Consider the following 72,089-nt stretch of genomic DNA (forward strand, 5'->3'; position numbering starts at 1 on the left):
GTTCTGGAGAATCCTTTGCATACTTGCACTGGTGAAGAAGAGTATGGTGAAGAAGACAATGTTTTTAAAGAAGATGGCATGCTTATTGAATCTTTTGATAGTGATGAAACCATAGACATGAATATGGATTTAGATAGTGCTTAAGAAATAGCATAGAAGTGTCAAGTGAAAAGGTTTTTTGCATTGTAGAAGAAAGTGTTAGTTTTTGTGGTTTTACCCAATATTGATCAAATTGATATCCTTTTCATGGTTTTAACTCTTTGTTAAGTTTTTGGTATAACTTAAATTTTGATCTCTATTTATAATTTGACATCAAAATTTTACTAATTTGACTCCTTTTTATCATATACTGTGTTATTGCAGATGGCACCTTTCGGGAAACGGTTGAAGAGAAACTACCCACCCAATACCAACTTGCAATATGAACAACCGCCAACTTCAAACTCAACTTTGGAGCCTCAATCAGCTACCACAAGTGATGATATCTCGGTTAATTCAAATAATAGTAATCCTACTCAAGGAAACACTAATGGTAAGTGAAAATACTGAATAATGATTTAATTATTACCATTCAATGCATACATCCTTTTTGTGATAATTCATAATAAGCATCAACTAGCATGTTTAACAATTGTTCACAGATCAAAGAAAGCATAAAAAAGGTAAGGGCCCAACCACAGGAAAAGTTATCAAGAAGATGATACGAGCTAATGTAAATAAAATTTAGTACTAAGACGTGTACATATATAATATTATTGTCTATTCAAGACTTTTTTTGTATAATCAGTTCCCTAGAATTTCTATTGGGGTATACCTGAACGATGCTTCATTTGTTAATATTAGGGAGGCAAGCCATTGGAAATTGTCTTTCTTGAAGGATGTTGCAAACCAATCAATTATACTGCTCAACTTGCTAGTGGTATAGGTTATGTTGTAAGGCACCTCTCTTCACTGAAGGACATGTGCACATATGATGACATACCAAATGAGAGAAAACAGAACCTATATGGTGGCTTGATGGTACCAGATTACACCGTGTCTTTTATAATGACATTCAGTGTGTTAATATTTATTTTGTTGACTTGACCAATTCTAAAAATGATCCATTTCTTAATGGTAATTTATAGGGATGGTTTGACTTCAAAGATTGGGAAACTGATCCTAATGTGGAAAATTATGTAAATGACATGCTTTAGAATAGCTACAGGCAGTGAAGGAATACTATGCACATAGATTATAAGATGTTGAAGGCAGCAGGAAAAGATCCACTTACCTCGTGTCCTTATGACTGGATTGAGCAAGATGAGTGGAAAAGTATGTGTGATTGGTTCGAAGATCCTATATTCAAGGTGATTGGTTCTAGTTTTGTTTACTTGCATGATCTTAATTTTTTTGTTGCCTTTTATGTTTTGTCTAACTATCTTTTTGGTATTTAATAGAAAAAATCAGAAGCCAATACAAAGATCCGTGCCATGTTACCCTATACACACACTGGTGGTTCAAAATCAAATCATGTTCGAGCACAAGAGATGGTATATTACTGATTTTTTATTTCCATTTTGGCTTATATTTATACTAGGAAGAAAACTAGAGCTAACTCGAGATCTTTTATGCTATAAAATAGGTTCCACCAAGTGTAATTGATGCCTAGACTGCTGCTCACATAAAAAGGATGGCCAATTTGTGAATAATACTGCAAAATCTCTCAGTGTAATTTTCACTATAGTCGGCTGATTCTAGTAACTTTGTTTTTTATTAGTAACAGGACATTTACATATATTATACCATTTATGTCTCCTTGAGTTATGTGAATCTAATATGTACAGGATGAGTTAAAAGAAGAGAGAAGGTGATACATAGAGAATGGAGAAATTGTCAATGAAGTAAAAATTATGGAAAATATCTTAAGAAAGAGGGCTGGTCGTGCCAAAGGGTTGGGTATGGGAGTCATACCACCCCAAACTTCTCGCAAACCTGAATCTTCAGCTAATAGAGCACTACTTGAAGAACTAAAACAGCGCAAGGAGAAGATTCAATGCTATGAGGAGCGAATTCAAGCACAAGATACTCAAATCCAAAATCTTGTACAAAGCCAGCAAGGGATACAGGAAATGCTGCAAGAATTCCTCATTTGGAAACAGAAGCAGTGTGGAGGGTCCTCCTAGTAATGGTGAGTTTGTAGATCTTTATTCAAAACAAATGTATTTATGTGCAATTACTTACTATTGTGGAACAACTTGAGTTATGTTATGATTTGTATTTCCTGGTGTATTATTGGTTACTGCAGCATAGTAATTATTCTTGTATTGCTTGTACTCATGATTAGGTGGTCCCTAAGCAATTTGTAGTGATCATCCATGCATCATAACAAAATTATATCTTTTGCATGTCATTCTATTGTTTCTCTGATTTCAGATTTTTCTTGGTTTTGTTGTACATGTTTGGGATGAACTAGTAGATTGCTTTTGGTTCATACTAAAGAACTCCTCTATTTTGATATCATCCATCTCTAGTATTTTGTTGACTATGGAATTGAAGTCCATCTTTTGGTTTTAGCATATGTTATGTATATGACAGTTATCTAGGGAGAAATAGCAATATTTATATTGGTTTCAAATAGTGGAATGTGATGATATGTAAATGTTTGACATGGTTAACTTTTGTGGTTTGACATATTATGGTTGCCTACTAATGATAATTTGTGAAGTTTTGGTTGATATTTTGCTTGCATACTTTTATATTTTGATTGGGTGGAGTGTCTAAATAGATGATATGGTCACTTTGTTGTCACTAAAATTGCTGGGCTTAAAAAGGCTGAATGGTGAAATTAGAAATTAATATATTATAGTGATGCAGCTGTCGTCAGGAAAAATGACGTTGTATTGTCATTAAAGTTTTAAGCAAGTTTCAACACATGACTTTTCTTGACAATTGAAAATTTAGTGACAAAGTTTAGGGTCTTTGCCGACAAAGGCTCATCAAGAATATGAGGTCTTTCCCTGACAACCAAATCATCACGATTACCTTTCTTGATGATGCGTCACAGAAAACCTTGATAGACTCCATGCTCAAATCATGCATTGGCAAAATGAGGAAGCCTACAAAGCAATTTATTAGCCCATTGTCCCCATTGCCCCCATTGCCTATCTTTGGTATCCCCCTTACTTTTCGATGGATGTAAAAGGCATTGCCTTACCTAGGATGACTATATTAGATAACTCCTAACTCTTATGTGCATTTTGAGTTTTTCAATTTAAGTATTCCTTTTCCTACAAAAAAAAAACACACGACGAGACCAAAATTAACAAACCCAAGGAGCTTATTCTTACCCATATTAGCTATTTCTTCCTTTTTCATCCTTCTCTTTCCTTAGCATAAATTAGAAAACAAAGAACAAAAAATAGATGTGGAAGAATCATAGAGAGAGAGAGAGAGAGAGAGAGAGAGACAAAAGAAGTGTTTACTATGTTGAATGTGGCGTTTGTCCCACATCGGACAAAGCCAGAGGAAGACGGCTCATCAGGGCCTATAAATATATGGCCTTGGTGGTGAAGACATTTGCACCACTCAAGAGAGTTATATGGGCTATTAGCTTCTTGAGTCATTTAGCCCATTTAGTCAAATATTTTAGACTCTCTTGTTTTGAGTTTAGGAATATTTTCTAAACTCTTTTGTAAGTGCCTATTGGCCTAGGAACCACTTTCCTACGGCTTTTGTATTTCTTCTTCAAAATAGAAATATTGCTCCTTTCTCGCCCGTGGACGTAGGTCAATTTGACCGAACCACGTAAATCTTCTGTGTCTTTTATTTGCTTTGTTATCCGTCTTTATATGGTCGGTTTTACCGCCTAATTATTATATGGCTGGTATTTACCGCCTATCTATTAAATGGTCGGTTATACCGCCTAATTTGTGCTAACTTGAGTTTGTCTATTTCCTGGCCCGGTCCTAACAAACTGGTATCAGAACTGGTTGTTATAGTTTGCAAGACAGGTTCATCTGGTGGGGCCCGTCCATCCTGTGGGGCCACTCATCCTGTGGGGTCCGTTTATCTGTAGGGTCCACTCATCCTGTGGGGTCCGTTTATCTGTAGGGTCCACTCACCTTGTGGGGTCCGCTCATCCCTGTGGGGCCCGCTCACGAGACTTGCATATTTGTTTGGCCAGTTTTTGAGACAAATTTCAAGTTACAGATTTTGTGGCAACAATGACGATAACAAAGACGGTTGTCGAGAAATTCGACAGGAATGTCAACTTCGGCATGTGGCAGCTCAAGATGGAGGCCATTCTTGTTCAAGACGGAGTTGACTTGGCAATTCAAGGAATTGAGAAAAAGCCAGAAGATGTGACAGATGCAAATTTTGCTGAGATGGATAAGAAGGCAAGATCCAGTATTATCCTAAATCTCTCCGATGAGGTATTGCGTGAGGTAGCAACGGAGACTTCAGCAAAGGCCATGTGGGACAAACTTAAGGCCTTGTATATGAAGAAGACAGTCGAGAATCGGCTATATCTGAAGCAGAGTTTGTATATGTTTCGGATGTCTGAAGGTACATCTATACTCTCCCATCTTGATAAATTTGATTCCATTATTATGGATTTGGAGAATATAGATTCGAAAATTGATGATGAAAATCAAGCCCTATTACTTTTGTGTTCCCTTCCCCAATCCTTTAAGTATTTCCGTGATACTATGATATATGGAAAGGAAATAATTTCGTATCGGGAAATTAAATCTGCATTAAAATCTAAAGAGCAGATAGATAGGGATATTACTGGGGAAACTAGTGGGAGTCAAGCCGATGGCTTGTTTGTTCGGGGTAGATCTGAAAAGAGAAACACAGAAAATAGAATTAGATCCAAGTCCAGACATAAAAATGTGGTGTGCAATTATTGTAAAAAGAAGGGCCATGTTATCTCTGATTGCTTTAAATTGAAAAATAAAGAAAAGCAAAAGGAGAAAAGGAGTGAAACCACCGAGGCTAGTATTGCCGTTGATGAGAATGATGGAACTATTTTCTGTGCAACGGAAAATAATTTTAGGTCTAACAATGAGTGGATTTTAGATTCGGGTTGTTCATATCATATGTGTCCCAATAGGGATTGGTTTTCAACATATGAATCAACTGAAGGTGGAGTTGTCTTAATGGGCAACAACGCTGTTTGTAAAGTTGTTGGCAAAGGCACAATCCGGATTAAAATGTACGATGGTATTGTGAGGACGCTCACAAATGTTAGACATGTTCCAAATTTGAAGAAAAATCTCATCTCTTTGGGCACTCTTGAGTCTATCGGGTGCAGGTATTCAGGTGGAGATGGAGTTCTCAAAATCACTCGAGGAGCTCTTGTTGTTATGAAGGCACACAGATCTGGTACTTTGTATATTTTGCAGGGATCTACTGTTACAGGTGCTGCTGCTGTTTCAACATCATCTTTGTCAGATACAGGCATCACCAAATTATGGCATATGCGTTTGGGGCACATGAGCGAAAAAGGCTTGGGTATACTAAGCAAAAGAGGACTTCTGTGTGGACAAAGTACCGGTCCATTGGAATTCTGTGAACATTGTATTTTTGGGAAGCAGAAAAGAGTCAGCTTCAGTTCACCAGCAATTCACAAGACAAAAGGTACTCTTGATTACATTCATTCAGATCTATGGGGTTCTTCTCGTGCTCCTTCTAAAGGTGGTGCCAGGTACATGTTGACTTTCATTGATGACTATTCAAGGAAAGTTTGGGTCTATTTTCTTAAGCATAAAAATGATGTTTTCCTAACTTTCAAGCAATGAAAAGTTTTGATTGAGAAACAAACAGGAAAACATGTTAAGCGGTTGAGAACAGATAATGGCATGAAATTTTGTGGAGGTGAATTTAATGAATTTTGTAAAAATGAAGGAATTGTTCGGCATCACACCGTCAGGATGACGCCTCAACAAAATGGTGTGGCTGAACGTATGAACAGAACGCTTTTGGAGAGAGCAAGATGTATGATCTCCAATGTAGGGTTGACAAACGAATTTTGGGCAGAGGCGATCAATATGGCCTGTTATATTGTCAACCGTTCTCCTTCTGCATCTCTTGATTTCAAAACTCCTGAGGAAGTTTGGTCAGGTACTCCTGTTGATTACTCCAATTTAAAAGTTTTTGGGTGTCCAACATACATGCACGTGAATGATGAAAAATTGGAGCTTAGGGCTAAAAGGTGCATTTTTCTTGGGTATGCTTCTGGGGTGAAAGGATACAGATTATGGTGTCCTGATCCCAAATCTCCAAAATTTGTAATCAGTAGAGATGTTACTTTTGATGAATTGTCTATGTTATCTTCCAAGAAGGAGTCTTCTAGTCCTTGTACTACTGATAGTACACAGAAGCAGGTGGAGCTTGATATTGGCAGTTCTGGTCCTTCTCAATCCAAATCTTCTATTCAGCAAGTGCCAGTAGATGCACTTGAATCTACTATTGAAGATAGTTCAGAAGAAGAGGAGTATTCCATAGCCAGAGATAGACAAAGGAGAGACATTCGACCACCACAAAGATATGCAAATTTAGTTGCATATGCTTTGTCTGTTGCAGAAGAAACTGATGCAGTTGGTGAGTCTTCCACCTATTCAGAAGCAGTTTCTTGTGATGAATCTGCAAAGTGGTTGATTGCGATGAATGAAGAAATTGAATCTCTTCATCAGAATGAAACTTGGGTTCTTGTAAAGCCGCCGTCAGCTAAGAAAATTGTTGGTTGCAAATGGGTCTTCAAGAAAAAGGAAGGTATTCCAGGGGTTGAAGATGCAAGGTATAAAGCACGATTGGTTGCAAAGGGCTATAGTCAGGTACAAGATGTTGATTTTAATGATATATTCTCACCTGTTGTTAAACATAGCTCTATTCGTGTTTTGCTTGCTTTAGTTGCCATGTATAATTTGGAGTTAGAACAGCTCGACGTTAAGACAGTTTTCTTACATGGCGAACTTGAAGAACAAATTTATATGAGACAACCCCAGGGTTTTGAAATTGAAGGTAAGGAAGACCATGTTTGTTTGTTGAAGAAATCCTTATATGGATTGAAACAGTCTCCAAGACAATGGTATAAAAGGTTTGATTCCTTTATGTTGGGTCATGGTTATTTGAGGAGCATGTATGATAGTTGTGTTTACTTCCGGAAGTTAAATGATGGTTCTTTCATTTATTTGCTGCTTTATGTTGATGACATGCTCATTGCTGCCAAGAATTTGTCAGAAATTCACACCTTGAAACTGCAGTTAAATAGTGAATTTGAAATGAAAGATTTGGGAGCAGCTAAGAAAATTCTTGGCATGGATATTAATTGAGATCGAGGAGTAGGGAAGTTGTTCTTGACCCAGAAAAATTACCTTGAAAAAGTTTTGGAGCGTTTTGGCATGAAAGATGCTAAACCAGTATCTACTCCTCTTGCTAGCCATTTTCGGCTATTTGCTGCTCAATCACCAAAATCAGATGAAGAGGAAGATTATATGGCACGGGTTCCTTATTCCAGTGCAGTCGGCAGTATTATGTATGCAATGGTTTGTACTCGTCCAGATATTGCACAAGCAGTCAGTGTTGTTAGCAGATATATGTCTTGCCCTGGTAAAACACATTGGCAGGCTGTGAAGTGGATTCTCAGATACTTGCGAGGTACTTCAAATGCATGTTTGGAGTTTGGAAGAAATAATAATACTTTGGTTGGTTTTGTAGACTCAGACTACGCTGGAGATCTTGACAGGAGAAGATCACTTTCAGGCTATGTATTTTGCATTGACGGTTGTGCTGTTAGTTGGAAAGCTACTCTACAACCTGTCGTAGTTTTGTCTACTACAGAAGCAGAATATATGGCTGTGACCGAGGCAATCAAAGAAGCCTTGTGGTTGAAGAGTTTATTTAGCGAGCTAAGTCTATATCAAGGTGTTACTGATATTCACTGTGATAGTCAAAGTGCCATACACTTGACTAAAAATCAGATGTATCATGAGAGGACGAAACACATTGATGTGAAGTATCACTTCATTCGGGATATCATTGCTGAGGGAAAAGTCCTTATTCAGAAAATCAATACTAAGGACAATCCAGCCGATATGTTTACAAAACCTCTTCCACTTTACAAGTTCAAGCAGTGCTTGGATTTGGTTGGTGTTCATTGTTCGTGATTTCGGCCCATTGGGGTTTATGTAGCGAAGGTGGAGAAGATTTGTCGATGTTGGGACCACGCCAAGGTAGAGATTTGTTGAATGTGGCGTTTGTCCCACATCGGACAAAGCCAGAGGAAGACGGCTCATCAGGGCCTATAAATATATGGCCTTGGTGGTGAAGACATTTGCACCACTCAAGAGAGTTATATGGGCTATTAGCTTCTTGAGTCATTTAGCCCATTTAGTCAAATATTTTAGACTCTCTTGTTTTGAGTTTAGGAATATTTTCTAAACTCTTTTGTAAGTGCCTATTGGCCTAGGAACCACTTTCCTACGGCTTTTGTATTTCTTTTTCGTAGTAGAAATATTGCTCCTTTCTCGCCCGTGGACGTAGGTCAATTTGACCGAACCACGTAAATCTTCTGTGTCTTTTATTTGCTTTGTTATCCGTCTTTATATGGTCGGTTTTACCGCCTAATTATTATATGGCTGGTATTTACCGCCTATCTATTAAATGGTCGGTTATACCGCCTAATTTGTGCTAATTTGAGTTTGTCTATTTCCTGGCCCGGTCCTAACATACTATTTATAGGGTGTTTCCATTTGATTATTTCACCTAATTTTCAATTTTGATATCAAAACATCAGTTTTTTTTCCTTTTGATTGCCATTTGCTTTTGTATCAAGATTTCAGACCTTTTTATAAGTAAAAAGAAAATCTAAAATTCACCAAGAATTAGACCTTCTTTGGATTGTGATTTTTTTAGAAAAAATTTTTACATTTTTCGTAAATATTCCTTCTACATCATTTTCAATCATCTTTTTATCTCGTATATGTGACATCTTAAAAAGTTCTATAGTTTTTTCGTTTCAAATATTTCCCAGAAAATGAAATCCAGACGGATCTGAGGACCTTGTTTGGATTGTATTTTTCTTCAAAAAATTTTTACATTTTTCATGAATATATTTTCCAAACACATTTTTGCTTCATATATATCAAATCGTTACAGTATATTTTTCTTTAAAAACTCCAAAAAAATAGTAATCCAATTGGGTTCATATTAGACTTAATTAAGTTAACCCATTTGACAAAGAATCGTGTATTACTATTGGACGCAAACAAAAATATGAAAGAGAGGAATGTGGGGACCAATTTTTAGCACTTAAGGTAGACCCTGTTTTCTTAATAGATTTTTTTTTATTTTTTTATTGCAACGATTACTTTCTAATATGGCCTATTTCCTGTTTTCTCAATAGAAGATTGTGTTAAGTTCAAGTGGTTTAATAAACAATTTTTAGCTTTTGAAATTTTTAGGTTAATGTGAATACATATAAAGTTTGATGGCTTTAGTGTAAACTATAATAGTACCCTAGGGAGCCAATTCTCCTTTAAAAAAAAGTAAATCTAGCAAGAAAAGGTCGGAATTTAAAAAGCGAAGAAGGGAAAGGACTTCTAAATTTTGGAGTCTCAACTTTAATCAATAGTAACAACGCTCCTATTTTGCATATGAAGAATAGTCTTTTTCACTATAATTTTTTTCCCATTGCATTTTGGTGTTAATTTGAGTTTTTTCCTTTGAATTTTTTTTTTTTTTTTTTTTTGCAATTCAAACAAAGAAAGTTAAATAAGTTTCTCAATGTCCTTTTGGACCAACCTTTGCTCCCGTTTTCTAGAGTGCTTTTTTCTTATATTATATTTTCTTTGCGAATTCTTTAAGAGTCTTTTCAATTTTAATACGTTTTATGTAATATATACTTCTCTTTTTCTTTTTAAATATTGGTGGTGGTTGTGAAATTTTCAAAAACATGCGGTATTTGTGGAAAAGCCTCATATAATTTATCACCAAAATAATTTGGACAACCCAAATGAACTGATGGTAGAAAACAAAATAACAACTATAAATTTCTTTCTTTTAAACAAGATCAACAATATTATAAGAACAATTTCAAAAATTACTAGCTGCGACACTATCCGGTTATGTGGTCTGAATTTACAGTTCTATTCATCTTTGAACGTTGAAGAGATGAATGAGGGTGGTAAACAAGAGATAACAATATCTTTAGGCCGGTTTTGAGTTAAAAACAAATCATGATATAAGTACTAAATTAAAAATTTGGAGAGACTAAAATAATTTTAATTTGACTTTATATTAATATATCTATTTACTTCTGTGCCTTAATCCTTTACCCTTTATCCCCCTCCCAAAACACACACACAAAGTGACTTTCTAATGTCCCCAAGACCCAACTCAATTAATAGGTACATTGCTCAAGTAATTGTACGGTCTTTAGTTTAATTCTCAAAACATTCTCATTCTTTTTTTCTTCATAAGATTTGGTATCTCTCTTGAAAGTAAAAATAAAACTATTTAATGAAACCAAAACCCGGGACGCCCATAGATGTGAGGGGCTGTACTTTAGCAATCTGGGTTGGTGTTTTTTTGGTTTGGTGGGCTTGTAGGTTGGTCAACGTCGGAAATGGAAATTAAAGAAACGGCAAGTGATAAGAAACTTTGACACAAATTATAAAGGAACCACATCTTAAAAGAGGCAACCACACGACGCAAATCAGTTGTTGGTAAGAGTGTTGGCGAACCGGATAGTTACACGGTTGACGGCTCTGTGGACCGTATCTTAGACATTTGAAAGCCAATTAAAAGAGACTAAGGGGCATTTCTCAGTTGTTTTGACTTTAGCAAAAAGTTGTTTCATCAGAAATAGCAAATATATATATATATATATATATATATACCTGGGCAGCTCCTCTGAATTCAAGTTTCCCAAATTGAGTTGTATTTTAATTTATATTTGCATTAGTTGCACTGTAAATGAGTTACCATAGTAACTTACAATCGGACCGGATTCCACCGGCAACTGCGGAGAATATTTAATGACCAAGAGAAATTGGGTTGAACTCGATCATTGGCTTGAAATTCAAATCAACAGTCAACTGCCGATCGTTGGTACACTCGGGAGGAGCTATAATGGTTTTGCCAAGAATTGAAAGAACTGAGTGAAGGCACAATGAGCTATGGGGCCGTCGCTTATTCACCAAGGGTAAAAGTGCCGCGACCAGATGCTTATAGTGGAGCATGGAAGGCACGTAAAGAACATCGTCTGTGAGTTGAAACGATATTCCGATGCGCTTGACATCGTGATCGTGGGTGATGCAACCAAATTGCGCACAAACCCCCACTCGGCGATTGCACTTGCTACCACATCTGCCACAGACTCCTTGTATTCGTGTCACAGTTGGAAAATGAAAATGTCAATTAATTCGATGTATTTCGTCCAACATTTGAAGATTTCCATATTTTTTTGATAATGTGGAACTCTTTATATATATATTTTTTATCACAACGATAATATTTGTATAATTTACTCTAGCCTAATTTAAAGGTAAGAAGAGCTGACAGAAAACTCCGTCAGAGAAATCCACTTCAAAGTGACTGACAACTAAAATTAGGTGGCAATGTAGGTAAGGGTTAAACCCTGATCTTCCATTTCCACCCGAACTTAAATATCTTGATGGTACCAACAGCCTAAGAGTCCTCTTGGGCTGTTGGCCTGGAGCTCTTTATATAGTTTCCCGTAAGAAGGTCTACGAGGTACACCCATTAATCAGTTAAGTTGATAAATACACTCATTTGGATAAGAAGGTCTACGAGGTACAGATGTCCCACCCCAAGCTGCATTAAAATAGATGAAATCTACACAGACCCACATATATGGCTCCTTGTTGGTTGTAATTGACAAGCAACCAAGTTGATTACGCTGTATCCAGCATTACTCTATTGTTCTGGTCCTTTTATTACAGAAATTTATACAGGCAAATATGCTTGGTTGCTTGTCTATCCTAGAAGAGGAATCCGAATTGACTCTTTTTGTCGTCTTGTCAATTTTGTAAGCAATTCTATCAACATGGTTACTTTCTTTATGATAATCCGTGGTGAAAATTTTAATATATCCATTTTGTCAATTAGTGATTTCTACAGTGCTCTTATGTTAATCTATCATATTAAGAGAGTCTAATTGGGCCAAAAGGAGTTAGATGAGAGAGATACATCCGGATTAGAGGGCTGCAATACTACACAACCTTTACATTTAACTCTAGTGCAAGAATTCGAACCCTTATTTTACAATTTACAACTAGGAGTGTAACTTATGTGATCTCGTAAGGCAATTTAATTTAATTATAACCAACTAATAAACCAAGTAGTTGGACACACATATTAGTGACAATGATGAAATGCCATGCCATCATTCTTTTGTATCCCTTCATGACCAGGCACCAACCCCATAATAAAAAGGCATCCGAAGCCATAATAATCAACTTGTACTTTTGGCACACAAAATATTATTTTACTTTTATTAAAAATACACTTTTTAATTATTCTTTTTATCTTTTTAATCTCATTTTATTTTACATGTATCACGTTATAAAAAGTGTTATAATAATTATTTTTAAATAATCACACACACATAATAAAACAATGTTCAATTTTGATTTTGATAGATTGTTAGATTGGTTGCTCTAATTTTTCTGCCAAATAGACTATCTATCTTTTTGCCACATGGACGTCTTTCATGTTTTTTTTTAAATTTTTTTATTCTTTTTCTCTTTTTTAGTAACAATTAATTCCCTTACTTTTTTACTTCCTTATTTATAATATGGTTTCTTATTTGTAGTCAATTTCAAGAAATCTATTAATAACCTACCTTATATAAGTTTGTATTAATTGTACTTTCTTTATTTTTTTTGTCAATCAATTCATATCTTTTCTTTTCTAATCATCTTCATTTACATCTTTATTTCTAATATTGGTTTGATTTTTATTGCTATTACTAAAATTTGGACAAATGTAGCATATAATGTTCACATTGACAGTTTTTTCCTGCACTTTCATCTGTAAAAGATCCATATATATTCACTATTCAATTTTTTTTTTGGTAATTTGCTGAGTTTGTTGTATTTTGTCAAAAATACAATTTTATCTTTTTGAAATGTGAAAAAAGAAAGATTGTATCTACTTATATTCTTGGTGGATTTTATTCTTTATCTATTTTTTATAACAATAATTTATAGTCCTTTTTACTCTCTTATTTATAGTAAATTTCAAAAAAATTATTAATTTCCTGCATTTTTATAATTTATGCTTTAATTTATTTTTTTTGTCCATGGTTCTCCTATTTTAATTCTCTACAATCACATTCTCTTTTCCTATTATTGGATTGATAATTTATTACTGTGAGAACCCGTTTTTTTCCCTTAATGTTTTCCTAGGGTTTTCCCCTTTAATTGCATGTTTTCTGCATTTTCTGGCTTAGGAATATTTTCTTGGTGGATTTTATGAGTAATTATAGTTTTTAGATGATTTTTCTAGTATTGGCGAGTTTTTGAAAAATTAAGAATATATATTGGACGTGGGACCCACTATTGCGAAAAGTTCGGAAAAATTCGGCCAATAAGGTTAAGTTTCGGATACTGTGTAAAATTTAGCGGGTGTTAAGAGATAAGTAGAGTGTATGAAATGATTGATGTGAGAGAGAAAAAGAAGTGATAAGATTGCATTAATGAGGTGACAAGTGTCACCCTCTTATTGGTTTTACTTTAAGATTTACTATTCACACTTTTGACTTTTGACCAAATTGAGTAAATATCTTGAAAAATTGCTCAAAAATCACCATTTTCTTCTCCCCCATGGCCGGTTCTTCCTTGAGCCAAGAAGAAAGAAATTCTTCAACTTTCTAGCTTCCATTTCACTCAATCTTCCAAAACCAACCACATAAATTAGATTCTACTCCATAAAATCTATCCATTGGGTGCTAGTGAGTGGTCTAGTGAAGTTTGTTTGAAGAGCTAAGGTGTCCAACATCTCTATCTCTCTTGTTTACTTGGTAAGTGGTGTGTGACTTCCCTCTTATACTTAATAAAGCTTAATTTATGCTTAGTAGTGGCTAAAGTGATGGATTATGTGATTTATTTCTTGATTTGAAGAGTTTTGGTGAAGTTTTCAATTTTATGATGAATTTTCTGGTTTAATATGAATGTGATGTTGTGATCATCTATGATGGTTGATGATGAGGGGGAAAGACTCTAGTAGGTGTGAATTAGTGATAATAGCAACTAATTTTGGCTTTGGAGTGAATTGTGAAATGTTAGGGTTTTTCAACCCCTAATTCTGTCCGGTTTTGGATCATAGGGTTAGAGGCCGAATTGGACTTTTCTCAAAACATGAAAGTTGTAGGTATTGATGTGTTTGAGGTGTTTGCAAAATTTCAGGTCATTTGGATTAGTGTAGAGTGAGATATGGCGTTTTTACTGTTGCTGTTCTGGGTTGATCAGAATGTAAAAACTGCACTAGTAATTGGCCATTTTGACTGGAATTGGTTTGGATTTTGTTGTTGGTGTCTTCTGATGAAATGTAGCTGAATGTCTTAGCTACCATATGCCTTTGGAATCAATGCATTTGGACCTGTATAGACCGAGTGTACTGATTACAGTTTTGTGTGATTTGTAAACCTGCAATTACGGTTCAGGTTGTGGTATTCTGCATTTTCGACCTAGTTGTGCTAGGATTTGGACTGAGTGGCCTTCTACATTGTTGTAGCCCTGTTTCATAGCTTCGTAACGGTGGGTCTTGCACCCCCATCCGATAACCGTAGTGAAAGTGGTGTCATTACCGCATTATGAGGTCAAATACGTTTTTTTGTTAAGGCCTAAGTTAAAGCCATTTCTTAATTTCTGGTTACCTATGATGCTTATTTATGCATATGAAACCCTATTAGGGTTATAATTGGTATGGCTATATGACTCGTTATCGAGTCTCCATGTACTTGTTTACATGTTTTAGGATTCGCTCTCATTCCGGTCATTTCCTAGCTAACTTTTGTACTTGTACTACTTTGAGCTTACTGAACGGCTTTTGGGAAATGAGATGACCTTTGGTATGAAATGTTGGGACTGATTTGAGGAAATAATGAAGCCTTAATGGCTGGAAAAGTAAGAATTTTAGGGGAGGTGCTGCCCGATTTTCTAGGCCGTTTGGTTCCTTTAAGTTGGATTTGCCTTTTGGTGGAAATGAAAGGCTTTTGGGTTGTTTGCGCCTAAGTTTTCATGTTACCTTTTCGTTTCTAAGAAAATCATGTTTTGCACCCTTGCATTAGTAATTATTTGGCGAGGCATACGACTAGTAGTCAAGCCTCACATGTGCATTCTGTTTACTCGATTCTGGAAGTAAAACCCTCAATTGGTTTATTTTGGTTATTATAGGGTTTCTTGGCGATTAAGGCCAATCTGAAGTAAAAACTTTTGAAGTTGAGCCGGTGAGTGTACCACTCCCCTCCATTGCTGTTTAACTTGATTTCTGCTCTGCAATCTGTTTAATTTGTTTGAGACGAGGGTGTACTTTATCACACTCGTTCTCTTGTCTGTTCATATGCCAATTTTGAGTTCCTATCTGAATCTGCCGTCTGAATCTGCTATCTGAATCTGCTATTCTGTATCTGTATCTGAATCTGTTATCTGTGTCTACATCTGTTCGGATTTCTATGACCTATGAGCTCAATCCTGTGGCTAAGTTATTCGAGTCGGGCCGGCAAGGGCCTGGACGATTAGATAACGAACCACGGTAGTCTGTTCGGGGATTTTTGGGTATTGAGACCCTTGATTCCGGTATACTCGAGTATTACCATTTCTGTTCGGTTACGGTGAGCGGGCCCGGTAAAGGGGTGTTTGGTGGACGGAATTCGGTGTAAAGAGGGGTCTACGGACGTTTTGGTTCTATATACGTTGACGGAGAGTCAACCGGTTTGGATCAAGTACTGCGCTGGAAATTTGGCTCCTGAGAGCCACCCGTATCCTTCTGATTTGAATCATTGGTTCCTTTGCTTTACATCTGGCATGTGTATCTGATTTGTAAAATATGAAATGCCATGATTTTAATGCTATCTGTTTGGTACCTCATTGAGCGCAAGCTCACCCATTTCTGTTCCTTTTGTTTTCCTTACAGGAAAATAAACCCTTTTGGTCTGGATTTTTGACAAATAGCTGCCAAATTGAGCTAGTTGAACATATCTTTTGTTTAGCTCATGTATTAAAACCCTAAGTGTACTTTTGGGGCGTTTTCTCTTTTGATTTGGTAAACCGTGTATAGGTATTAACTTTTGAAAGCTTTTGTATGTCATTTTAATTTGTAAACGCTAAAGTTCAGATGTGAATGTTTGTTAGTTATTTCGGTTGGCTTCTGGCGGGTCGGTTACTATTCATGGCCGACTCCGGACTTCATTTTTTTATTTTGGGTTATTTTACCAATTTGACTTGTTTACGCTCGTTTGTAAGTTCCGGATCGCTATAGATAATTCTAGTCTGCATCGTTAGACCTGGCGAGAGTTGGGCAGGCAGTCCGCTAACCCCTTTGGTCCGCCTTAGGGAAGTGGGGCTGTCACAATTACCATTACTAAAATTTGGAAAAACTTTCATTTTTTCCTTGTTATTCTATACTTCTTTAATTGTAGTAAATTTCAATCTATTAATTCCCTATTTTATATACATTTATATTGAATATATATATATATATCTTTCTTGATTTTTTTTTATCAATCGACGCATTATTTTCTTTTCTTCATTTTCTTCAATTACTTTCACATTATTATACTTAGTTATTTATTTGTAATTCTAAAGTTTTGATAATTTTGATTTTTATTAATGAATCATATTACACAATTTTAGCATATTACTCATACAATTCCATTTTAATTTTAAAAACTATTTAATTTGTATAAATAGTCATTCTTTCCTAAAATATTCTTTTTATTTTTATAATCTCTCCATTCAAATTCGATTTAGGCCAAAGTAGTGTTCATATAAACACGAGGTTGTAAAAGTTCTTCCAAATTACTTTTCTTGGTTTTAATAATTTGAACAAATAATAAGTTCATTATCTATTTCTTTGCTTTTAAAATTCCTTTTAGTTGTGAAAGAATCAAATATTTAATTGCACTTATTTCCTAATATATCTCCTTCATTCATATTGTGACAGCCCCACCTTCCCCTAAGGCGAACCAAAGGGGTTAGCGGATTGCCTGCCCAGCTCTCGCCAGGACTAACGGTGCAATTTACGTCGGTCTATAACGTTCCGGAACATCCCATTGTGCGCAAACAAGCCAAAATCGCAAAAATAAAAAAAAACGAAAATTGAAGCCGAAATGAATAGTGAAATGCACGACAGAATCCGGCCAGATTCTGGCCGGATTTCCGGCCGGATTCCTGGCCGGATACTGGCCAGAGAGTTGGCCAAAAAAATTTTCTTTTCCCCTTCGCAATCCGGCCAAGATTCCGGCCGGATTGTCTGGCCGGATACCGGCCAGTGAGCAACTGGCCGGATTCCCAAATTTTCACAGGCAATCCGGCCTTCAATCCGGCCAGTTTCTGGCCGGATTCCTGGCCGGATTTGGCACTGTTCATCCGCGGCAAAATTTTTTCCCGTTTTCGTTTGAAGTCGTCTTGATCCGAAAGTTATCCAAATCACAGCCAGGCATATAAATACATTGGAAATCAACATTTACAAGCCAAACGGCGTACAAGCTATCCCATTAAATCATACCAGTGCCATAGGCCAATACAAGCCATTCATTAAAGGAAACTATACACTTAGGGTTATCACCCTCAAGGAGCTAAGCAAAAATACATGTACAAGAGCTCAACTTGTCATCCAACTATCAAAATCCTTTCCAAAAGTATTCATTTTCCTGTAAGGAAAACAAATGGAATGGTATGAGCTAAAGCCCAGTGAGCAACTATCACATTAGCAACCAATAGCATATAGCATAACCGATCACTTATAGTACACAAATATGCAATGAAGCAACACGGTAAAAGGATACGGTCGGCTCTCAAGAGCCTATTTCCACGCTTGCAATCTTGATTCAATCCTCATTGACCCTCCGTCAATGTCAAAAGTATCAAACCGTAGACCTCACTTTACTTCCACTCCTTCCACCCAACATACCCCAACCGGGCCCGCACTCCATTCAGTAATATTTTTGGTAATACTCGAGTTTACCGGAACCAAGGGTCTCATTACCACAAGGTTCCCCAGTACAGTCCCCGTGGCAATTCAATCTTCACGACCAAGCCCTCGCCGGCTCGATTCAATTGACTACCGAACGGGGTTGAGCTCAGTGATACAGTAAAGTAGTCGGACAACCGTAGAAGACCACACAATCCAGTTCTTAACACAACTAGGTCAAATATGCCAAATACTAACCCAGAATTCCTAAAACAGGTTTGCAAAACACAGAAAACTGTAATCGGTATATCTCAGTCCATACAAGTCCAAATGCCAAAATTCCAAAGGCATATGTTAGCTAAGACACTCAGCTACATTTAATCAGAAGACACCAACTCCAAAATCCAAACCAACTCCAGTCAAAAAGGCCAATTACTATCGCAGTTTTCACATTCTGCTCAATGCAGAACAGCTACAGTAAAAACGGCATAACTCACTCCACACTCATCCAAATGACCTGAAATTTTATAGGCAGCTTAAACACATCAATACCTACAACTTTCATGTTTTGAGCAAAGTTCAATTCGGCCTCTAAGCCAGTGATCTAAAACCGGACAGAATTGGGATTTTATGAACCCTAACTTTTCAATTTTCACACCAAATCCAAAATTGATTGCATTTTCTTATCCAATACACCTCATAGAGTCATTATCAGCCATTACCATTCATCATACAAGGCCACAACATCCCATTCATATTAAACCAGAAAAATTCCCAATAAAATAAAAACTTCACCAAAACTCTTCAAATCAAGAAATAAATCATATATTCCTTCACTCATGCCACCATTAAGCATAATATAACCATCATTAGGTATAGGGGAGAGGTTGTAGCATCACTTACCAAGAAACAAGGGAAAGAGAGATTGTGGACACCTTTGCTCTTCAAAACAACTTCACTACAACCCTTACTAGCACTAGAAGGTAGGATTTTATGGAGTGGAATCTTGTTTATTTGGTTGATTTAGACGATTTGCTAGTAGAAAGCTTGAAGATTGAAGAGTTCTTCTTCTTGCAAGAGAGTGAGAGAGAGCCGGCCAAGGAGAAAGAAAAATGAGGGAATTTTGTGTAATTTTTTGGATATTTAACCTTTGGTCAAAAAAGTCAAAATTGTGAATAGTAATTCTTAAAAGGCATCCAATAAGAAGGTGACACTTGTCACCTTCATAAATGCATTCTTATCTTTCTTTTCTCTCTCACATCAATCACTTCACACACACTACTTATCTCTTAACACCCGATAAATTTTAAACAGTATCCGAAACTTAACCTTATCGGCCGAATTTTTCCGAACTTTTCGCACTAGTGGGTCCCACGTCCACTATTTACTCTTAATTTTCTAAAATTTCTCCAATGCTAGAAAAATCATCTTAAAACTATAATTGCTCATAAAATTCACTAAGAAAATATTTCTAAGCCAGAAAATGCAGAAAACATGCAATTAAGGGGAAAATAAACCCTAGGAAAGTAATTAGGGTTTTACGGGTTCTCACACTCTCCCCCCCTTAAAAGAATTTCGTCCTCGAAATTTCTCACCTTAATTCCCGAAAAGGTTTGGGTATTTCTTTCGCATTTCCTCTTCCATCTCCCAGGTGGCTTCCTCAACTCCGTGGTTTCTCCATAGCACCTTCACTAGTGGAATCCGTTTGTTTCGGAGCTCTTTGACTTTTCGATCGAGTACTTGAACCGGTTTCTCTTCATAGGCCAGTGATTCATCTACTTCGATATCCTCCGGTTGTAAAACATGAGATGGGTCAGGATGGTACTTCTTTAGCATCGAGACGTGAAATACATCGTGGATTCGAGAGAGACTGGACGGTAGCTCCAATCGATATGCGACCGCTCCAATCCTCTGAAGGATCTTGTCGGGTCCAACGTACCGTGGTTGAAGCTTCTTTCCTTTACCCGTTGTAAGACTTCGTAAGGGTGTGATTTTGAGAAATACGTAGTCTCCAACTTCAAACTCCAAGTCTTTTCTTCGGTTATCCGCGTAGCTCTTTTGGCGACTTTGGGCAGTTTGGATTCGTTGCCGTATCAACTTAACCTTCTCGTGAGCCTCTTCCATCCACGAAATAGTTGTCGGGTCCAGTGCTTTCTTTTCGCCCACTTCGTCCCAGTAAATCGGTGAGCGGCACTTGCGTCCGTAGAGAGCTTCGTACGGAGCCATTTGAATCGACGAATGAAAGCTATTGTTATATGCAAATTCGACTAAGGTCATGTGCTGACCCCAGTTGCCTCCAAAGTCCAGAATACAGGTTCGTAGCATGTCTTCTAGCGTCTGAATCGTCCGTTCCGACTGGCCATCCGTCTGAGGATGATAGGTAGTGCTTAAATTGAGTTTCGTCCCTAGGGTTTCTTGGAACTTCTGCCAAAACCGAGATACGAACCGTGGATCCCGATCAGAGACAATGCTCACCGGCACGCCGTGTAACCTTACAATTTCATCCATGTACAGTCGGGTCAATTTGTCCATTGAATATTTCATGTTCACTGGCAAGAAATAGGCCGACTTGGTTAATCAATCAACGATCACCCAAACGGCATCGTGTCCTCTTTGCGTCCTTGGTAAACCTGAAACGAAGTCCATGGTGATGTTTTCCCACTTCCACTCGGGTATCTCCAAGGGTTGTAACAAACCCGATGGCTTTTGATGCTCCGCCTTCACTTGCTAGCAAATGAAACATTTCTGCACGTACTGCGCGATTTCCCTCTTCATATTGTCCCACCAATAGGTTCCTTTCAGGTCTTGATACATCTTGCTGCTACCCGGATGGATTGTATACTTGGACCTATGAGCTTCCTCCAAAATTTCTGCTTTCAACGATTCCTCCTTTGGTACCACTATTCGATCTCGATATTTCAACATACCCTCAGGACTCAGATTGAAGTCCGTTGTTTCTCCCTTTTCCACTTTCTCTCTCCACTTCCGTACCATCAAATGCTCGCCTTGCGCCTCTTTTATACGTTCCAGTAGAGTGGAGGTCACCCTTACATTGCTAAATATTACCTTATGACTCCCAAGACAGGGTTTCCACTCGCACACGGATTCTAGTAAATCCCACTCCTTAATCATTAGCCCTGCCACTTGCACTTTATGACTCAAGGCATCTGCTACCACATTTGCCTTTTCCGGATGGTAATTGATCGTACAGTCGTAATCTTCCAAGAATTCCATCCATCGCCGTTGTCTCATATTCAGTTCCTTCTGGGAGAAAAGATATCTAAGACTCTTGTGATCCGAATACACTTCGAAGGTCACCCCATATAGGTAATGCCCCCACTTTTTCAGTGCAAACACAACTGCAGCTAGTTCCAGGTCATGAGTCGGATAGTTCTGCTCGTGAAGCTTCAATTTCCTAGAGGCAAAAGCAATCACATTCCGGTTCTGCATCAAAACGCATCCCAATCCTTCTCGCGACGCGTCCGCATATACTGCAAACCCGTCCACTCCTTTTGGCAAGACCAGTACCGGAGCCATGGTCAATCTTTTCTTTAATTCCTGAAAACTCGTTTCGCATCGGCCATTCCAGATAAACTGGCCATGCTTCTTTGTCAAGTCAGTTAGAGGTCCTGCCAGTTTGGAAAAATCCTTAATAAACCTTCGGTAATACCCAGCTAGCCCTAGAAAGCTACGAATTTTCGTGGGAGTTTCTGGCCTCTTCCAATTTGTCACGGCCTCAACCTTCGCCGGGTCCACCGCAATACCTTCGTGGGAGATCACGTGCCCTAGAAACACTACTTTCTCCAACCAGAACTCGCATTTGCTAAACTTGGCATACAGCTGATGTTCCCTCAATGTCTGCAACACCACTCTCAAATGCTCCTCATGCTCCTCGCGTGTCTTAGAGTAGACCAAAATGTCATCAATGAACACAACGACAAATCGGTCTAGATATGGTTTGAAAACCCTATGCATTAGGTCCATGAAGGCGGCGGGAGCATTGGTCAGTCCAAAGGGCATAACGGCGAACTCGTAATGCCCGTATCTTGAATTGAAAGCAGTTTTCGGAATGTTCTCCTTCCTTATCAACAACTGGTAGTATCCCTGTCGGAGGTCCAACTTGGAAAAGACCACTGCTCCTTGCAGCTGGTCAAACAACTCATCGATGTGGGGCAGTGGATACTTATTCTTGATGGTCACGTTGTTCAGCCCCCGGTAATCAATGCACATCCTCAACGTTTCATCCTTTTTCTTCACAAATAGGACCGGAGCTCCCCAAGGAGACTCACTCTCGTGAATGAATCCCCGCTCCAAAAGGTCTTGCAATTGCAACTTAAGCTCTTTAAGTTCTGCAGGCGCCATTCGGTAAGGGATTTTCGACATAGGTGCGGTTCCAGGTAAAAGATCTATTCGGAATTCTATCTCTCTTTCCGGAGGTAAAGCCACTAACTCATCAGGAAACACATCCGGAAATTCCCTCACTACGGCCACATCTTCCACTTTTAACTTATCCGTAGGGGTATTAATTAGAAAGGCCAAGAATCCTTGCGCCCCTCTACTTATCAGTTTCCTAGCTCGAATGCCCGAAATGAGAGCAGATGAGGCTAACCTACCCCTTATATCCAACCTTAAGGTTGCCTCGCCAGGAATGCGAAATTCTACTATTTTCGTTTTACAATCCAGTTGGGCATTATATTTGGCTAACCAGTCCATACCCAAAATCACATCGTACCCCTTAATGGACAAGCTAATCAGGTCTCCTAAAAACCTCCTTTCACCTACCCATACATCACAATCCTTATAAACCATACTAGTCACCAATCGTTGATTCCCCGTAGGTGTACTTACTTCTAGGTCATACGGTAAGCTAGCAGGTTTTATATCGATGCCACACATGAAATCAGGGTTAACAAACGAATGAGTGGCACCAGGATCAATTAAAACTTTGGCAAAGCGGTGGAAAATAGGGATCGTACCTTCCACCACCTCGGAAGACTTTGGGATCTGTTGGGGCTCTAAGGAATATACCCTAGCCGGAACTTTTGGTTTGGATCCGTCTCCCTTGGCCGATCCAGTATTAGTCCTCGACGGTAGTTGGCTCCCCTTTCCGTCTTGTCTCAGGACCGGACATGTAGCCAGCTGATGGTCCGCACTTCCACACAGCAGGCATTTCCCCTGTTTCCTCCAGCAGTTGTCTTCGGTGTGGTTCAGCTTTCCACAGTGCCCACAGGGCCCACGAGGTGCCGAAGCCGAGCCACCCTGAGCGTTTCCCCTTTGTCCTCGCCCAGCTTGGCCACCCCGGAACGGAGTCCCTCTGCCTGACCCAGAATGACGACCACCTCCAATTCCTCGTCCAAACTTGGAGGGAGTGCTCTTCTCACCTTGTCCGGACGTACTCCCAGGAAAACCACGCTTCTTAGCCTGGAAGTTTCGGACCTGAAGCCGTGCACTCTCAACTCGTTGGGCTTTTTCCATAGCCTTGCTGAACGTAGTGATTTGAGCCGCCGCGAGGTCTTTCTGGATCTCAACGTTCAAGCCCTGAATAAAGCGCCTCACGCGTCGTTGCTCGGTCATGATTAATTCAGGCGCGAATTTGGACAGGCAGGTAAACTGGCTCTCGTACTCCGCCACAGTCTGAGCCCCTTGCCGGATCCGGATAAACTCGTCCTCCTTCCTCTCCTGGACTAGAGGAGGGAAAAACTTAGCATTAAATTCTCGGATGAAGTTCACCCAAGTTTTCGGTGTCTGTTCCCGCTCCCATTTCTGCCTAATTACGTTCCACCAGGAACGGGCAGCTCCCTCGAGTTGAAACACGGCAAATGTCACCTGCCGTTCCTCTAGGTAGTGTAGGGCCGCGAATATATCAACCATTTTCTCAAGCCATTTTTCAGCCACATCAGGGTCGGGTCCCCCAATAAACTTTGGCGGGGAAAACTTTTGAAAATGTTCGAGAGCTCTATCCTCGCTCTCGATATGATGGCCAGGGTTTCCGAGGTTAGGGTTTGGGTTTTGGCCCTGTTGTTGCACTACTTGTGCGAGTAGGTTGGTCATTTGCTGCATAGCAGCAGCTATTTGCACGTTGGGGTCTATTTGGGGTTCAGGATTTGGTCCAGTAGAAGCTTCCCCCGTTTCCCTAACCGGTGTGGGTTGCCTACCGCGCCCGCGTCCCCGACCACTTCGTGTTCCTTCCATAAGTTCACTCGGTCTAGGCAAAGGTACTAAACCAAAGCAGTAATAAAGCAGGTAAGTAACACATAAGCTTTCACATAACACATATTGATACATTTCACACAGGGTCACAAGCACACGTATATACAAGCCAAACACACATATACAATCAGTCAGTCAAGTACGGCCAAAGCACGTACGTACATAAAAGATCCATCTGAGGATAGGCCTATCAAAAGAGATTTACACGTAGCTAACTCTACATCTAAAACGGTTAGCGAAGGCTCTATCCCTATCCCTATGTACATTCAAAACCACCACTTATCCAGAAGATACCAAAGGTCGGGGCCTAATCAGTCGCTGGAGTCTGGGACCCAGGCGACGGGGTAGACTCCTCCCCAGCCTCGGCCCCAGCAAACGAGGCCTCATCACTCGACTCCTCGAGTCCGTCATCGCACAAATTAAGGATCGCTTCAGCACGACCCCTCACTTTGCGAGCTCGCTTAACCTCACGCTCGCGTGCATCCCTCAACTGATCACATAGGTCATCAACTCGATCCTCGGCCTCTTGCACGTCATACTCAAGCTCCATAATACGTGCGGCTTGCTTTTCATTGGTTGCCTTAGCCTGAGTCACCTCAGCCTCCAATGTAGCAACCGTGGCTTCAAGCTTAGTATTATCCTTCGCAAACTCTTCGCGTTCCTTTGCCACCGCCAATACTAGAGCGTTTGGATAGGCGTAGTTGCTACGACACTCACACTGTCGAACGCGGCTGGCCGGGCTCCAACGCACCACTGCCCCTTCTGCCTAAGTTGATACTTAATTGGCGGCAGCGTGCTACGAGGACGATCTCCTGCCGGGCGGTCACTCGGGTCACCACTCGCATCCATCCTATAATAAAGGAAAAAATAACATAAATACACTTATTAATCATAAACAATAGAATCCTCAAATCGAGCACTTCTATTACACCCAGGCTAGTTCAAACCTAGACTCTGATACCACCTGTGACAGCCCCACCTTCCCCTAAGGCGAACCAAAGGGGTTAGCGGACTGCCTGCCCAGCTCTCGCCAGGACTAACGGTGCAGTTTACGTCGGTCTATAACGTTCCGGAACATCCCATTGTGCGCAAACAAGCCAAAATCGCAAAAATAAAAAAAATGAAAATTGAAGCCGAAATGAATAGTGAAATGCACGACAGAATCCGGCCAGAATCTAGCCGGATTTCCGGCCGGATTCCTGGCCGGATACTGGCCGGATACTGGCCAGAGAGTTGGCCAAAAAAATTTTCTTTTCCCCTTCGCAATCCGGCCAAGATTCCGGCCGGATACCGGCCACACTGGCCGGATTCCCAAATTTTCACAGGCAATCCGGCCTTCAATCCGGCCAGTTTCTGGCCGGATTCCTGGCCGGATTTGGCACTGTTCATCCGCGGCAAAATTTTTTCCCGTTTTCGTTTGAAGTCGTCTTGATCCGAAAGTTATCCAAATCACAGCCAGGCATATAAATACATTGGAAATCAACATTTACAAGCCAAACGGCGTACAAGCTATCCCATTAAATCATACCAGTGCCATAGGCCAATACAAGCCATTCATTAAAGGAAACTATACACTTAGGGTTATCACCCTCAAGGAGCTAAGCAAAAATACATGTACAAGAGCTCAACTTGTCATCCAACTATCAAAATCCTTTCCAAAAGTATTCATTTTCCTGTAAGGAAAACAAATGGAATGGTATGAACTAAAGCCCAGTGAGCAACTATCACATTAGCAACCAATAGCATATAGCATAACCGATCACTTATAGTACACAAATATGCAATGAAGCAACACGGTAAAAGGATACGGTCGGCTCTCAAGAGCCTATTTTCACGCTTGCAATCTTGATCCAATCCTCATTGACCCTCCGTCAATGTCAAAAGTATCAAACCGTAGACCTCACTTTACTTCCACTCCTTCCACCCAACATACCCCAACCGGGCCCGCACTCCATTCAGTAATATTTTTGGTAATACTCGAGTTTACCGGAACCAAGGGTCTCATTACCACAAGGTTCCCCAGTACAGTCCCCGTGGCAATTCAATCTTCACGACCAAGCCCTCGCCGGCTCGATTCAATTGACTACCGAACGGGGTTGAGCTCAGTGATACAGTAAAGTAGTCGGACAACCGTCCAAACAACACCAATTCAGTTTTCATGCATGGAATTCAGTATCTCATATAACAAATGCAGTATTTCAGTAAAACAGTAAATAGCTATGAAGAAAATCACAAGAGATGAGAGCGGTCAAGTACACCCTCACCTATCACTTTCAATAACCAATTAAACCTTCAAGGCATCAAATACACATAGCACAAAGCCACGTTATAACAAGTAAGTGAGTAGTATACTCACCAAACAAGATAGTGGTGTTTCATACACCGTGGTCGCCAATCCGCCGTGAACTACCGTCACGCCCTAGAATCACGCAACAAATGCAATGAGACTCGATAACGAGTCGTATAGCAATGCTTAACACAACCCCAATAGGGTTTCATATGCACAAGTAAGCATGATAGCAAACCAGAAATTAAGAAAGGGGCTTAACTTAGGCCTTGATAAGAAAACCGGTTTTGACGTCATAATGCGGTAATGGCACAACTCTCACTACAATTATCGGTTGGGGGTGTAAGACCCACCGTTTCGAAGCTATGGAACAGGGCTACAACAATGTAGAAGACCACACAATCCAGTTCTTAACACAACTAGGTCAAATATGCCAAATACTAACCCAGAATTCCTAAAACAGGTTTGCAAAACACAGAAAACTGTAATCGGTATATCTCAGTCCATACAAGTCCAAATACCAAAATTCCAAAGGCATATGTTAGCTAAGACACTCAGCTACATTTAATCAGAAGACACCAACTCCAAAATCCAAACCAACTCCAGTCAAAAAGGCCAATTACTATCGCAGTTTTCACATTCTGCTCAATGCAGAACAGCTACAGTAAAAACGGCATAACTCACTCCACACTCATCCAAATGACCTGAAATTTTATAGGCACCTTAAACACATCAATACCTACAACTTTCATGTTTTGAGCAAAGTCCAATTCGGCCTCTAACCCAGTGATCTAAAACCGGACAGAATTGGGATTTTATGAACCCTAACTTTTCAATTTTCACACAAAATCCAAAATTGATTGCATTTTCTTATCCAATACACCTCATAGAGTCATTATCAGCCATTACCATTCATCATACAAGGCCACAACATCCCATTCATATTAAACCAGAAAAATTCCCAATAAAATAAAAACTTCACCAAAACTCTTCAAATCAAGAAATAAATCATATATTCCTTCACTCATGCCACCATTAAGCATAATATAACCATCATTAGGTATAGGGGAGAGGTTGTAGCATCACTTACCAAGAAACAAGGGAAAGAGAGATTGTGGACACCTTTGCTCTTCAAAATAACTTCACTACAACCCTTGCTAGCACTAGAAGGTAGGATTTTATGGAGTGGAATCTTGTTTATTTGGTCGATTTAGATGATTTGCTAGTAGAAAGCTTGAAGATTGAAGAGTTCTTCTTCTTGCAAGAGAGTGAGAGAGAGCCGGCCAAGGAGAAAGAAAAATGAGGGAATTTTGTGCAATTTTTTGGATATTTAACCTTTAGTCAAAAAAGTCAAAATTGTGAATAGTAATTCTTAAAAGGCATCCAATAAGAAGGTGACACTTGTCACCTTCATAAATGCATTCTTATCTTTCTTTTCTCTCTCACATCAATCACTTCACACACACTACTTATCTCTTAACACCCGATAAATTTTAAACAGTATCCGAAACTTAACCTTATCGGCCGAATTTTTCCGAATTTTTCGCACTAGTGGGTCCCACGTCCACTATTTACTCTTAATTTTCTAAAATTTCTCCAATGCTAGAAAAATCATCTTAAAACTATAATTGCTCATAAAATCCACTAAGAAAATATTTCTAAGCCAGAAAATGCAGAAAACATGCAATTAAGGGGAAAATAAACCCTAGGAAAGTAATTAGGGTTTTACGGGTTCTCACACATATGTTGATTTGTGACCATTAATTAGAGTAAACATAATTGAATTATGGGATAAGATTCAATTGAAATTAATTATTAAGTTTTTATAAATTAACAAATTCTAATATGTTTAATTTTAATGTTTTTCTTACAATTAGTATATTAAATTTTTAAAATAGCATTTTAAATTCTTTTTTAACAATTTTTTTGAAAAATAAAAATTATAGAACATAAAAAAAAAAGTGCCTAAACAAATACACAGAAAAGAAACTAGTATTTTAGATAATCTCCTATTCTGGAAGCTTTCATCTTAAGTAGCTTTTTGTCTCAATTTTTTTTATTGGTCAAGGAATTTGTTGTTGTGAAGTCACGAAGAGGGAAAACAAAGTGATATGGTTAGTTTGAAAAAGAAACTAACTAATAGTAAAGGTAGCTTCGGTAGCTTTTTTTTTTAATCACAAACAGCTTTTGCACTTAATTTTTTTTTTTAACAATTCAAAACTATTTTCTTAAATTACAAATATGCATCACAAAAAAGTATTACAATGTTGTTCTAAAAGTTTTTAAGATAATCCTCTTATCAAGTACTATAACATTATGAATCTTCGACCTCACTTCTTATCCCGTCACGCAGGATCGGTTGTGCTTTTAGCTGCTAGATAACACACGTATTCTTTTGACAAGAGAATCCAAAAAATAATAATAATAATAATAAATTTCTAACAACCAAAACCACTCCTAACCCGATTCCAACTACTCTTAGCTGTTTTGTCTAAAATGCCCTTTACCTACTGCCTCCCATTATCCATTTTATATATAACATTTCTTTAACCACCATCCCACCAAAGCATCTCCCACCTTTCCTTCTCCTTTGATTGATCATGGCACTTTTTCTACTGCTTCTCACGTTCATCTTCATCCTCCTTCCATACTACCTCTACCAGAAGCTCAGATTCAAGCTTCCCCCCGGTCCCCGGCCGCTGCCGGTCGTCGGAAACCTCTACGACATAAAGCCGGTCAGATTCCGATGCTTCGCCGACTGGTCACGGGCCTACGGTCCCATCATATCTGTATGGTTCGGTTCCACGTTGAATGTTGTAGTCTCCAATGCAGAGTTGGCTAAGGAAGTGCTGAAAGAAAATGATCAGCAGTTGTCAGATAGGCACAGAAGCAGGTCTGCTGCTAAGTTTAGCAGAGAAGGGCAGGACCTCATTTGGGCTGACTATGGACCTCATTATGTTAAGGTTAGAAAAGTCTGCACACTTGAGCTTTTCTCACCTAAAAGGCTGGAAGCTCTTAAACCAATCAGGGAAGATGAAGTCACAGCCATGGTTGAGTCCATCTATAAAGATTGCACTCTTCCTGGTAAGTTTCAAAATCTTTTTTTCTTTTTTTTTTAAATCTTGCTTATGATCTTAACTTATGTTAGTTTTCTATTTTCTGATTTGGTACTTGATTTGTTTCATATTATATTGTGACAAATAACAAAGATTACACCACTAGTAACAAAGAGTGAGTGTGGCTTTTTTTTCCCCAGTCACTTCTTGCAATCTAATGTTAATAGTCATGATTACCCTTTTTTTTTCTTTTTTTTTTAATCTTCTACTTGCAATCCTTCCCACCTTATTATCCAATTCAATATTCACCCACTGATATTTTTTTTTTATTATTCTTTATTAGGTTCATTGTGGTTCCTGTTTTCTTTAATGAATGAAAAGCTAAACTGTCCTCCCCTAAGAGTAATTGTGGCAACTCTTCATTATGGCTTTTTTTCTTTTGACCACTGGTAAATTTTCCAGGGTGATTAGCAATAAAGGGTAGTATTTTAGAGTTAAACTTGATGTTAATAATTCTAGTGAAGGTGATTAGTATATCATCCAAAATATCCACAGGAAGTGTGACATTTATAGCAGGATATGTCAAAGCAATTTACTACAAGCAGAATTAATGATTTCTAGACCTTTTCACAATTTTCTAAAACTTCCTCTAATTTTTTAAATTTTAACTGGAAAAGCAGGACAGTTCTTTAGGTTTTATTTATTTGTTTGTATATATATATATATATATATATATATATATATATATATATATATATATATATATTGTGGGGAATGTTTTATTTAGGTTTTAAATGTTTATTTGTTTATTTAGGTTTATATATATATATATATATATATATATATATATATATATTGTGGGGAATGTTGGTTTGACTAAGTGATTTTTGGTGGCGAGAGAAGTTGGTTTTGGTCCTGAAGATGACAAACAAGGCTGCCTTCTAATTTAAGCGTTGCGGGTGGGTGGTTGGGTGTTTGGTAAACCAATTCATGACATTGACACCTAAGTTGGTATGAAAAGACGTCGTCAACTAGGGAAGTCCCTGCATCCTTCTGTGTGTATAAAGTTTGAGGAGGGTTTGGTGTAAAAAAAATGTCATTATTTATTTTGTCAAATATACCCTTTTAATATTCGCTATTATCTATTAAATTTTTCATCCTACACGACTACCAGTATATTAAACACACATAAATACGTACACATACTCCTTTTGTTTTAGCCTAACAAAACTTCCAATGAGAACTTTCTATCCCAAAAAAAATGAAAAACAAAATTCTTCCATCAATATTTCTAAAACAACATCCAACAACTCCTAAAAATTTAATATATTTTTAAAAAATTTTCCTTTTGGATTTGCACACACATAGGATGTGTCATTCCCACTAGTGTATGTGTGTGTGTATGCATGTAGAGGAAGTGTAAATAAAAAGAGAAAAGAAGGACAGGAATGTAAATAAACACGCCGAAGTAGAGGTACTAATATAGTGAGTCTTTTGGAACAAAATATAGTTAACAAAATAGTAACTGACATGTATGTTGTGGGAAATGTTGCAAATGTTGAGGAAAAAGGTGTTTCAATATACGCAAATATTGAGGAAAAAGGTATTTCAATATGCCCATCTGGTCTATGTGATGATGATATTGGGAACGCTATGATAGTACATGGTTCATGTCCCTTTCAATTGTAATCTTTCTATACATACTAGAGGTCCAAGCCAAATTATACACACGCAAAAAAAAAAAAAAGAAAAAGAATAATTGTAATCTTTTTATACAGATTAGAGGTCCAAGCCAAATTATACACCCAAAAAAAAAAAAAAAAAAAAGGACAGCTCTGACAAACAGTTTTACTTTGTATCCCGAAAAAGATTTTCAATACTAATTCTTCTGAAAAACACATTTGAATTTAAAGCTTAAGTTCTTAAAAAATTTTGTTATGCACTTTCTCTTCTATTGTTGCAAGCTTTTAAATTAAAACTTTTATTCACTAGCTTATCCTTTTCCGGACAAAATAGAATAGGCACGAAGCTGTTATCATCCAGTATGGTTGTGTCCGATTGTTATAATTCTTATACTATGCAGTGTTCACTTTTTATAAAATCAAAATCCACACTCTTAATTAATAAAAAAACAGCAAATTTTAAGCATACAACAAAATGATACAAGTGCACACTAAAATATGAAACAGGCATAATAATCATACAAAACCATGCCTAACCTAACCGTGCTTTGTCTCAATTCCAAATAGAAATGGGCAGTATTTGATGGTCTTACAACTATTGTAACTTGCAGAGGGTTCAGGGCAGAGTCTACTAATGAAGAAATACCTAGGAACAGTGGCATTCAACAACATTACAAGACTTGCATTTGGTAAAAGGTTCGTGAATTCCGAAGGAGTGATGGATGAACAAGGAAAGGAGTTCAAGGAGATCACTGCAAATGGCTTGAAGCTTGGTGCATCGCTCGCTATGGCAGAGCACATCCCATGGCTACGGTGGTTGTTTCCACTCGATGAAGCTGCTTTCGCGAAGCATGGTGCTCGAAGGGACCGCCTCACTCGAGCCATCATGGAAGAGCATAGATTAGCTCGAGAAAAGAGCGGAGGAGCCAAGCAACATTTTGTTGATGCATTGCTCACCCTCAAAGATATGATCTCAGTGAGGACACCATCATTGGCCTCCTTTGGGTACGTGTTCCATCACTTCTTCGCCTCACTTGCATGCTTTACGTTTATCACGAGCATTTCGATTTATGCAAAACTATTAGTGTGTTTGGATACCCCAATTATCCCAAATAATATTTCGCTTGCATCATAGATACATTTTCCAACACACCTTTTTATATTCCCAACCACCTTTTTATCTCACATACATCACATCACAAAAAGTGCTACAGTAATTATTTCAAATAATATTTCAAATAATACACTATCCAAACAAACTATATCAATTGCTATCCTAAAATCTTATACCAACTCGTATAAAAGGATCGTAACAAGTTTTTAGTGTCAACATCTTATCTTTGGAAACGGGACATCATGACCCTTTTTTTGGGTGGAAATTGATGTTCTTAATGTAGAAAAAAGCCAAAAACATGGAAAAACATAACAAAAGCTTGGTACTTCATTAAAAAATATTCCCCAGAAAAAAAGGCTCAAACAGCACATTACCTTATTTTTTACTTGTGGTTAAGTTCTTAAATTACTGTAATAGACCTTATAATCAACTTGATTAAATCTCTACTGTTCAAAATGTCTTGCAATGCAACAATCTGAACAGATTGTCACAGCCTAATGTTCTTTTACCTAAATTAATTAAAAAGCTGGTGAAACTGAATTGCCTATCTGCTATCAGGACATGATCACTGCTGGAATGGACACCACTGCAATATCTGTTGAATGGGCAATGGCAGAAGTAATTAAAAATCCAAGAGTCCAACAAAAGGTCCAAGAGGAACTGGACCAAGTTATCGGGTACGAGCGTGTTATGATCGAGACGGACTTCTCAAACCTCCCCTATCTACAAAGTGTGGCTAAGGAATCTCTGCGATTACACCCTCCTACCCCTTTGATGCTACCTCACCGGTCCAATGCCAGCGTCAAGATTGGTGGCTACGACATTCCCAAGGGCTCAAATGTGCATGTCAATGTCTGGGCAGTGGCTCGTGATCCTGCCGTGTGGAGAAATCCGTTAGAATTCCGGCCAGAGAGGTTCTTGGAAGAGGATGTTGACATGAAAGGGCATGATTTCCGACTACTTCCATTTGGTGCAGGAAGGAGGGTTTGCCCCGGAGCCCAATTAGGCATCAATCTGGTAACTTCTATGTTGGGCCATCTCTTGCACCATTTCAATTGGGCTCCTCCTCATGGACTCAGCCCAGATGAGATTGACATGGGAGAGAGCCCTGGACTAGTCACCTACATGAGGACTGCACTGCGGGCCGTGCCCACACCAAGATTACCATCTCATCTATATGAACGTGTGGCTGTGGATATGTAACTTCTATTATTTGTTGGTAATTTCTTTATTTTCCTTTGAGGATTATTTTTAGTATTATTGTTGTATAGGGCAACATAAATTCACCGCTGGCCTTTCAATTAAGGGTTGTGTTTTGTAATGTTTTCAAAACAAAGTTTGGTTATATTGGGTCCCCTAAACTTTATTCTGTTTAACAATACCACAAATCAATTTGCCAATTAAATGTAATGGTTAGCGAGGATTTGCATTCTACTTGACTTTTTTTATTTGGACGAAGGGATAAAATAACCATTCCACTCCCCAATTATTTGAGTATGAACTAATGTCAGGTCCCGTGTGTTCTCATTAAAGCCAGTTTAGCCCTTTATGCATGTTATGTTTGATGAATATTGTCCAATAAAGTTCTCGGATGTTTGTTTAATTCTTTAATTTTGACTGTGTACAGCATAAGTTACAATGCTTTTAATAATTATAATGAATACAGGGTTGAGATATGGCTTTACTTGCAAATGATGTACAGTATTTCCATAACAAAACCAAAATTGAGTTGAAGGCATTTGCCAAATTCTCAACAAATTTCAGTCAAATGCACTGATCGAACATGAAATACAAGAGGTAAACAGTTAAAATTAGTTTACATCCAAATGATGGGATTAAATTGTTCATTAAGTTCCTTTGAAATTGAATGTTGGTGCCACTTCGATTCTTTATATTATATTATTACAAACACACAATAGCAACTATGAATCATTGTCACTTTTTTAAATGGGTTTTTCTAACAGGTGTTTAATGGGTATTCGTTAATACACTTAAATACCACCTAACATATCAAGTATATGCACACTAATAATTAATACCCCCTCTTACACCTATATACATTTTCTAATTAATTTACTTTTTCAAAAATCTAACATTTGAAATATATTTTAACAAGTGCTCAATGAACATTCATTAAACATGTCCTTTTTAAATATCAAATTAGATTATACTACCAAGAGACGTGACACAAGTTAAAATTTCAATATTATAATTTTTCTTTTTACCAAGAAACGTGACACAAGTTAAATCTTCAATATTATGATTTTTCTTTTTCTTTTTCTTTTCCTTGAATTTCCATGGTTTTTCTTTTTCTTTTTCTTTTTCTTCCATGGATCATGATCGCTTTTCTAAATAACAGCCATGTTGGCGAGTGGCGACCCATGAGTTACCCTTTCAATATTATGAATTTTCTTTTTTTTTTTATTTCTTTTACGTACCATAGAACATCTGTAAATCCAATATAAATGCAATTCAGCGTCGTACCAGAATATATCAGTTGATCAGTTTTCTCTGTAAACACAAGTATACAGAACGAGTACATTTCAACTTTCAATATAGTAGAAGTTCGAACTCGACCTTAGCTGGCTTCAAACTAAGACCTGTTAACGAGAAGTGTAGCAGAGATGACACAATAACTTAAAAATGGAAAAAAGCTCCTCAAACATGGAAGAGGAGCTAGAGGATTACTATTGTGCTGCAATCACTTCCGCAGAACACAGATCTAAATGCACCGAAAATGCAAGCATTTGGGAACATACCAACTTTCAGGGAATCCAGTAACAAGAAGATCACAGCAGCAGTTTTGCCAATCACATACCTAAATGCACTGAAAATAAATCTAATATTATTACATATCAGCATTACATAAAGTACAGAGTATATTACATCTAAAGCAGATCTGAACAAGGAACTAAAATTAAAGGGAAACAAAGAAACAGAGACAGAATACAGCCGTTTTAGGACTTATCAGCCCTAGTGCATTCACATATACATCATTGTCTCATAGCAGGAAATTCATGCTATCTGGCAATAGAAAAGATTGAGCCTGCTACATAGAAAAGATTGAGCCTACTAGATAAACAAATTCTTTCATCCTTCCTCATCATAATCTTCCTCTTCCTCATCCAATCTTGAGCTAAGGTGAGCAATTTGAGAAGGATCAATAGCCATCCTATCCATCTCGGAAAGTGCCCACCCAGGATACTCTTCACCTTTTGTATCAGCAGGTCCAGCTGATGAGGTAGACGGTTCTGTCAGAGTTGCAGCTGTTTTGTCTCCACCTTCACCTACACCTGAGTTCAGATCGATATTTTGCAAAACATTATCATTGTCACTGCTTTTGATGTTTTCTTTTGATGATTCTAACTCTGCCAAAGTATCCGCTGTGCTTCCAGGACTTGAGATTTGCTTACTGCTTTGCTGGATGGACATAGAGGATTCTGATTCATTTTCATGCCGAATAGCTTCTCTATCAGTTATCCGGCTACTACGACCACGCCCTCTTCCTCTTCCGCGACCTCTTCCCCTGCCACTGCTACTTGAATGGCAAACCTCCTGTGGCCATGACAGAAATCTCTTTCATTACAGCTATAAACTAAATCAAAGGCCAAAGTAATCTTTGTCTGTGTACGGGCAAATGACTGGAATGCATGAGCCACAGAGGCTCTAGATTCCAGAGAATCAAGATATTTAGCAGATAATAAGCAGAAAGATGCAATGAAAACAAATTCAGATAATACTCAACAAGTTAATAAAGATCCTGACAGTGTCAGTAAACAACACATGGAATTTTATGTCAGATTGGTTTCAAGGGCGAAACAGCTAGTGTTATTCTTTTAAGCCACAAAAGCAACAAGCTGTAAGTGCTTATAAGTGGGCAATGCTAGAACACGTTCTTGTCTTCAGTTTGGTGACCATAGTTTTTATATTCCAGGTGTTTGATGAATACGAAAGCGGAGAAGATTAAAAAGATTATGATGAATACAAAAGCAGAGAAGATTAAAAAGATTATGATGAATATTACTTGAAAAGTGAAGAGAGATAGTCTTACAAGATAAGATGTGGAATTAGAGTAGATTGATTTCAACACAAGGAAATATTAATTTTCAGTTCTCAATGCAAACCAAACCACAAAAGCGACAAACTCTAATTTCAAGAGTATTCGACAAAGCTAGAATAAGTTTTTATGGCTAGTTAGTGATCTATGAGAATCCCTCTGCCAAGCAACTAGGTGAAAACCTCTCCATGAAGTAAACCTGTGATGAAGAGTGTACATTTGATTCTTTAAAACTTCTTGTAATTAACATGGACGGTATTTTAATTGGTAAAGTCAGATGATAGTGTTTTACCATTCTGTTCTTCCTGGATTCTTCATCACTGTCATTATATTCTTCAGGAAGAATTTTCCTGTTATGGACACCACCAGACAATGCCACCTTGTCAACAGAAGAAATGGACAAAACTAAGTGTAGGGTAAAGAAAAAAGAGTGTAGAATTATTCTCAACCTTCTTTTTGACATGTCAGCAGAAGCAGCATCAGAGTGGCCATAGTCAGGAACCTTGCTGACAACTTCCCTCAGAAAATCAAATACATTATAGCTTTGGACACAATGCTTTCTGCACATTAATACAGAACTTAATTAGCTGTGCTCAGAAATTCCAACATAAAGTTAGAGCAGTCATGTTGCCTTTTTGTTTTTTTGGTCTGTCTCTTCTACTTTCCTTTTGGTTTGCTGTACTTGAATAACAAGAAGAGGGACTTTAATAACACACAGAAAAACACTGGAGAAGTAAGAACCTAATAATTCAACCCCATTTCAGCTAACTAGTGTCATGAAGTGACTGGAGATCCAGTCAAAACCTTTTGTCCCCACCACTTTTCTGTTTCTTCCCCAGGTAAACAACACAACAGAAAAGGAAGAGACAACAACAATATACCGGACAAAGAAGGGAAGCAATGCTAACAATGATAAAATGCACATATACTCGTGATTCATTTGAAGAGTTACAAACTTGAAACAACCGATTAAAGCCCCATTTCACTGACTACTGACTGGAGATTTGCTCCCTCCCTAGCATACCCAACTCCTCACCTGCCCCAACCCAGGTTTCTTATTTCTTCCCAGGTAACAGACTGACAGAACGACAAAAGACAGACAATCTGCACATAGGAGGAGCAATAAGGATGCCAAAATCAAAATGGTAACAGAAAAAGTTCTTAACAAAAGATGGAAACCAACAGCTTCAGCTAGTGATGACAGATAAAGATTTAGGAATGTAAGCGGTTTTCTCAGCCAACATTTCATCAGTAGTAAACAGACTTCTCCCTGATGTATTTAAACTCCTTTTAGGATTTGGCTCCACATTACTGGTGTTCCCTCAGCATTTGTGCAAACATAGACATGAAAGCATGACTTTGAGATCAAATACTGTTTCAGAGTAAGCAAACTCAAGGATTAAGCAGCTTCAGGAGTAAGGAACTTGGTGGCTGTAACTGTTTTAAACTTAAGGATAAAACAAGTCAGTCCAGTTTAATTGCCTAAGGAATCTGGTATAGGAAGTAACAAGATTAGTTGTCTTGTGAATTCCATGAAGCCTATATTAAATAAACTAGGACAAAAAAAAAAACAAAGGTTCTTCTGATGTACAAATATATCAGCAATGTTCTAGGATTGGTAAACCCAATCTTCAAAGATGGTACTGCATTTTTTGCAGACATATCCTCACAAGACAAATACCTACCTGTACCAATACATAGGCTGGACATGATCAAAATTTAACTCATATTGAACGAAAAATCAATTGGACCAAAACATGAGTACTTGTTCGCATATCACAACAACTAGCAAAACTCTTTTCGCCCACACCCCTGCACGGCCATTTTCTAGGTGTTAAGAAACATGGTTGCAGAACTGTATTTTCTTAGTCGTCCTTTAAAGTAGCCACAAACTATTGAAGAAAATGTTGATGCAAATTTGGCAGCCAGATAGCAGCAGAGGATACAGATGGGTATACACAGTATTCATAATAGAAGAAAGAAAGATCAAGACATAATATCAACTTCCAACTTCAGCAAAAAAAAAAAAAAAAAAAAATGCTATCTTGTAAGCAACACTATGATTCATAGTTTGGGAAATTAAACAAAACAACACCTACATCCCCATGACAGCAACATACATTAATCTAGAAATAGATGATGCTAATACTGCATGAATGTTTACAATGTATAACATAAAATTTTTTCATTCCTAACCATGTTTTGGGCAGTGTTTTGTTCTCCTATCAGCAAATAAACTCAAATTTTGTAGGAGTTTAAGTTAAGATATTGGCCAATCATTTATTTGGCGGTATTTTGTTCTATGCCTTGGCAGATAAGTTGTGAGTTTGTTGATTTCAGTCTTTTTCCCCTAGAGCAAGGGAAACATCAAGTATTCACATTATTCTCAATTGAGTTTCTTACAAAATCTTTAACATGTACAAAGAAAAATATTTTATTACTTCAACTTTACATTCATGGATTTATTTTTTTGGTACAAATGGATCCAGATTACCAGTAAATTCTTCCTTGTTTTGTGTTACTTTTTGCCCAACCAAACCAGGCCTATATGTCAAGAAACTAGATTACTAATATAAATATATTCTGACATTTTACAACCAACCAAACTGGTCACCAGCCAAAGTTAACTCTATAGGTCAGCAGCTTTGACACACATTTACAGCTACATCACCAGCAGAATGCCCTTACATACTGGAATCCTAATAAAACCTAGTGACTATGATAATGCAAAAGAAAGAAAGTTTAGCTGAATTATCTCAATAGACGACATGTGTACTCAGCAACCTAGAACTATCTAATAACCTGCACAGATACTCAGCAATGTAAAGCTATCTAAATTCGTCCATTCATCTATCAATCTCTTATTACAAATCCAGTGCATTCTAGTTAAGAAAATCAACCATCATCAGCAGCAACCTTCAGCAGCTTTATTGCTTGTGAAGTACAGTCAAGACTGTTGATTGGAGCCCAGTTAGGGACACTGGACAGACCTCAACAGGTAGTAGCACCTACAATCTAAAAGATAGAGAAAGCACTAAAGCAAGGTTAAGGGTCTTAAGGTCTTAAATTGGTTTGACGATTATTGTTATACAATAATACCGATATGCTCTGAGGGCTCTGAAACTGATATTTTCAGGCTTAATGTGATGCCCTGTTGCCAGCATAAATGCCGCAATCTAGAGGATAAAAAGGAAGAGGTCGAAAAATGTAGTCATACATCAAGTGGGTGAAATTGAATTGCATTATAACTCCAGCAGAAACTTATTGTGCGATATATCAGTAAAAGAAAATCAAAATTAAAACCACAATGATTGCAAGTCCAAAGTTGAATCAATTGACTTCCAAACCAAAGTTTATTTCAACTATATTAGGATTCCAAAGAAAGGCCAAAAATAAATCTAATCACCTCTTTTAGAACCCTTTAGGCATCATAATCTAAGGCCATATTGCATCTCATTAGTTCCACAGAAAATAAATGACTTTGGAAAGAAAATCAAACTAGTTTACACGCCAACCATTGAGGAAATCCCGCTTTATTAGGGACTAGCAGTCAAGATGAGATAAGAAATAAATCAAAATGTCAAATTCTAGAATTTGTATCAAACACTACCTAACCTTCAAAATAACTGAAGTACACTTGGCAGCTAAACCCCTAAAGGACAGTTTAGATACCAAAAAATTGAATTAGTCCACGCATAACAACTTACTACTTGAAACTTTATACGATCTTAACTGCATCAATGATAAACCTGAGTCAACTATTGCCATTATTCTCAATAGCTATAATAAAAAGGACCCTATACAACTGATAGATCTATGTGTCCAATTAACTCATGGTCCTGATGGGCTTCAAGCAGCGCTACTCGCTTACCATTTAATGTAGGTCCGAAGGCTATAGCTAAGTACCTTTCAGACAGAAGGCTAAGGCTGAGTACCATTTAGTGGCTCTAGTACCATATAGGCGCTAAGCAAAAACCAGCCTTCTTGGCAACAAGGCCTTGTACTCCCTCTAATTAAACTACAAGGATGATTGGAGAGGAAATGGATCCGAAGAGAGAAAAGGGAAGAGTTACCCACACACGAGAACACTAAAGACCTTTTTTTTTTAACTTTTTTCACACACAAGAACACTCAAGAAGATTATTTCTAAGATAACTCGCATAGGATTACAATTCAGAAGAACTCCTCTTATAAAGGCTGGGAGTCTTCTAGACAACTACATTATTGGCTCATGAAGTAACCCATGACATCACACTCCATTATTACAAACTAGTGGCTTAATACATAAGCCATGACATACGGATTGAGAAGACCATGTTGCCCATCGGAGAAGTTGTGGATCAGGGATTGACTTTTGCTCGAACTAGCACATTTTAGGAAAACAACGCACATCCATTTCTACTAGGAAATAGTGACAAATGAGATGAAAAGTGAATCTCTTGATCTCATTTTTGACTGCCAAAATTTCTATAAAAGGTAGAATGACAATGCTGCTCTGAGTCTTTGAATTTTCCACTTGCACATCCACAGAATTTTCTGTGTCTGTCAATTTCTTTGAGCAGAATTGAACCACAATACCTATCACTTGCAATTGTCTGCAAGATTCTTTTTCCTCTGTCTAGAATATGAAGTGTAAGAAGACTTTGCAATTAGGCTTCTGTCTGTGATGATCCCCAGTGAGGAGAGTTTTTCTTTAGCATCTTGGTCACTGAGTTACCTTGGGGAATAGAATCTGAAGCATAATTCACAAATCCAAGAAATTAGTCCTACTGCAAGTCAAGATGCTAAAACTAGTTCTCAGTTGATAATTTCACCTGATTATGCCTTCTAATCATAGATAATCACATTTTTTCACATTCTCGTTTGCTCTTGAATCTAGATTTTAGATTTTTGATAGCCAAAAAATAAATAAATAAACAAAACCCATCCACCATAAAGTAGCTTTAGCTGATTCTGATTATGCACTATACCAAATTTTTATAATCAGCTTTTGCAAAATCTAAAACAAATGAGAACAAAGTCTATGTCATGACCTATGCAATAAGCCACTAGTTTGTAATTATTTAGGGTGAATGTCACGACTTACTTCACAAGTCAATAATGCAATTGTCTAGAAGTCTCCCAACCTCTATAAATAGGAGAGTTCTTCTCAGTTGTATTCAGATTGTAACTACCTTTGGAATAAACTTCTCGAGTGTTCTTGTACATGGCTTGGCAAATTTCTCCAAAAACAAAATCATAAAATCATATCCATTTCTTAATCCAGCGCTACCACACTTCCCATGTGCGGTGGCAGGCTAAACTTTTTCTTTTTTAAAAAAAAAAAAAAATTTAATGTGCAGCTACACATTGTTGTTGTTGTTATTATTATTATTGCATTCCAGTCCCTAATGCAAAATTGTAATTTTTTTTAAAGGTAGGTGTGTTGCTGCACATGATATATCAAATTTTTTTCGTAAAGTATCAACAATGATTTTTTTTTTGGCTTGAAAAAGAAGAATAAAGCCGTTGATCAACAGCATTTGGAGCCATTGGATTTAGCCTGTCCCTATATATAAACCCCCATTTGCTTCTGGTACATTGCCACACAACCTCATTTTCTTCTATTCTCAATCTCTCTCTCCATTCTCTTACTCCCTCTATCCCCAACTCAAGAAAACTTTCTATCATCTTTCTCTTTATTTGCTTATCTGTTTGAAACATTTTTCAAATTTGGTGGTCGAAAGTTTGGATTCCAACAAAACCTACAACTTCAGTGGAAGAAGGATTTTCCATTCAGGTAGTAAAGCTTTGCCGGAATCCAAACTTTTGACCATCAAATTCGAAAAATGCTTTAGACACATTGACAAATAAAGGAAAAGACAACAGAAAGTTTTCTTGAGTTGGGGATAGAGGCAATAAGAGAATGGCAAGAGAGAGATCAAGAATTGATGAAAATGGGGTTGTGCGGCGATAGAGGGACAGGTTAAATTCAACAGCTACAAATGCCGTTGATCAATGGCTACCTTTGAATTCTTTTTTTCGTCACCACTCCTCGTGCATATCGAAAATAAACTAGCGATTGATCAATCGCTAGTATCTGTTGAACGGACTTTATTCTTCTTTCTCATCTTTTTCAAGCAAAAAAGAAAAATTATTCATCACTTCGAAAGTGCGGTGACTCTAACACTCTTTAAAAAAATTTCATAGTGTGTCACCACACATACCTTACATCCCATGTGCAGCGTCATTGGTTTAAAAAAAAAAAAATTAGCCTATTGCTGCACATAGGAAGTGCAGCGATGCTAGATTAAGAAACAACTATGACAAAGCCCCAATTTTGTTTTTTTTTTGCATTATTTTGAGACATTTGACATAAGTAACTCTTCCTTTTTCTCTACAGATCATTTCCTCTCCAAACATCCTGGTAATGATCCTATGGTTTTATTAGAGGCAGTTTAGCTCAATTGCAAGATAAAACTCAGTGACAAAGTGCAGCACCTTAGGCTGGCTTTGGCCTAGCTTACCTTCAAGGAGTTTCTTCCTACTTTCTGAGTTTAAATTTGCCTCTAATACACCTATACAAACAGGAAAAAAAATGCAAAATTGAATATGTGCCAGCAAAAGTTAGTAAAGGTATCCTGATGGTGGGTATACTAGCCAAAAGGTATCCTAAAGGTGCTTAATAGAGGGCTCCACTAAAAGAGCAAAGGACCTTTAATGATTCTGAAACATATAAGCTCTAACAGCCCTGTCATCGTGCTACCTTCCATGAAGCATATGACATTTTATGATTCCAATATATGTAACCTCTAATTGCCCTGATTTTGAGCTACCTTTTGTGAGGATTAGTGATGCCCTGGATGTATAGGTTGACTTTCCAACTGTAACCTTGATAATTCAACTTTATAACTTGAACCAGCACTATTTTGCAGCAAGCGCAACCTTTCTAAGCATGAGTTTGGTCACCAATCTATGACAAAGAAAGGCAGTAGCTATCAGAATTATCTTACCAATGGAAATGATGTCAACCTACTGATTGTAGTCGGAAAAATAGGAATAAACGGCATCAATTGGTTAAATTTTACAAAAGACCTTGACAGAAAATTCAGGGCTCACACTCTCTAGCATTAACTAGAAAAGAGAAAGTTCAAGCAAGCAGATTTGCCAACCTCCATTGAAACTCGATTCATGGTTCTTCAGAGTTCTGCAACATTTTTGGCTGTCAATATTCTTTAGAATTCTCAGACTCAATCAAAATTTCTAACTTGAAATTTTGAAATTTCAGCTGGGCCATCAAGGATACTTAGAAGTCTCAGACTCAATGAAATTTTCATATTTCATCTGATTTGTTTATTCACTTGTTTCTTTGTATCATGAATCAGGCTAAGCATCCATAACTAGTTTGAACTAGCTTTGATACTGCAGTACTACAGCACAGGAATTAAATTATCAGTCTAAGTTGAAATGGGAAACACTCTTTCTGTTCTGGAAACAAATATTTTCATAGAAGACACCATCCATTCAGCTCCAGAAAAGTTTCATGTAGTGCTAGAATTCTTCAGCTAGATTGGGAGAGCAAGATGCATCTAATAGCAGGTGTAAAGCAGCTCCATGAGATTTATTAAATTTTATTCACCTTAGCTCATCTGTCTAAATTTTCCGCAGTCCTGATTATGGAAACCCCAGAAGGCCTTCAATTCAAGTTAAAATCACTTACAAAAATAAAAGGAAATGCTTGCTGAGCATTACATTGTAACATCCACAAATAAATTCAATTTTTTAATAGCATATCCAAGGCCTTAGGAAGGTGACAAAAAGGAGACTAAAGAACTCCCAAAGCACCAAAAGCAGTCAGAGTAGCATCTTTTGGAAATTTAAGCATGCAGGCCACATAAGAGATAAAAAAGTTGGATGCTCATTTAGGACAATGAAAGCTTCAAAAGAAACCATATGAACAAGTAGTTGGGGTTCCAAAAGTTGTTGTACACAGATAAACCAGATGATCTCATACAGACATAAAATGATCCTCAAGCCAAAAGATCACTAGGGATAAAGAAATTTAAGAAGTGGACACCAACGTCAGCAACTTGTATCTGGGACTTATATTATGATAGTCATTGTCCAGATCTAACCATGAGGTGTAAAGGATGAGAAATGCACTCACAAATGCAATGAACTAACAGTCTTTGCTCCTCTTTGGAGCGTAATGTCGTAGGTACGATCACAAAGGTCTTGAAGAAATAATTCCAAAGCCTTGGCTGCATTATAATCAAAAGAGCAGAAGTAATGAATTCCCAAAGATGAACGGAAAAGGACTTATAGTTAAAATCGTTAACCAGTAACAGCAATCATACAAACTAAAACAGGTACAGCCATGGCTATTTTCCCAACATCTTCATCAGCTTGCATAATTTTTTTTATCCGGGCCTGCAAAGTAGAATTTCATGAGATAAAGCAAATGTACTTGAGAAAATCTCAAATAAGATTTTGCCAAAAAAAGCAAAAAGTTCTTCTCATTTAAAAGATTAAAGAGTCAAATTTTATCACCAGAGTTGACGTATTAACTTTGCCATTTCATAGTAGACAAAGAACTGGTAGCAGAGGCTAAGCCTAAGCCAATTCCAACTCCAGTAATAAAACAAAAGCAACGGCATACTAGCCACTCATGATTTGAATGGGCAGTCATACATTGATCTCAATATGAACAGCAGCAAGCACAGTCCATAAGCTGATAATTAGATAAAGCCAAGCAAAATCCCAAAAGGGTCCTTGGCAAATGGCAATATCTAGCAGACTATTGAAATGTGCACAGTCATTCTTCACAAATCATATATAGTTCACAAAAAGACATGTAATTGCCAGCCTGCCAAATCACAATAGAAGCATATTGTCCATTTTCACATTGAGAAATGCTTGAATGGATATTTTTACACTTTACACAACGGTTTCAAAATACACATGCACCTATTTTGCAATTATAGCAGATGTCAAGACCCATGTCCAAAGCATGGTCTTCCCTTAATTCAAAACATGAAACTTTTTACTCCCACCATTATCCAGAATGCAAAAAAAGGTGCCCTTACCCATGCCAACCCTGTAACTTTTATAGCTCTCAATGTTTATAGTAAAAAATCTTGACAGACTTGGTGAAAGAAAAAGGTAATTTCCCATGAAAGAAAGATAAATCTTTCTTTGGTCCTTCAAAAGACCCTATATAAAAGGCCTCAAATAAAATATTCCAGCACCAAGCTATGGGCAAAAAACCAAGTAAGGTCATTAAGAGATTTTTTTTCTGCACTACCATTTAGCATGAAAAGAATGGACTTATAATTTATGCATTCACGTATTTATTCCCATAATCAGTTATCTAGCCCATAATTCTCATTATCTTGGACAGAATTTCAGATTTTTTTCGACTGTATGATAATTTAGAGTTTGCAAACATAGGAGCAGTAATACTTCCATGTATTACAGTAAATGAAATGGTTTCAGTAATGATTTTCTTTCAGGAGCTTTTCTGTTGCCGTTCTTTGAAAAGTTTTTAAAAGAATTTACCGATGCCACATGTTGGATAAACATTCATGTGAGACAAAAATGTCGTCACAAAAACTCTTTGATAAATTACTTCCAACTAAACAAGCTAAGTTTAAATAAAGAACTGAACTTGGATGCCGGCTAATGAGAAACCTGGTAAACTTTAAAATTCAGAAACCAGCTCATAAACCATGGCAATTTCAGATAATCCAGAATCAGCAGGTGCTCAAATTTCACGCAGAAAAGAAAAGAAAAAAGGATCGCCAACAACTATAATTTTCAGTAACCAAATAAATTTGCAAATTTCTATCCATACTTCAGAAATTCCACTTGGAAAAATCGAGTGGTAATGATTTCAAAGTCACACCTATCCCATAAACCCATTTCAGAATACCCCTAAAAATGACTCAAATAGATAACAAAAGGAAAAAGAGAAATGAACTTCAGTCACATCACAATCTAAGACATAAACAACACATAAAATCGGACAAAAGAACCCAATTAAAAGAACAGAAAAAAGAAAAAAGGAAAAAGACAAAAAACATAGCAAACTTACTGCAGGGAAGCGGGTATCAAGTTTCTTCCTCATGGCTTTTATCAGATTTGGGCCATTCTTGTATTAAGGATACAGTGATAAAATAGCAAGCAAACTAAAGAGAGAGAATCTATCTAATCCAAATCCAAAGTCTAATCACAAAAATCAAACCATTTAACTAATTCAAGAAACAGAAAAGGAGGGAGAGAGAGAGAAGAAGAAGAATATTCAGAAAGACACAATCTTTGCTGCTGTAATCATTGAGAGGGAAGGGGGAGAGAGAAGTCAACAGTACTAAGTATTTCAGATCCGTCGAGAACGAAGATGCGATATTTTGTTTATTTTATTTAATATTATTTTGTGGAGATTTCTCAATATGGTCCCTCACATTAGCAACTTGTACTGGTTTTAGTCCTACATTTTTTCAAATGTTGCACCATTGTCCAAACATATTCAAAATGGCACAATTTGGTCCCATGCTGGTCCATCAGTGCTAACAAAATATAGAATGCATCCGTACCATAAGATAAACCAAAAGTCTAAGACGCCCCTAAGCCATTGTTCCCGTCTATTAAAGTTAATAAATTTTAGCACTTTTCGTAGATTTTGTAATTCTAATATCTAGAATTTCAATTCCAAAATATAGTTATTTAAAAAAAAAAAAAAAGGCCGAGACCCATTGTTTTTTTATCTTTATTCAATCTATTGCACACATGAGAGCTTTTCTATGCTTTGCTTAGCACTAGAAGTAGCACTTGCCTTGCCTTCATTAATAGAGGGGTGAACCTATGAAAGAAAAGTTGTATGAGAAACTTTCTTTTAATGTAGGCTCCATTTGATAAGTGAACTTTTTAGAAGTTTGTTTAAAATTTTACTGTAGAAGTTGTAAATATTTTTTGAAGTATGTAAATTTTTAAATATTTTAAAATATATAATTTAAAATTTTTGAGAAATTTTTTAAAATTACTGTAGTTAAAATTGTTTAAAAAACTTATAGCAGATAAACTTGGTCAAAAACTTGCTTGCCAAACAAGACAGTAGACTTTCCTCCCTCTTGATTTATGGAATGTGATTTGAAATTTTGAGATACAAAAGGAGTCTACATGCCTTGAGCAAAAAGAGATCAATAGAATGTAGCACAAGATCGATTTTTATTCTTATCATAAGATTGACTAGTGAATAAAGCTAATTCTAATGGGAACAAAAAAAAAAAAAAGAAACAAAGAAAAAGCAGTACTGATCTGAAAAGTGAAAGTTCACTTAGTTGAAGGTAGGGACTTTGGAATTACTTTACTATTAAAAAGGGAAAGAGACAACCTATCTTACAAATAATAAGAAAATTGGCATAAGGTGGATTGCTTTTATGCTAGGAATAAAGAGATTGTGATTGAGAAAATCATTTGTTTGAGTAAAAATAATCCTTACTTTTTATCAAATTATAATATATTTATCAAATAAAACAAGATTGTAGGTAAACCTCATGTTTTATCAAATTATAATATATTAATCAGCTAAACAAGGCTACATGGAACATTTTTTTTATCAAAGAATAAATTAGAAAACAATTTTTGGAATAAATTAAGAAAATTAGTTACAAGCTAACTAGAAAAACAAAGATCATATAAAAAGTCAATAAGAGTCTCTAGTTAGCTACACTAATAAAGAATAAATTTTTGAATTAATCATTAAAAGTAATCCAAAGCAAATCATATACGCATAAATATAATCGTACTCGATATTCTTTATACCCCAATCACAAAGAAGCCCTTTTCGAAGTAAATATAATATACCACCACCCTTCTGGAAGTAAATATAACACACCACCGCCGCTGTTGCGTATCTACACCCTCGTAAAGGTTTCAGATTATCAAATTACAGGTTCGAGCTACTTCAGAAATAACAGCTCCATCTTCCACTACAGTTAATTCCCATTATAACGTAATATCAATTTGTTTTTGAAGTATACACTAGATCAATGAACAGAGACCCCTATTTCAAAAAGACAAACTTGTACTTCACCAGTTTGCTTTGAGGAACACCACCCCAAAACAAAACCATGGATTCCCAAAAAGAATAGGAAGAAAACAACATGGGCTACAGTATAGGCATATTGACCAAAAAAGTCGTAGCTTAAATAACATACTAGTATTTGTTTTTAGACGACTAAAAATGGAACAGACAAATTAGTCTATGAACAAAATTGCCAATGAAACTCAAGGTTCCACCTGATTCATACTTCAAACCTGCCTAGTAGAATCATGGCAGGTTGTCAAATCTAAATACCAATATACCTAGCGACAAAAATATGTTACATCTGTGAAAGGCGACTCGACAATTATTTCTGCACTTCAGCAGCTGGCTCTACTACCTCTGCCTCAATTGTCTCTGGGACATAAGTTGAGGAGGTCGTTTGCCGTTTGAACTCGCCAGCAGATGTTCCCCATTTTGCAGAAAGAGCCATGCTCATCATTTCGTAGATCTTTCCCCCAAGCTGTGCAGGATTTTCAGGCTGCATCCAATCACAAAGGCAGAATTGAAAACAGGTCTTCTAAGGGTGGGGGAAAAAAAGACACCATAATAAGGGTAACAGTGGTGTTTCTTGTCAATACCAAACACCTTCAGATTTTTGAACTACATTTTCAACCACCAGCGAAACCAACAAGATAGATCAAACATCTCGCACAAGAAATTAATATCTAATGTCAAGATTAAATAAAAACCAAGAATCACTGGATATTTCACATTACACATATAATCACAAGCATAGAAGTTTAATTATACAAGAAAACAAATGTTACATTCTAAGTAGCAAATGTTTCCTGTTTTGATCACATTTCAAATTTCTGAAGCAGAAAATCAATTTGGGACATCAAGAAAAATGGGCGGACAAAAATCATGGGAAGGAGGGATCACGCAGAATAGGCTCACAAGAGAGAATATGACATCATATTCAGTATGAGAGAACCTGATCATATCAGTTTTGGATCACCTATTAAGTCATTATTCTTTCTTTAGATCCCATATGTATCTTTAAAATGGAAATGTGTCATACCTAATGGGCTAAGTAGATCACATCAGTAGTGGTGCATAAACTAGAATGATCAATACCTAGTGGGCTAAGTATGCCCCAAAGGAACCTATCCTACAGGTTATTGAGGTATTGTATGTCAAAATGTCAGTCACCACGAATACACGATACCATACTAGCTTGCTAAAGCCAAAAACAAACTAGACTGAAAAATGCCAAACTGCCTCAGCAAAATTCTTCAAGCACCCAAGCTTGATGCATATTGTGACAAAACTGCCTTCGGCATTATCAGTTGAAGCACATTCAGATACCTTCTGGGCTTCAATTAAGGTGCGTCTACCCCAATTACAACTTGACATCATTTCTAGTCCAATACTTTAAAGCCAAAACCAAAATGTTTTACTATAATATTCCAAGAGAACAATTTCCACTGAAAATAAGTTAATAATTACTTACAGTGAAACCACTTGAAACAGCAGCAGTATCATATAACAGATCAACAGCTCTCAATGCTTCTTCATCATTTGGGTTACTCTGACATGCAGCCTGCAATATTCAGAAATTAGCAAGATCAGGAAAAAAAATGTCTTTTGAGTAGATGCACGATCAAAATAAGAAAGTGTTTAAACCGTTCAACAAAGTTAGCTTTGTCCAACAAATTCTCATACATTTAATGTCTTGATGATTGGATGTTCAGGATTTATTTCAAAGATTCTCCTGCTTCTCATAAAGTCCAAGCTGGAGGAATCACCCATAGTTTGTGCTTTCATAAGCCTGCAAATAGATGAAATCACTTAACAAGTTACAAAACTAAACTAACTTAAAAAAAAGGGAAAATGGCCATTTTCATCCCTGAACTTTTTTTTCCCGTCGATTTAGTCCCTAACTTTTATTTTTGGCCAATTTAATACATGAATTTAATTTTCGGATCCAATTAAGCCCTTCTACGGCGGCACCACCACCTTTAGCTCCTAATTTAACATTAAACAAGGGCATTTTGGAAAATGCAAATTATCTCTTCTCTGCCACCAACAACCCATCTCCTCCTTGATCGGCGATTTTGGAATACCAGCAACACCAGTAAAACATAAACACTAAAAATATTTTATTGGGAAAATGGCCATTTTGTTCATGCTAAGGGGGTCATGTTGTTTCAAGTTCTGCTGAACTGATGTGGATGTACAGAAAGCCAGAAGCAGAACTGTATTCTGGACCACGAAGCATTCCACATATATCTGCACCAACTGTTGGGCCTTCTATTGCACCACCACTACCAGTTCAAGCGCCTTATTTTCGACCTCTTAATTTTCCACCAAATAGTTCATGGGATGTGCGTGGTTTGAACAACCATATGCCTAGAAATCCAATTTCAGCTCGTGTAATGCCGGATGTTCATCTCGTGTAAAGCCATCTTTCCCTGAGCGAACTTCCAAAGATGAATCTCCGCTGAACCCTCTTCCAAAGTAATCGGCATCGCCGCTGCCGCTGAACCCTCTTTGAAATCTAAAAATCGTGAATGACTCTCTCTCAAAGCTGAATTTGTTCTCTTTGATGCATTTCACCTGAATATATAAGAAAATTCCTTCGTGCAATCTGATAATAGTGTTGAACAAAAGGAACAATCAGATGGCTCTGGTTTTGATCCAGAGCATCGTGGGATTCTGCTGCCTGGAGGCCACCTTGTTGTAAAGCTTTTGGAGAGTGAAGATGTTAAAGGTTGCTTTCCTGTTACTCAGAGCCGTTTATTCTTATTAGTCTGAAGTAATTTGCGTGTAATATACTTATTATCATTTGCTTTGCAGATTTTAGCCACATCTGCAAACCCCTTTTCAAAAAAGCAGCATGGTTGAGACCTAAAGCTACAAGGTCATGCTCCAGAGAAATAAAAAAGATAGACCCTTAAGGACTGAAATATTGGGGAACCATTCACCTACATTTGCAGATTTTCTCTTCTACTTTCTCAATTATAATGTAAACTCAAAGGTGGATGGAAAGAAAAGGAGAAGAGAAGAAGGAGGAGATGGGTTGTTGGTGGCAGAGACGGGTAGCAGAGAAGAGATAATTTGCATTTCCCAAAATGCCCTTGTTTAATGTTAAATTAGGAGCTAAAGGTGGTGGCGCCGCCGTAGAAGGACTTAATTGGATCCGAAAATTAAATTCATGTATTAAATTGGCCAAAAATAAAAGTTAGGGACTAAATCGACGGAAAAAAAAAGTTTAGGGACGAAAATGGCCATTTTCCCTAAAATAAATGTCAGCACTGGAAGAAAAATTAACCTAAGTTACCTCTCCATGTTAGCAGACCAACCAAACTTTGCCGACACAAGAACACAAGGTGACGTGCTCAAGCGATTTGAGATCTGGACTCCTGCAACTTTCTCACCCAGCCGTTTCTTTATCCAGTCACAAATTTGACCAAATTCCTGCTTCATCTCTTTTTCCTTCTCCTCATTTTTCTCACCTAAAAGTATTTAAACATTTAAGATACCAAACACTCTACGTCAACCATACAATACAAAATGTGGAACAAATTAAGCTAAATTTCAATTAAAACAAAGAACAAATTAAATGCCAAAAACGTACATAAGACACTCAGTTAAGAGAAAAAAAGGATAAATTAGATTATCTAGATTTCCACTTAAACAAAGATGAATAGAATGGCAAAAAAAAAAGAAGAAAAAAAGAAAAGGTAAAATATCTAATTAAGAGAAAAAAGGATCAATTTCCAGGAAAACAAGTATCATGTAACCATATTCATTGAAGAATTACATATTGCTTACTAAAAAGTTCATACAAAAGTAAAGTTAACCTAGCCAAAGTAAACAGTTAACCAGCATTCATATTGCCACCCTAAGTAAACCAAAAGTTAAATGAGAATATTAAAATACACTAACCTAGATCCAAATCTTCTTTGCTGATGTCAACAAACTGTTTATCCTTGAATTCTTTAAGATTTTGGACAGCAACCTCATCGATAGGATCAACTAAGAATAACACCTACAAACAAGAAAGTGCACAATACCATGAAGCAAGAACACTTCTGCAAATAAATAAATAGATATATATATTCAAAGCGAGAGCTCATACTTCAAGATCCTTTTCAAGAAGTTTCTCCAAGAAAGGGGTGTTCCTTGCACTATTTACACTGTCAGCAGCAATGTAATAAATGTTCTTCTGCTCTGGCTTCATGTTGTCAACATACTCGTCCAGGCTTATTGGAACATCCTCACTCTGAGATGAGAAGAATCGCAAGAGTGGCGCAAGGCGCTTGTGATTTTCTTTATCATCAAGGATGCCCAGTTTAATGTGTTTGCCAAAGTTCTCCCAGAACTTATCATAATCCTGTTCAAAGAATGGTTGAGCTAAATCAACAAAGTTTGGGGGAAGATTAAAAGACAAAAGAAAAAAGAAAAAAAAGTCTCAAACAAAAGATACAAGTTGTAGTTCACTTTTGAAGTCAGAATAATGGAATGAATGACTTCTATTTCCACCAAGAAATATCCTTGTAAGAAGGGAAATTCTTCACTAAGAAAATCCTGAGACAGTAAACATACATCTTTATTTTCGCTCATTGCTATTCCATTGATCATATCAAATGCCTTGCGGACCAAGCGCTTCCTCATGATACGTATCTTTCACGCAAGCAAATAGAAGATCATTAGTACAAAAGTTGTCAGAAGACCCAAAAATATAAGAAAAAAGAAAAATTACGTAAAAAATAGATAACCAAATACAAAGCCCCACCCCAACACCTCCCCCCCCCCCAAAAAAAAAAAGAAAAAATGAGATTATTCCTGTAACCAACAAAATACACATGAAATGAAGAAATAATTCATAGCACTTACAATACGACTTTCCTGAAGGATTTCACGCGAGACATTCAAAGGGAGGTCATTGGAGTCCACAACACCCTTGATGAAGCTCAAGTACCGTGGGAACTGTACATTCACAGGAGAGGGATGCCTATCAGATATCATTTATGTAGAGCCTGCAGTAATCTCAAACTAAGCACTTCTTGCTTTCTTACCAATTCACCATCAAAGTCATCTGAAATGAACACCCTTTTGACATAGAGCCTTATATTCTTTGTCTTGGGATTGATTATATCATCCTTTCCCATGGGGGCAATTGAAGGCACATAAAGTATGGACCTAAATTCCACTTCGCCCTACCACACACAGAAAGAAGGGGTTAATGCTTACTAATTGGCCATTAATTGCAGCATCCAAATGAAGCATGAATTATCCAGGTGGATAAATGAAAAGCCAATTTTTCCTGTAAGATGTCATCTTGTTCAATTAAACATAATTTACACAAAACCCTCTGCTTTTCTACTGCAACCATGATCAGTTATTTCATCACATGAGAACCAAAAGTGTGCTTATTATTTTGTGAAATAATTTGGCAAATGTTATTAGACATGTATTCAAAAAGGGCAGTAGACTGTGTAAGCAAAATTATTTCACTAACCGAACAATAATCATACATGTTAGTTAAGCTACCTTCTTCCCAAACCTATTATTTATCTGTAAAATTACATTTTCTTCCAAACCCTTGAACCAGACCTCAGCTTATTTTAGAATCTATAACTACCTCAGTAGTAAAATGAGTTGATGCGAGAGGCTCCAAGTACTCATTGAAAGTCTTCTTGTAGAATTCATTATACTCCTCTGTGCTTACTTCCTTAGGATTTCGAAGCTGCAAAAAGCAGGAGCTACTTAGAATTCCCACAAACAATAGCTAGCATAATAGATAGCAGATTAGAGACTGACCCATATTGGTTGAGTCTCATTTGTAAGGTCCCAATCCCAGTATTTCTCAACAACAGTCTTGGTCTTCTTCTTTTTCTGTTACAAATGAAGGATTAAGATGTCAGAAAGATAAACATGTAACCCATGGTGGAACTACAGCAACAGTAGCAGATGAATACCTCGGTCTTGTCACCTTGATCATCCTTCTTGGCCTCAGATGGGTCCTCATCCACCTCAACCTGCAAGAGAGCCACAAGCTCATATCAGAAAGGCAAGAGTAAAAGGTTGGCCAACTAGACAATTGCAGCACTTGACCATCCTTCTGTGCAAGGGGTATAGGAAATAAAAATGGAAGCCAACATGTTGAAATCGATAATATTTATCTTCTTTCTGCTGGACACCAGGGAGAGATGAGCAGTCCATTGGAGCAATCAACGATACCCCAGAAACAGTTTGAGATACTGTACCTCTTTTGTGTATCCCTTCTCTTGCCAGGTGTAAATTGGGAAAGAAACAAATTGGGAGTAGTTCTTCACAAGCTTCTGAACTCTTTCTGGATGAGCAAACCCTTTATCGTCACGCTGGTTAAACGTAACAAAGCAGGAGTTCAAAACATATACTGTGAATGTCTCGAGCATGAGAAAACATGTAACAATTACGGGTAACCTGGCTACCTTCAGATATAAAGTAAGTCTAGTCCCTCTAGGAACGAGCTTTGCAGGGTCAGTCTCCTCTCGAATGGTATAGGAGCTAGAGTTGGCCTCTCCTTCCCATACATATTGTTTATCAGATTTTGGGCTTTTAGTCGAAACTTCAACCTTTCAATGACAAGGGCAGACAATCTAAGACAAAATTACAAGAACACCAGGCCATGACTTGCAAACTTAAAGACAAAGTAATTTCCAAAATAGCATGCCTACCCGTTCAGAGACAAGAAAAGCTGAATAGAATCCAACACCAAATTGGCCAATTAAATTACTGTCACCACCAGAATCCTTACTCTCCTGTAAAACAAAACACGTGACAGTAAATACTTGCATTCAACTACTAAGACAACAAAGCACGGTTTTAGTTGGGGGAGGTGACCTTCAATGCTTTCAAGAATTTTGCTGTTCCACTTTGTGCAATAGTACCAAGGCAGTCAACAAGTTCCTCGCGGGTCATACCAATTCCAGTATCCCTGGACAGAGCAACTTATGTTATGACAATTTGAAAGCAGAAAGGGGGAAAAAAATGCACAATCTGAATTCAACTCACGTGATTGTAACTATGCCATTGTCTTTATCAGTTTGGATACGAATATCAAGATCAACAGCATCCTTCAAAAGCTCTGGCTCTGTAACACTAAGAAACCGCAGCTTGTCCAAGGCATCGCTCGCATTGCTATAATTCAAAACAGCTGATATCAGGCTAATTGTGTATATGAGATCAATATTCATATTTGTGTCAAGAGAGTGTAATATTCCTTTCTAAACCTGATAAGAAGCTTCAGTTATACACAATCAGCATGGTATAAATTAAATATGATTAAAATAATATCAGCGATTAACATATACAGGTATCATAAGATAAGTCTCCAAAAGACCTGATCATCAGAAGCATAAAGCACCCATAACTCATACTAAATTCTAAAACAATCCAAACTACTCATTTTGATATCATTAAGAAAAGTAATAAAACTTGACAACATCATCACAACAGTAACTTTATTTCTTCCCTCCAACAACAACAACAAATGCTGCATGGGAAAAGGAGGCACCGTGTATAACCAAACCAGCTGGTAGTGATACACTAAAAGGTGAAAAGAGAACCAGGGCATGCCTGATAAGCTCTCTAAGAAACACCTCCTTATTACTGTACAGACTGTTAACAATAAGGTCCATCAGCCGGCTCACCTGTTGCATAATAGACTACTAATTAGTTATTGAAAAAATAAAATTGCTCTCCCCATATAATTCAGTTAATCAGGTCAAGTGATGCTCACCTCCGCTTGGTACTCATACTTTTCAGGTGGAGGATTGGAAGAGGAATCAGATGCGGCTGCAGTAGATTCATAACGGATTCTCAACAAATGGTGGCTGCTTCCAAAGTTAAGTTGCTTAATGGGTTTACCACAATTAATCTGTCTGGTGGTTAAAACCGAGTACCATCTCACGTTTTCATCATTCTCCTCAGCCTGCTCAACAATTTCCCAGAAAAAACAAAATCAACATAACATTAAAAAAAAATCCAAACATCATGTAAGGACAAAAAAAATGAAACAACATAATGTACAAACAACTAAATTCAAAAAAAAGATACAACTTTTTACCAAATTTCAAATTTTCTACTCTGATGACTACAATATAGCTGTAACTTTTCTTTTTATTTCCTTCATTTAATTTTTTTAATTTCTTTTTTTTCTTCCATACTGGAAATTGAAGGTCGAAAAAGACGGACTGCTATCAGAAACTATTACAAAAATGGAAATAATTCAACAAATCCCGCAAAATAAAACTCCAAAGAGAACAAATTCACTTTCAATTTCACTGCCACTGATTCGCTTGAAAGAAACAACACACCACCAATAATTAATACCATAAATCCCAACAAAAAGCTTTAGGTCTGCATATATTGTTCTCTATTACGAAACATACTGATTTGTGGAAAATATTGGAAGAAGAAATTGAGGCAGTAGCATTGCGGCAACGCCTGCAGCCACCGGCGCGAAGGATGGTGGAAACTGAACGCCCAGAGAGCCTGTGCATCTTCTTCTACACCGCTTTATGATACTGAATCGAAAAATTTGAAGAGGGTTGGAATGAATTACGGTAGAAATTGCTTGTTCGATCGTGCGAGAAGAAATAAAGGTCTGCAATGGGGGAGTAGGGTTTTAGGAGTGCAGTCCGAAAATCGTTGGAAGCGGTGGGGAGTTTAAAGGGTTTAAGCTTTGGCACAGAAGCTTCTGGAGAGTGGTTTTAAGTCTGAGGAGACTGGAGAACAGATGCAATTTTTTGGGGTAATTAAGACTAATCGCTCGGGGGCCGGGCCTTATATTATGATATTATCTAAATCTATTAATCTCGTGATTTAAAATAACCTAGAATGTAATCCCTTTGTTATGGTTTTATGGCCGTTTTCTAATTTTTTTTTATTTTTATCTCATGGTTTAATTTGGGCCTTTTTATTATGTTTCTTGGTTTTGGATTTTATATTGTTTGGATCTTAGGCCCTGTCTGGAACATGAGTTTTTTAGAAATTTGTTTAAAATTTTACTGTAGTATACTGTATAAGTTTTTGAAAAAATTTTTCAATACGAGAAACTTTTTTTCCTTTTCTTTTTTTTTTCTTTTTCTCTTTCTTTTTCTTTTTTTTTCTTTCCTCTCTTCTTATTCTTCTTCTTTCCCCCTCTCCCTTCCCTCCCCCGCCACCCATGCCTCCGACGTTGAAGAACCAGCAGTCATGGTCCAAAATTGTTTTTCCTTTTTCTCTCCCCCTCTGCTCCCCTCTCCCCCTCTACTCCCCTTCCCCTTCTCTCTCCCGATGCCAGAGAACTTGCAGCCATGGTATTTCCTTTTCTTTTTTTTTTTTTTTTGCTTTTTCTCTCCCTCTCTTGTGAGAACCCTCGCTTTAAAATACAAATTCTCCCAAGTTACTTGCATTACTCTAAAACTAAATCACTTATAATATGTCCTTGCATTGCATTATACATGCATTATAACATTTCCCTTGCATTGCATTTTATTATCTTTTACTTAAATTAAAACATTTCCTTTACTTGGTATTATTTTATTTCATCGCATACTCTATGACCAAATATTTTTTTATTGTGTTTGGAACTTTATATGATAGTTTAGGAGTGTTAATAAGACATTGGAAACATTTGGAGGATAGAAACACGATTTGACAAAGATTAGAGAGAGAATGATCAAGATTGAGACAAGTGGCAAAACCTTAGCCATTCAATCTTTTTGACCAAAGAATTAGAGGAAATTTAAACCATTCTTGGCTCCATTTTTCTTCATGTTGGCCGGCCACCTTGAAGTTTCCAAGGGAAGAGAGAAAACTCCCTTTCATGCCTTTTAAACCCTAACTTGATCTTGAGCAAAAATCAAAAGTGAAGGATTTGAATTAGTGGAGTGAATGACCTTCAACCCTAGTGTGTGATTTCAAGTTTGGAGCTTTTGGTTTGGTGGTTATTTTGGGTGATTCAAGCTTCTTATAAGAGAGGTATATGATCCTTAACTCTTGGTTTTATGGTGTTATATCAAGTATTTAAAGTTTTGATGGTAAACTAAGAGTTGTATGGATGTTACTTATAGTTAAATTTCTTGAACTAAACAAGTGGTAGTAGGGTTGGTTTTTAGCCTACCATATGTTTGATTAATTGTTAAAGTTTTGTTTATGATTTTCTTGATGTATTAACATGTTTTGGATCCTTTTTGAGTTAAGGATAACACTTGGTATGATGTTTAAGTTAGTCTTCATGAAAGGATGAAAGTTGATGATGCAAGTGAACTAGTGGACTGTTTTGCTCTCTCTTGGCTGACCGGTTTTGGAAGGGAGGTTTCTCCTTGATTTTGTGGTTCATTTGCACCTTAATTAAGCCTAGGAATCTTAGCTAAACATTGGTTTAAGGTTTGGTGTGAATTGAAATGGAAATAAAGCAAGTAAAGTGGTTGTTTTTGGGCCACTAGTGGACTGTTTTGGTTCTTGTTGTTGGCTAGACTGTTTTAGTTTACTTGATCATTTGGTGTGTTGCATTTAAGCTCAAATAGTACTAGGTAACATGATCCCCTGTATATGAACTCTAGGAGGTTGAATTGGATGAATTTGAGCCAAAACAAGTAAAGTTGGCAAGAGGAAATAGAGTAATTTTTGTTAGACTTTTGAGCTGATCAGAACCTAAAAATCAGCCAATTTCCCTGGATCACTAGTATTGATAGGAGAGGAACTAGAGTCTACATTTGGTACCGTTGGAAAGCCCTTCGAGTCTAGTTTCCAACGCTGCTAACGGCACATGATTTTGACTTTCCTACAGTGAACTATGACCGTTTTCCTCGAACTGCATGGGCGTGACTATTTTACCCGCAAAGAAGACTTTGAACTTGAATGAGAATTTTCTTTTATTCAACTTTCTTGCACTTGTCAAACTTGTTTTCTTATGACCTTTTATTGCATTTTGAGCCTAAATTGCATGGTGAATTGAGTAGATTTAACCACTCACTTGGTCACCTAATGAGTTAACATTTGGGTTGGAAATGAATTTAGATTGTTAACGATTTCACTCGTTACCCTAGGATTGGGAAACGGATGTGAACGTAATTAAGGAACTTGACGTTTGAACTCTACAGTTCTTGACAGGTGAGTGTTCCATTACCTGTTATCTGTCTATGTGAAATATCTGAATACTTGATCTATGACTGGTTGAGCTAAATGATTGTTTTGACAAATTTGAGGCGAGTGTGTACTTTATCACACTTGACCGTCTTTGATTTCATTGAGGCTCTATATACTGCTATTATGAGATGTGATTTCTCTATATTTGACTCTATGTGAGTTGTTTGGGTGGCATCCTAGCAACTATTGTGACTGTTTGGGTACCCAACCTCATAGGTAAATCGGTTGTATCGAGTTAGCAAGGGTTTGGTCGAGAAGACCGATAAATCCTGATGGCTATTTACTGAATCTAGATCCGGTATATTCGAGTATTACCTAATTACTGTTTGTGGTGTTCGGGCCCGGTAAGGAGGTTGACTGGTAAACGGAAATTGGAGTAAGTGATACTCTACAGACATTGTATTCTTTGAACGCAAACGTTGACGGAGAGTCAACGGATTCTTGTTATGATCAAACTCAAGTGAATTTGGCTTTTGAAAGTCACCTGTATCCTTGAATTGAACTGTGCTTTAATTGTTATAGTACAATACGGTGGTTATTTGTTTATATTACACCTTTAGTTGGTTATGTGCTTACATGTTTATTTGGAACCTCACTGAGCATTAGCTCACTCCACTCCTTTTGTTTTCCTTAACAGATCGGGGATGGAACTATGGTCAAGAACTTTTATAGTTTTAACTTTTGTTTTGAACTTGTACTTTAGATTGTAAACTCTTGTTTAGAAGACCTTATTTTTGACTATTGTAAGCGTGAATTGTAAGTTCGATGTATATTATGTAAATTAAGTGTGAAATTGTAAGTTTGATACTTAACTCTATAGTTTAAGTTTTGAAAAGTAGTGTGGCAACTTATATTTCCATTAGGGTTTGTACTCCTTTCTTTGAAGATATTTCATTAGTTATCTTGAGTTACTAGTTCTTTCTTCGACTGAGCTCCGACGAGAGTTAGGTAGGCAGTCCGCTGATACCCTAGGGTTCGCCCTAGGGAGAGGTGGGGCTGTCACAAGTGGTATCAGAGCCTAAGTTTGAATTGGTTTGGGCGTATTAGAATTTTTTGACTTTAAGATTTCATTTGATCATTTTTCCTTAAGTGTGCTTAAGTTTTATCTATATTTTGTGTAGGATGGACGGACCTAGCAGCCCTAGTAATAGTCAAGGTGGAGGGCAGCCCCGTGCTCCATTACTGATGATTAAGTGTCAGATCAGGCCTAGAGTGTGATACTCCAACTTTTAGGATCATTTTTTGTTTAGTCTCAAACAGGATATTACGGTTTCTTTAGTTTTTTTTTATTTTAAAACATTATTTTGTTTTAAAGAAGAAACTAAAGTTATTTCTTTGGGTTCGATTTAAAACCTTGTTTTATTTTAAAAGCCTAGAAACCCTAAAAGTCTAATCAAAACCCTAGTTTCACTTGTGACTGACCGTTTTATCAAATTTCTCATATTTTAACCGAAACCCTAAATTCAATTTATGAAATTGTAAAACCCCTCACGTATTTCTTAAAAATCCCCTTTTATTTGGAATTTATGATTTTATAATAGCCCTACTACCCAATCATACCACAATAAGTGTAAATAAATATAGAAGTAAGGGTTTTCGTTGTCCGTTTTCAAGTTAGAGCGAATTAGGGTTTTCACGTTTTTCCGTAGTGTGACTATTCGGTACAGAGTGAGAATCAAATTTGGTAGGTAAGAGTGACTTTTGGATGAGAAAATATTATATGATTAGAAGTGATAATAATAAGTTAGTGATTAGAAGTTAAAAACCCTAGTATACGTGGTTTAAGAAAAATCGGCTCGAACCGACGGGTATCGATCACCACCGATTGAACCCACCACTTGACCACCACCCCCTACCACCACATACCCTTGATATTTTTGCAAAATATCCCCCCCTCATCCTCATCCATATGGCTGAAAATTGTGGCCAAAATGCAAGGAAAAGAAAGAGAAACTTGGAAGGCTTTGGTGGTGACAAGTGTCAACCACCTATGGTTCCTTAGCTAAGACAAAGTCTCATCTTCTTATCTTCCATTTGAGTCCATTTTTTCCTCATTTTTTTCTAGTTTGGCCAAGAGCAAGGAGGGGGAAGAGAGTAAGGAGAGTTTTCCATCTTCTACCTTGAATCCAATCTCTTGAGTGCAACCAAGAAAAACTAAACCGATTAATCACTAGTTGGAAGCTTGGGAAGCTTAAGGAACCAAGAATTTCAAGGAGAGGTGAAGGATCATCCTTGCAAGCTTGTGTCTTGAGACTGTGACGGTCAAGCTCAGTAACTTGTATCGTTTTTCATGCCAAACTTTATCAACAGGGGGCTGACGTGGGGATCGCTCGAGAAGGTGGTTAGACTTTTGGCGATAGAATAGTTGAATTGTACTTGTTATAAGTTGACTAGTAAGATGTATATATTTGTCGTGGTGGTTATAGTTATCAGCTTTTCTAGGGTTTACTTTCGGGTATTGGTGGTATATATGACTTGATGTACTGGTTTAGGCAACTTTTGAAGATGTAATAGAGTAAATAGAGCTTTCTTTTGGCATGAACTCTATTTTCTAGTTCTAGAGCATCAAGTCCCGGCGAGAGTTGGGCAGGCGGTTCGTCGAACCCTTTGGTTCGCCTTAGGGTGAAGTGGGGCTGTCACACAGAAGAGCTACTATACATTAGAGTCCAACTAACCGCTATCGGCGTTGCGAATGCCGCCATACTTACGCCTATCCTAACCCAGTAGTTTTGGCGGTTGTGGAGAAGAGGAAGGCACTAGCGAAGGACAATGCTAGGTTTGAAGTTGAGATGAATCAACTAAGGGAAACTATAAATATACAAGCTGACTAGATTAAGGAACTTGAAGATGATGTAATCGAGGTCAAGAAAGGACTGACGATCTCTGCGCGTAATTTGGGGAAGCCCAGGAGAGACTGGTTAAGAGAACCATGAAAATGAGGACTAGAGCTGAGTCGACCCTGAATATTTGTGATGACCTACTTGGGGATTTGAGCGATGAAGTTTCTAATGTAGAAGGCGAGACAGAAATTGAACCTACCCAAAATGGGAGATTAGCTAGTCCCACGGCGGACTAAGTCTTGACTACTAGGTTACACTTTTGGATGATTTTGACCATTGTACATAGAAAGGATAGGGGAGGTGATGACTCGGTGGTTGTATAGTTTTCTTTTGGCTACTTACTCTGGTTTTTGTATGATATGGCTGGATGACTGTATCTGTACTTTTGAGGCTCGTACTTGATACTTTTGGCCTTGTTAGTTTGTAAATAACTACTATGAGCCTTTGAATGTATAATACTTTGACCTTGACTCTGATTTTGACTTTGACCTTAAACTTTGACTTTAACCTTATTTCGATTTTAGCATTTAACTGTTTTGTGTTTTCACTTGCTTATCGTGATTTCGACTTTATTTCCCTTTGACCTTCGATTACGCACAAGTATCTATTATATACCAATACTTGCTTACACCATTAGTTATAATTCATGAACCCTAGTCCAGTCAGAAATAATGGAGGGTAAACGACAATGTGGTCGGGCCCATGGGCGTGGACCCAGGCAAGAAGAGGAACAAAGATCTGTGGCGAATTAGAACCAAGGACCTGGAGGTGAAGAAGGGGACTAGATAGCTACAGCTATCAACTGTATGACTGATTTGTTAGCTCGACTGGTTGACCAGTAAGGTCAAGTGCCTGGTAATTAGCAAAGGGACCTTGAAGTGGGTGAAGGCAGGGCCCTGGAACAATTCCAAAAGTTTGCTTCTCCAAAATTTCTTGGAGGATCAGATCCCAAAACTGCCGAGAATTTGTTCGAAAGAATGGTGGATATATTTGCTACATTGCACTATATTGAGGAGAGGCAAGTGACTTTCGCGATTTTTCAGTTGGAAGGTGCAGCCCGTTCCTGGTGGAACGTAATAAGGGCAAAATGGGACAGGGAGCAAATTTCACATACTTGGTTTAATTTCACTAGGAAATTTAACGAGCAGTTCCTTCTGCCCTTAATTTAGGAGAAAAGAGAGGATGGATTTATCAAACTGCGCCAAGGCACTTTGAGTGTGGCAAAATATGAGACCCAGTTCACCAGACTCTCTAAATTTGCTCCGGAACTGGTGGTTAATGAGTAGAAACGCATAAGGAGAGGTTGAATGTGGAAATTCAAAAAGACTTAACTGCAACCCAGATTGATATGTTTAAAGATACGTTGGAGAAACCTCAACGAGTGGTGCAGATTTGATTTCAGGTTTGGACTTTTCAAGTAAAGAGATGAGGTGCATCTAGTAGTACTACCGGGCAAGGCGATCAGTATGTACCGCCTCCTGAGTTTAGAAGAGGTACGAGTGGAGTTCGTATCTCAGAGACACCGAGAGAAGCTCCATCCAGAGGGGCTCACAACGAGAGAGGACAACAGACTCCTTGAGTAAATTATGCGTATTGTGGTACGACGAACCACACCGAGGATACTTGCTGGCGAAAAATGAAGAAATGTCTCTGTTGCGGTAGTTCCAAGTATCAGATCGCAGCCTGTCTTGTTAAACTCCGTGAAGGGAATGAGAGTGTGCAGCTAGAAAAGTTAAACTCTAAACAACCTATTACCAGTGGGAGTAGACCAAAAGCTTCTATTAGGGTTTTTGCCTTAAACCATCAGCGAGCCCCTGAATCATCTGAGGTACTGGAAGATACGATCCTTATATTCCACCGCTTAACTAAGCTTTTAATTGACCCTGGGACAACTCATTCTTTTGTGAATCCTACCTTCATGTGTAGTATTGATATAAGTCCTGTTAAATTACCCTATGACTTGGAGGTTAGAACACCTACTGGGGATCAAAACCTAATTACTAACAAGGTTTACAAAAATTGTGAGATTTGGGTAGGAGAACGGAAATTGGTGGTAAACTTGATCAGTTTAAATCTCAAGGAGTATGATATGATTATAGGCATAGATTGGTTAGCTTGTTATAATGTTCAGTTGAACTGCAAGACTAAAGTGGTGGAGTTCTCTATACTTGGAGAGGCAACTCTAAGATTGGATGTGAGAGATAGATTAGCCTCGTCTGCACTTGTTTTGGGAATTTGAACCAGAAAATTATTGAATAAAGGGGCGCAGGGTTACTTAGCTTTCTTGATTAATACTCCTGGAGATAAGGTAAAACTAGAGAATGTGTTAGAAGTAAATGAATTTTTCGATATTTTTCCTGACGAGTTGAAGTCGATGCCGCCAGCGAGGGAATAGAATTTAAGATTGATTTGGTGCTTGGAACCGTTCCTATTGCAAAAATACCATACCGAATGATCCCGGCCGAATTTAAGGAACTAAAACTGCAGTTACAGGATTTGTTAGAGCGAGAGTTTATTCGAAAAAGTAAATCACCTTGGGGAGCGCTTGTTCTATTTGTTAAAAAGAAGGATGATAGTTTGAGACTATGTATTGACTATCGCAGTTTCAATGACGTCACGGTGAAAAATAAATATCTTTTGTAGCACATTGATGAGTTGTTTGACCAGTTGCAAAGAGCAGTAGTTTTCTCTAAATTGACCTTGAGGCAAGGTTAGTATCAGCTATGAATTAATTAGGAGGACATACCGAAAATTACTTTTAAATCCAGATATGGATATTTCGATTTTGTAGTGATGCCGTTTGACTTAACAAATGCTCCGGCTGCATTCATGGAGCATCAAGTTTTTAAACTTTATTTGGACCAATTTATCGTGGTGTTCATAGATGATATCTTGATATACTCTAAATCTTGAGAGAATCATGAATGACATTTGAGAATAGTTTTGCAGACCTTGAGAGAACACCAGTTATATGCCAAGTTTAGCAAATGCGAGTTTTGGTTGGATCAGATTTCTTTTCTAGGGTATGTAATATCTAAAAATGACATTTCTGTGGATCCAGTGAAAGTAGAAGCCATATCTGAGTGGAAACAGCCAGAAACCCCAACTGAGATCCGTAGTTTCTTGGGTTTAGCCGGATACTTGTGACAGCCCCACCTTCCCTTAGGGCGTGCCCTAAGGGTTAACGAACTATCTGGCCAACTCTCGCCAGAACTACTAAGTCGAAAGCACGATTACTAAACTATACGCTTGCATAAATATATACTCCCTCCGTCCCATTCATTTGATTATATTTGGGGAATCCAACTTTTTAAGAATAGTGGTTTGATTGTGATATTTGTGCTTCTCTCTAATTTTATCCCTCAAATTCAAATTTTAAATTTGAATGTATGATTAAAAAGAAAGGTTATATTGGAAAGAGAGTGCAAAAGTTGTTTTAACTTTTCTAACATGACAATTATTTTATGACATCCCAAAATGGAAAGTATAACCAAATGAATGGGATGGAGGGAGTACATTGGAGTCATTACAAGCCAAAATGTTATATTGGATCAAAATACAATTAGGGTTTTCTATTACAAAGGAGTTTAACAAAAGAATATCTATACTAGCTCGACTCTTTCTTCCAAATGTGTTATGATTTAATGAGAACTAGTTTATGTTTGACTTGTATGGTGATAATGTTATTTGTGCAAGTGATTCCATTTTTCTTTAAAGTTGTTACTGGTATGTGTGTGTAGTTCATATTATAGTTTAGTGTGAGATTTATGCATATGCATATAGATTAGATGTGAACATGGAAACTAGAGGACAACGGAAGGGACGTCAACCTAAACAACCCCAAAATCAAAGAGTGGATAATGGATCTGATATTGATCAAAATGCCGAGCCAAGTGCTGGGAGAGGAGATGACCAAATAGGATTAGTTTAAACTCGCATGACGGATGTACTAGAGCTCTTAGTAGCTCAACAGGGCCAAGGGGTTGGACAAGGAAACCAACGTGAAAACCAAGAGATAGGGGAGGATCGAATTTTGGAGCAGTTTCAGAAATTCTTTCCGCCTAAATTTTCTGGAGGACCTGACCCAGAAGTGGCTGAGAATTGGTTAGAGAATATAAGAAATATATTCGATACCTTGGACTACACAGAAGAAAGACAAGTCACTTTTACTGTATTTCAACTTGAAGGAGCGGTCCGAGCTTGGTGGAATGTTATAAGAAATAAGTGAGAAAGAGATCAAATTCCAAGGATTTGGATAAACTTTGTGCGTGAGTTTAATGGAAAATTTCTTCTTCCACTTGTCCAAGAAAAGAGAGAAGACCATATAAAGGTTCGTCAAGGAACTTTAAGTGTGGTTGAGTATGAAACACGTTTCACGAAATTATCTACATATGCTCCAAAATTGGTGGCTACGGAACGGAAGAGAATAAGACAGTTTATCCAAGAATTAAATTTAGAAATCCAGGATGCTCTTGCCGCAGTACAGGTTGAAATATTTAGTGATACTCTCGAGAAAGCGCAAAGGATAGAGAATACAAAATCTCAACTAAGAACCTTTCAAGCGAAGAAAAGATATGTATCTAATGGTACACTAAGAGAAATTGGACCATCACCCAAAGTTAGAAAAGAGATGGATAGAGTAAAACTATCACTTCCTTCACCACTTATGATAAAGGAACCAAAAGAAACTATGTCACGAGGAGTTCCAGTAGGACAGATACAATCAAAGAAAACCCGCAAGCAAGTCAAGTCACAATGCCTCGTCCAACTTGTGGATATTGTGGAAGGACGAATCATACGAAAGAAAACTGCTGGCTAAAGGGGCGAAAGTGCATGGGATACGGGAGCATCAACCATAAAGTTCACGACTGTCCATGGAGGTATTCACAAGAAGCTACTACTTCATAAGAAAATAGAACTGTCCCTCGACGAGTCAATGGAGGAGGAAACCGACCAGTAGTATCTGCAAGAACATATGAAATGATCATAGAACCGGATTCAGGGTTATCTGAAATTACGGAAGATATGAATTTCGAGAACGAAATTCTTTTTAAAGAGGGAAGGTTGTGAGGACCCGAATTTTTCATATTTTATTTTATTTTTCTGACTTAATTAATTATTTTCTCACCCGTTTTCTCTGAATAATTTATTTCAATCATTTTAAACTTATTTACATGGAATAATGTCTCAATTATATTTTTAACTCGTCTCGTTAGTAAAATTTAATTTTTGATAGCTTGTTATGTAAAAATAGTAAATATGCGTTTGGAAACAATAATCGAATCGAGAATACAATAAACTTGAAAAATTGAAGATTTGTACATTAGTCTTGAAATAGGTATTTTATACTTAAAGTATTCAAATATTAGTTAGTGATACTATCGTTATAAAAATTTCTTGGAAATTTCATTTTACCACGCACATATCAGAGATACGCGTTTTGCGCGCGCGATTAAATTGATGGATTTTAGATTTTATTCTTGGACTATTAAGAGTGAATAATAATAATATGATTGGAAGTGCATTAGAGATTTAGTGTACAAGTGAAACAAACTCGAAAGAAATCGAGCACGAAACACGCGCGTACGCGCGGGAGAGATGGTTAACTTTTGAACGAATCGTAGCCACACATTAAAGCTTCTCTTGGAAGCTTCATTTTGATCAAAACACTCTCTCTCTTGCCCTCATTCTAGCCAGCTACCAAGGGAAGGAAAACAACTCAAAGCTCTCCAAAATTCTTCACCATTTCTTCACAAAATCCTCACCCAAATCACCCCAAAATTTAGCTATAACTTGTAAATCACTTGGAGACCACCTTAAGCTAGGAAGAGAGCTTACTTTCCACGGTTTTGTTGAGGTTCAAGAGGCCAAAAATTTCTGCTTGTTTATCAAGAGAGGTAAATAACGATCAACTACCAAAATCTTAATTTGTGGAAGTTATATTACACCCATGAGCTCTTGAATTCTCATGGGCAACTTTATTTATGTTGAAAAATTGGTGTGTGGGTTTTATGAACTCCTACTATGGTTTGATGGACAGATTTGTTGTGTTTGGAGTTATTAATGTTGGATTAGTGTTTAATCTAGTAGAAATAGGTTGTATTGTTGAAGGAAATTTCAAAGGAAGTGAAGGGGAGAATTTTTTCATTTTTGCCCCTATACATGCCGTGGCCCTTAGAGCAACTTTTTATGGTTCTAATGACTTGTTTATGATGTATACCTGTTGTGTGGGTTGTGTAGAAAGTTTCATAAAAAAAATTTCATGATTTGGTTGGCCAAATGATGTGTTTTCCGAAGTCTAGCAAAACTAGAAATTTTCCCATAACTGCTCTGACAGTGTTTTTCAAACGGCTATAACTTTTTGCTCCAATGTCAAAATCGAGTGCCGTTTGTGGCACTAAAAACTAGACATTCTCAGCTTTTCAACAGTATAAAATGCACATCCTGATTTCACCTGAATAGTTCATACCAATCATTTGAACATGACTGTCCTGTTTCGCATCTACATTAGGAGCTCTATTTTGAGCAGCGAAGTGATGCTCAAATATGAGTTACCTATGGATAGATTTTGAAAACAATTTCTTCTAAGAAATTGTAGTTTTATGAATTTAGTTTTCAATACCACTAAATGCTCGATTCCAAGTTGAATTGAGTGAGTTGTGGCCGAAATCCGAAATTGACTCAATGATTTGAAACCCTCTTTTTGGCTAGTCGAATGACTCTTTTTGAATTGGGACTTGTGATCTTGAAATTTTTGTTGTTAATCACCTACCAAATGTATCTTGGATATTTCTTAGACCTTTGTTTCATAAATGGGTCAGATTTGAATCGTTTTCATTGGGCAAAATGTTTGAAAAGGAAGAATGAAGCAAATGACAGATTGGTCTTGAAATTTTCTTGAACTTTAGTAGTTTAGTTCACTACCTTCCCATGTGAATTTTCAAATGAAATTTGGTAGAGGAGTCCTCATATGGAAGTTGAATTTTACCAATTTTGGTGTCAATCTAAGACCATTTCGATATACAAATGATGTCCCAAAGTTGCTCTTTGAATCTGAAAAATTTTCCTTTTCTCTTGGCCGAATGGTCAAATCTAATTTGGGAAGTTATATTTTGAAAACCTTGATGTCAATTACTTCAAAATTACTTAATGGATCTTTATGGAACATTAGTTTCAATATTTGAATTAAATGAAGTTGATTGTGGGGAACAAAGTTTCTAAAAAGCAAAATTGAAGTACAAGGTAGAATTGCCTTGGAAATTTTTGAAACTTTAGTGGTTTTGTTAACTGACTTTCTGAACGAATTTTTATATGAAATTTTACAGAGGTATAGCCCTTATATGGTAGAGCAATAGTACCAAATTTTGTGTCATTCTGAGTCTATTTCAATGGCCAACTGAAGTCCCAAAGTGCATGTTTCAAATCTGGAAATTCTAGATCAATGAGGAATTTTGGTCAACTTTGAGCTGCTATATCTTGGTGCTCAAAACTTCGATTCTTGTTCCGTTTATTTTGTTTTAAACTTCAATTGCAACTCTAATTGAGTTCCAAATTTTTGGAGACTAGTTCGCATTGTGTGAATTTTGCCAAATTTCCAAAGTTTGCCAAAAACCAACCCGAATCTGTGTTGGGAGTCCAAGTCAGCCACCTTAAGCCAAAATTTGAGTGTCTTCCATTTTGAATCTTAGAAAAGTGTCTTCTAGGAACTTTTAGTACTTCGAAACTAGTTTCCAACAATACTAAGTTTTCCATTTTTGGACCTATTGAGTGCAAGATATGATTTTTCTAAGTTTGACACACAAAGCTGAATTTTGCCAATTTCTTAGAAAATGCAATTTCGAAACCTTGACTTCTTTTCTCGATATAAATTGAATGTTTTGAACTCGATTTCATGAACGATGTTAGACTCTCTTCGAACTTTAAAACTCCACTCTTGAACCTTGAGTAGAGAGAATTGAAGCTTTCTTTTAAGACTTTGATTTAGTCTAATCGAGTGTGCATTCTTCTTAGTAAATGCATGATTTTAAGTAAAGTTAATTATTACTTGCTTAGGCGCTCAAGGGGACCTTCAAGAGAGATTCGGAGTTATTTGGGCGCTCACTCACTTGTTTTGATTAGGTGAGTGTTTCATATAGGAGTACGTAATTTGAATAAATCTATGACATGCTTATTCCATGATCATTAAGTATTAAATGCTACATGTCAAGTTTTTACCACACTCATGCATATTGAAATAATGTATACTTGAATTATTCAACATGAAATACTTGAATTGCATATTTACGTGAAGTGTTTAAATGATTAGTTATGCTATGGCTACATAAGTCGGTTGGAGTGAATTTCCTCGACTTTTAAGTGGTAAAAGTGGGAAATGGCCAATGACGGCCTATTAAAATGACAAATATCTGCCAATTAACCATAATTACTTACCGTTTACCAATCTACTTGATTACCTACCTAAGTGATTACCTGCTTACTTGATTACCTGACTACTTGATTACTTGATTATCGTAAATTACATGTTCATATGAAATTACCGCATATTGCTTACGTGTTTAAGTGTTAAGTGTTACTGATAATTGCTCATATGAAATTGTTCACCGTTTTAAAACGAGTGTATACTTTATGTCACTCGACCTACTAAAATGATAAATTTTTACTATTCATCGATTTACTTGATTACTTGTGCATGTTATAAACTCTAAACTGAACTGGACCCTGCCCTTGATTACTAATCTGCTCGAGTCAGGACTGGATTCCGTCGGGTAGGTTGGAACCCTGGGTCACTGTTTCGATATATTCGAGTACTACCACTGGAGGGATAAAATGATGGCTAGACAAACCGAGGGGATTCTAAAGTTATAAGGTGCAGTTGACCGAAATGGTTCTACTGGAACACCATATCTTTCAATGTATGTTTATTTTACATAATGATAACTGTTTCATGCTAATGTGCCAACGTGCGACCCTGAGTCATACCTGTGATATGCTCAAATTATTCGTACATGATAACTGTCTCATGTTAATGTACCAATATGTAACCTTGAATCATACATGTGGTATGCTCAAATTACTTGGTTTATTAGAACTGCTAGAGTGTCTTGAAACCTCACTGGGTTGTGTAGCTCATCCCACATTTTTGTTTTCCTTAACAGGTTTCGAGACCAAAAGTACTCGTGAATAGTACTAGATTGTTTTCTTTTGGAAATTTTAAGTTGTATTATAATAGATGGCTATAGTACATATTCCGTTGGGTTGTATTTAAGATTGAATGCTAACTAATTGTAAGTGTGAGATATTTTGAAATATTTTAATTATATATTGAAGTTATTTGAAATATTTCTAGTTTTGAATGATGGATTGTACCGAGTTCCGGCGAGAGTTGGGCAGGTGTCCCGCCGATACCTTTGGGTTTGCCCTTCGGAGAAGTGGGGGCGTCACAGATGCATCTTTCATGTTAGGCATACAGATACACCAGGATCGTTTTCAG

General features: G+C 37.3%; 3 protein-coding genes and 1 pseudogene across 3 annotated transcripts; 2 read left to right on the forward strand and 2 right to left on the reverse strand.

The window, feature by feature from the left end:
- Window positions 1–29,209: 29,209 nt before the first annotated feature.
- On the forward strand, window positions 29,210–33,838 carry LOC113727358 (cytochrome P450 98A2-like; annotated as a pseudogene).
- Window positions 33,839–35,316: 1,478 nt separating this feature from the next.
- LOC113727359 (uncharacterized) lies at window positions 35,317–46,915 on the reverse strand. Its single transcript, XM_027251483.2, has 6 exons — window positions 46,623–46,915; window positions 44,887–44,959; window positions 44,697–44,790; window positions 37,000–37,110; window positions 36,843–36,900; window positions 35,317–36,048 (listed from the first exon to the last, which is right to left on the reverse strand). The coding sequence occupies exons 1-6, from the start codon at window positions 46,653–46,655 to the stop codon at window positions 35,584–35,586; spliced, it is 834 nt and encodes a 277-aa protein (XP_027107284.1). The 5' UTR covers window positions 46,656–46,915; the 3' UTR covers window positions 35,317–35,583.
- Window positions 46,916–48,711: 1,796 nt separating this feature from the next.
- On the reverse strand, window positions 48,712–57,355 carry LOC113724401 (heat shock protein 90-6, mitochondrial-like). Its single transcript, XM_072075978.1, has 20 exons — window positions 57,017–57,355; window positions 56,365–56,556; window positions 56,202–56,275; window positions 55,638–55,763; window positions 55,467–55,560; window positions 55,301–55,384; window positions 55,055–55,198; window positions 54,848–54,961; window positions 54,560–54,619; window positions 54,402–54,476; window positions 54,223–54,327; window positions 53,657–53,797; window positions 53,475–53,567; window positions 53,184–53,261; window positions 52,717–52,971; window positions 52,524–52,626; window positions 51,916–52,090; window positions 50,298–50,403; window positions 50,086–50,175; window positions 48,712–49,110 (listed from the first exon to the last, which is right to left on the reverse strand). Exons 1-20 carry the CDS (start codon window positions 57,125–57,127, stop codon window positions 48,937–48,939), a joined length of 2,394 nt encoding a protein of 797 aa, XP_071932079.1. The 5' UTR covers window positions 57,128–57,355; the 3' UTR covers window positions 48,712–48,936.
- Window positions 57,356–64,235: 6,880 nt separating this feature from the next.
- On the forward strand, window positions 64,236–64,838 carry LOC113724403 (uncharacterized). Its single transcript, XM_027247313.1, has one exon. The coding sequence runs from the start codon at window positions 64,236–64,238 to the stop codon at window positions 64,836–64,838; it is 603 nt and encodes a 200-aa protein (XP_027103114.1).
- Window positions 64,839–72,089: the final 7,251 nt, after the last annotated feature.

Source organism: Coffea arabica, chromosome 2c (genome assembly GCF_036785885.1).
Source record: "Coffea arabica cultivar ET-39 chromosome 2c, Coffea Arabica ET-39 HiFi, whole genome shotgun sequence".
Classification (NCBI taxonomy): Eukaryota; Viridiplantae; Streptophyta; class Magnoliopsida; order Gentianales; family Rubiaceae; genus Coffea; species Coffea arabica.

Excerpts from the sequence above, each read along its gene's own strand:
- LOC113724403 (XM_027247313.1), top strand. The coding sequence starts at position 64,236 with ATGAAGAAATGTCTCTGTTGCGGTAGTTCCAAGTATCAGATCGCAGCC.
- LOC113724401 (XM_072075978.1), bottom strand. The coding sequence starts at position 57,127 with ATGCACAGGCTCTCTGGGCGTTCAGTTTCCACCATCCTTCGCGCCGGT. Across the intron at positions 54,620-54,847 it reads AGAAGGGATACACAAAAGAG|GTTGAGGTGGATGAGGACCC; the intron begins GTACAGTATCTC and ends GCTCTCTTGCAG. Across the intron at positions 52,627-52,716 it reads TTCTTGAAAAGGATCTTGAA|GTGTTATTCTTAGTTGATCC; the intron begins GTATGAGCTCTC and ends TCTTGTTTGTAG.
- LOC113727359 (XM_027251483.2), bottom strand. The coding sequence starts at position 46,655 with ATGAGGAAGAAACTTGATACCCGCTTCCCTGCA. Across the intron at positions 44,791-44,886 it reads GGCTGTACCTGTTTTAGTTT|CCAAGGCTTTGGAATTATTT; the intron begins GTATGATTGCTG and ends ATTATAATGCAG. Across the intron at positions 36,049-36,842 it reads AATCCAGGAAGAACAGAATG|GAGGTTTGCCATTCAAGTAG; the intron begins GTAAAACACTAT and ends TCATGGCCACAG.